A 72,089-nucleotide genomic window follows, 5' to 3' on the forward strand; every position below is an offset into this window, starting at 1 on the left:
GGGGGGGGGGGGGGGGGGGGTACAGGGATTTGGTTCTGATGCAAACACAATGATATACAAATAAGGACAAACGTGGACAAACAGATACAGAGGGGTAATGAGCGCCCCTCTGGTCCTAAGAGCTTACACTCGAGAGGGAATGAGGGACGGCGTTGAAACTAGAAGGTGAAGTGGCTGCTCGATGTGGGGTGGAGTGTACATCAGGGTGGAGTATGGTCGAGCCACATAGCAGGTCCCATTAAGGTTTGGGGGTGTGGATGTTAGGGGGTGTTACATAGCGCAGGGATTGGTGCAGCCGCACAGCTGGCCCCATTAAGGTTTTGGGGTGTGGATGTTAGGGGGTGTTACATAGCGCAGGGATTGGTGCAGCCGCACAGCTGGCCCCATTAAGGTTTTGGGGTGTGGATGTTAGGGGGTGTTACATAGCGCAGGGATTGGTGCAGCCGCACAGCTGGTCCCATTAAGGTTTTGGGGTGTGGATGTAAGGGGGTGTTACATAGCGCAGGGATTGGTGCAGCCCCACAGCTGGTCCCATTAAGGTTTGGGGGTGCGGATGTTAGGGGGTGTTACATAGCGTGGGTATTGGTCCAGCCGCACAGCTGGTCCCATTAAGGTTTGGGGTGTGAATGTTAGGGGGTGTTACATAACGTGGGGACTGGTCCAGCCGCACAGCTGGTCCAATTAAGGTTTGGGGTGTGAATGTTAGGGGGTGTTACATAACGTGGGGACTGGTCCAGCCGCACAGCTGGTCCCATTAAGGTTTGATGGTATGGATGTTAGGGGGGGGTTACATAGCGTGGGCATTGGTCCAGCCGCACAGCTGGTCCCATAAAGGTTTTGGGGTGTGGATGTTAGGGGGTGTTACATAGCGCAGGGATTGGTGCAGCCGCACAGCTGGTCCCATTAAGGTTTTGGGGTGTGGATGTTAGGGGGTGTTACATAGCGCAGGGATTGGTGCAGCCGCACAGCTGGTCCCATTAAGGTTTTGGGGTGTGGATGTAAGGGGGTGTTACATAGCACAGGGATTGGTGCAGCCCCACAGCTGGTCCCATTAAGGTTTGGGGGTGCGGATGTTAGGGGGTGTTACATAGCGTGGGGATTGGTCCAGCCGCACAGCTGGTCCCATTAAGGTTTAGGGGTGATGATGTTAGGGGGTGTTACATAGCGTGGGGATTGGTCCAGCCACACAGCTGGTCCCATTAAGGTTTGGGGGTGTGGATGTTAGGGGGTGTTACATAGCGTGGGGATTGGTCCAGCCGCACAGCTGGTCCCATTAAGGATTGGGGGTGTGGATGTTAGGGGGTGTTACATAGCGTGGGGATTGGTCCAGCCGCAGAGCTGGTCCCATTATGGTTTGGGGGTGTGGATGTTAGGGGGTGTTACATAGCGTGGGGACCGGTGCAGCCGCACAGCTGGTCCCATTAAGGTTTGGGGGTGAGGATGTTAGGGGGTGTTACATAGCGTGGGGACTGGTGCAGCTGCACAGCTTGTCCCATTAAGGTTTGGGGGGTGAGGATGTTAGGGGGTGTTACATTGCGTGGGGACTGGTGCAGCCGCACAGCTGATCCCATTAAGGTTTGGGGGTGAGGATGTTAGGGGATGTTACATAGCGTGGGGACCGGTCCAGCTGCATAACTGGTGCCATTAAAGTTTTGGGATATGGATGTTAGGGGGTGTTACATAGCGTGGGGACTGGTGCAGCCGCACAGCTGATCCCATTAAGGTTTGGGGGTGAGGATGTTAGGGGGTGTTACATAGCGTGGGGACCGGTCCAGCTGCATAACTGGTGCCATTAAAGTTTTGGGATATGGATGTTAGGGGATGTTACATAGCGTGGGGATTGGTCCAGCTGCATAACTGGTGCCATTAAAGTTTTGGGATATGGATGTTAGGGGATGTTACATAGCGTGGGGATTGGTCCAGCCGCACAGCTGGTCCCATTAAGGTTTAGGGGTGATGATGTTAGGGGGTATTACATAGCGTGGGGATTGGTGCAGCCGCACAGCTGGTCCCATTAAGGTTTAGGGGTGATGATGTTAGGGGGTGTTACATAGCGTGGGGATTGGTCCAGCCACTCAGCTGGTCCCATTAAGGTTTGGGGGTGTGAATGTTAGGGGGTGTTACATAGCGTGGGGATTGGTCCAGCTGCATAACTGGTGCCATTAAAGTTTTGGGATATGGATGTTAGGGGGTGTTACATAGCGTGGGGACTGGTGCAGCCACACAGCTGGTCCCATTAAGGTTTGGGGGTGAGGATGTTAGGGGGTGTTACATAGCGTGGGGACTGGTGCAGCCGCACAGCTGATCCCATTAAGCTTTGGGGGTGAGGATGTTAGGGGATGTTACATAGCGTGGGGACTGGTCCAGCCGCAGAGCTGGTCCCATTAAGGTTTGGGGGTGAGGATGTTAGGGGGTGTTATATAGCGTGGGGACTGGTGCAGCCGCACAGCTGATCCCATTAAGGTTTGGGGGTGAGGATGTTAGGGGATGTTACATTGCGTGGGGACTGGTCCAGCCGCACAGCTGGTCCCAGTGGGGTTTAGGGGTGTGGATGTTAGGGGGTGTTACATAGCGTGGGGATTGGTCCAGCTGCATAACTGGTGCCATTAAAGTTTTGGGATATGGATATTAGGGGGGTTAACATGGAGTTTGGCCCAGCCACACAGCTGATCCCGTTAAGGGGGTGTGAATGTTAGGGGGTGTTACATAGCATGGATTATGGTCCAGCCGCACTCCTGGGCCAATTAAGGTTAAGACGCGACGATGTATCTGGTGATAGAAACTGAGAGATATGGTTAGCACCTAACACAGCTAACTACATGGGAGGGGAGGGTGGGAATCAACAATGAGTACAGATGACAACAGGTGGGGACACCGGGTAGTTAAACCTCTCACCCACACCCCAATTCACTCCCCCCTCCCACTGGGGTTCTGGCTGCCCCCTACCCCTGCTGCTTGGACATACCCCTACATGGGGCGGGGGGGGAACAGGAAACCACCCCATGACACAATCCGTGACCCACATATCAGCCCATATGGGGTCGACGTTCCCATCCTGGGGCTAGCACACACACCTCCTGTAAGCTCAGAACCCCAAACCCACCACCCCATACAGTATATATCTGTGTCAACAGGAGTGCCACAGAGATGATGAGCTCATGTATATAGAGAGACAGATAAGTCGGTAACTATATCATGTGTCATGTTGGATGGAGCCACTGAGGCCTCTTTGTCTTTTGTTAAATGGCATGAGGTCACAATCTCCGTAGCACAGATATATATGGTGTGGTGGGTTTGGGTTCTGAGTTTGCCGGGACTGTGTGTGTGTGTTTGTTGATTTCTAATGGTAACCAATTGTTTGGTTTTAAGATCACTCATCCCACTTTTAAATGGCAGATCTTCTCTTTACTGTTTCCCTCGCTCCTTTGTGAACGTCTCTGTTCTCTCCAACTTCCCCACTCCCCACTGCACCATTATTTATACTCCTCTCTCCCAAGTCTATTAAGACAGTTCTCCCTCCATCAGAGAGGTTAGGAGACGCTCTTTGCAGGTAGTCTTAGGACTTTGCAGAAGAGTTAAGACCTTTGCATGGTTTGCTGGCTTAAAATGCTTTGGCCAAAAGAGTTGAACTAAATTGGGCTTAGAGTTTACTTATAGGGGGGGTGCCATGTCAAAAATGGATTGGAAGCAACAGGTGACATTGTGTGCTCATTTGCATGCCATTACCCAGAATCCCTGGCTGCAGTGGAAGCACTACATTCTAGGAGATAGTGGGGAAGGGCAGGGTTGCAGACCTGTCGGAGACATGAGAAAATGCTGGCTTTTTATGTACTGTACAGTGTACGGTGGAGGGTTTTTGTCACACACACGCACACGCACACGCACACACACACACAAACACACACACACACACCATGATTTTCATGGGACTTCATAATTACACATCACAGGTTTTTTTCCCCCTGCACGCCATGGCCAGTCCTTAAAATGGGTCGTTAGCTCCAGTTGAGGAGAAGAGAGGGAAATAACGCCATGTTAGTAAAATCATACCTAGCCGCAGTGTTACACCACCCAGCGTTTCCGCGAGATAATGTGATAGCGCGGGCCTGAGACTCGTCCTATTTCTCCCTCACTTTCTCTCGTTCTCTGTCCCTTAGTTAGTACAGGCATACCCCGGTTTAAGGACACTCACTTTAAGTACACTCGCGAGTAAGTACATATCGCCCAATAGTCAAACGCCAGCTCGCGCATGCGCCTGTCAGCACGTCCTGAACAGCAAAGTTGAACTCCCTACCTGCACCGAAGCTGTGCGCAAGCGGGGAGGCTATAGGGCCTGTTACAAATGCGTTATTTACATCAGTTATGCACGTATATGACGATTGCAGTACAGTACATGCATCGATAAGTGGAAAAAAGGTAGTGTTTCACTTTAAGTACATTTTCACTTTACATACATGCTCCGGTCCCATTGCGTACGTTAATGCGGGGTATGCCTGTATGCAGCGAAACCGTCTTGCCCTGTGCTGGGGAACATTGTGGTCCCATGCATGTAAATGAAGCCAAACACTTCGCCAGCGCTGGGGAACAGCTGCTCAGCTTATCCAATGAGAGCCTCTCTCTATTCTGCTGGTTTCCTCCGTGTGTCCTCTCTGTGTCGTCTGTGTGCTCTCAGTGTCCTTTCTCTATCCTCTCTGTTTCCTCTCTCTATCATCTCTGTATCCTCTCTGTGTCGTCTGTGTGCTCTCTGTTTCCTCTCTCTAGCCTCTCTGTGTTCTCTCTGTATCGCCTCTGTGTCCTCTCTGTGTCCTCTCTGTGTCCTCTCAGTGTCCTTTCTCTATCCTCTCTGTGTCGTCTGTGTGCTCTCGGTTTCCTCTCTCTAGCCTCTCTGTGTTCTCTCTGTATCCTCTCTGTGTCCTCTCTGTGTCCTCTCTGTGTCCTCTCAGTGTCCTTTCTCTATCCTCTCTGTGTCGTCTGTGTGCTCTCTGTTTCCTCTCTCTATCATCTCTGTGTTCTCTCTTTATCGTCTCTGTGTCCTCTCTGTGTCCTCTCTGTGTCCCCTCTGTGTCCTCTCTCTATCATCTCTGTGTCGTCTCTGTGTCCTCTCTGTCTCGTCTCTGTGCCCTCTCTCTATCCTCTCTGTCCTCTCAGTGTCCTCTCTCTATCCTCTCTGTGTTCTCTCTGTGTTGTCTCTGTGTCCTCTCTGTCCTCTCAGTGTCCTCTCTGTCCTCTCAGTGTCCTCTCTCTATCCTCTCTGTGTCGTCTCTGTGTCCTCTCTCTATCTTCTCTGTGTCCTCTCGGTGTCCTCTCTCTATCCTCTCTGTGTCGTCTCTGTGTCCTCTCTCTATCCTCTCGGTGTCCTTTCTCTATCCTCTCTCTATCCTATCTGTGTCGTCTCGGTGTCCTCTCTCTATCCTCTCTGAGTTCTCTCTGTGTCGTCTCTGTGTCCTCTCGGTGTCCTCTCTCTATCCTCTCTGTGTTCTCTCTGTCTCCTCTCTGTGTCCTCTCTCTATCCTCTCTGTGTCCTCTTGGTGTCCTCTCTCTATCCTCTCTGTTTCCTCTCTGTGTCCTCTCTGTGTCCTCTCGGTGTCCTCTTGCGCTCCCGGTTCAGCCTAAATCAGACTAGTACTCGTCACGCTAAAGCAGAATGGTTTATTCTAGATCGTAAGCCCCTCAGGGCTGCGTCCTCCTTCCTACTGTCTGATTACCTCAATATACATCTTTCATCATACAATGTTATTGTTAAACAAGGACACCCCAAGGCACATCCAACATGACAACTTATTTGATACATTTCCACAGCATGTGTTTTGGCCAATAGATGGAACTGAACGACCCGCACTTATGAGAAGAAAAACCCTTTCGAAAATTCATCCAATTATTTGTCCCGTCGGACATGCGTTGGGTCGTCTTTGTCTACTGGTGTATATTTCAGGTCACTTTCCCAGTTCCATTCCAGTTGGCACAATGAAATATATAATCCTGGGGGGACTGAGTTTTGAGCGCGCTAAGATTGTCTATGTCTAATCATACAATATGATTGTCCTCTCTCCCACATTGTACTGTCCTGCGGAATATGTTGGTGCCATCCAATAAAAGAGAACAGTATTAATAATAATAATTCTGCTTCACTTCCAGGACCAATGAAACGCATTATTGTGCATAGACGCTGGTGCCGAGAATATGGAACATGTCCCTTGGAACGACGACACTGTTGGCCACCCTTCCTTGGGCGCCATTCATGTCATCACCAAATGCAGATAGATACAGATAGAGATCACATAACAGTTGATTAAAACCTACTTCACTCAACACCCAGTTAATTACTTTCTCGGAGGTGAGGATGAAACTGTTCTGTACGCATAATTTAATACATTAGGACACATTGTTGTCACCGGCAGAGCTTCTCTTGTTGTGAATGGGAGAAGATGTTCTCACGCTCTCCTAGAGGCGTCAAACATGTAAATGGAAGACACTGCAGGTACTCAGTGGTCTGTGCAGCCTCACTCCTTGAGAATGGAGTCTCACTCACTTGAGTGACTAAAAACCAGTGTCGCTTATCGCAGGGAGTTTCACTCAAAGGAGGACCCTCAGACTCGCTCTCACTCATGAGGTGAAACGCAGAATCTGAGGACGGTCTTATGTTTTCATTGTCCATACCAACATCGGTGGCTTCATAAGCTGGAAAGAAGTTTAGCTTCTTGGAGTCAGATTAGTTATGCAGCTGAAATGTTAATTACTCGGCTTAAAACTCCACCTTTCCACTTGTTTATAGGATCCGATTTCAGTCGTAATAATTAGCAGTTTATCACGTCTGTTCATCTCACCTCTCACTCTCTGCAATCCCCGGCCCAGGAGACTCTCTTCCAGCACGAGGGCTGGACCAATCCCCACGCATGTAACAACCCCTAACATCCTCACCCCCAAACGTTAATGGGACCAGCTGTTCTGCTGGACCAGTCCCCACGCTATGTAACACCCCCTAATATCCCCACTCTCAAACCTTAATGGGATCAGCTGAGCAGCTGGACCAATCCCCACACTATGTAACACCCCCCAACAGCAACACCCCCAAACCTTAATGGGACCAGTGTGCGGCTGTACCAATCCCCACGCTATGTAACACCCCCTAACATCCGCACCCCCAAACCTTAATGGGACCGGCTGTGTGGCTGAACCAATCCCCACGCTATGTAACACCCCCTAACATCCGCACCCCCAAACCTTAATGGGATCAGCTGTGCGGCTGCACCAATCCCCATGCTATGTAACACTCCCTAACATCCACACCCCCAAACCTTAATGGGACCAGCTGTGTGGCTGGACCAGTCCCCACGCTATGTAACATCCCCTAATATCCCCACTCTCAAACCTTAATGGGATCAGCTGTGCAGCTGGACCAATCCCCACGCTATGTAACACCCCCTAACATCCACACCCCCAAACCTTAATGGGACCAGCTGTGCGGCAACACCAATCCCCACGCTATGTAACAACCCCCCACATCCTCACCCCCAAACCTTAATGGGACCAGCTGTGCGGCTGCACCAATCCCCACGCTATGTAACAACCCCTAACATCCTCACCCCCAAATCTTAATGGGACCGGCTGTGTGGCTGAACCAATCCCCACGCTATGTAACACCCCCTAACATCCTCACCCCCAAATCTTAATGGGACCAGCTGTGTGGCTGAACCAATCCCCACGCTATGTAACACTCCCTAACATCCTCACCCCCAAATCTTAATGGGACCGGCTGTGTGGCTGAACCAATCCCCACGCTATGTAACACCCCCTAACTCCCATACCCCCAAACTTTACTGGGACCAGCTGTGCTGTTGGACCAGTCCCCACACTATGTAACACCCCCTAACATTCACACCCCCAAAACCTTAATGGGACCAGCTGTGCGGCTGGACCAATCCCCACGCTATGTAACACCCCCTAACATCCTCACCCCCAAACCTTAATGGGACCAGCTGTGCGGCTGCACCAATCCCCACGCTATGTAACACCCCCTAACATCCACACCCCCAAACCTTAATGGGACCAGCTCTGCGGCTGGACCAATCCCCATGCTATGTAACACCCCCTAACATCCTCACCCCAAAACCTTAATGGGACCAGCTGTGCGGCTGGACCAATCCCCACGCTATGTAACACCCCCTAACATCCGCACCCCAAAACCTTAATGGGACCAGCTGTGCGGCTGCACCAATCCCCACGCTATGTAACACCCCCTAACATCCTCACCCCAAAACCTTAATGGGACCAGCTGTGCGGCTGGACCAATCCCCACACTATGTAACACCCCCTAACATCCGCACCCCCAAACCTTAATGGGACCAGCTGTGCGGCTGGACCGATCCCCACGCTATGTAACACCCCCAAACCTTAATGGGACCAGCTGTGCGGCTGGACCAATCCCCACACTATGTAACACCCCCTAACTCCCATACCCCCTAACCTTAATGGGACCAGCTGTGCCGCTGGACCAATCCCCACGCTATGTAACACCCCCTAACATCCCCACCCCAAACCGTAATGGGACCAGCTGTGCGGCTGGACCAATCCCCATGCTATGTAACACCCCCTAACATCCTCACCCCAAACCGTAATGGGACCAGCTGAGTGGCTGGACCAATCCCCACGCTATGTAACACCCCCTAACATCCTCACCCCAAACCGTAATGGGACCAGCTGTGCGGCTGGACCAATCCCCACGCTATGTAACACCCCCTAACATCCTCACCCCAAACCGTAACGGGACCAGCTGTGCGGCTGCACCAATCCCCACGCTATGTAACACCCCCTAACATCCACACCCCCAAACCTTAATGGGACCAGCTGTGCGGCTGCACCAATCCCCACGCTATGTAACACCCCCTAACATCCACACCCCAAAACCTTAATGGGACCAGCTGTGCGGCTGGACCAATCCCCACACTATGTAACACCCCCTAACATCCTCACCCCAAACCTTAATGGGACCAGCTGTGCGGCAGCACCAGTCCCCACGCTATGTAACACCCCCTAACATCCACACCCCCAAACCGTAATGGGACCAGCTGTGCGGCTGGACCAAACTCCACGCTGAGACATGCTCCGTCCCTCCAGTTCACCTCCTTGTGTCACCATTGCCCCTCATTCACCCTGGATTGTAGGATCTCACAGGCCAGGCCATTCTTACCTCTTTGTGCAGGTTTCACCTTTTTTTCCATGTAACTCTGTTTATGTAATAATCTAACCTCTGTACCTCCCCTCCCCCCCCCCCCCCCCCCCCCACCCCATTTAGCGTTTTGGCAGTTTTGATATCTTGCCCTCTACTGATACACCCCCGAGGCAGTGAAGGAGTTAACTCAACGCATTGGTTTCAGAACAGGTGAGTCTTCATTCGGAAAACTGGGCGTGGGGCCCCTTTGTGACCGGCACAGACATTTCTGGCGTGCTTTGCAGTAGAAGTGTCAGTCCGTCAGACTGTCTCCGAGGATTCACCTGCGCTGTGTTCCTCGCCGCTGCATGCGGCTTAGTCTCCCTAGCTCGGGCTGTGCACACCTAGCATTTTACAGGCATACCCCGCATTAACGTACGCAATGGGACCGGAGCATGTATGTAAAGGGAAAATGTACTTAAAGTGAAGCACGACCTTTTCCCCACTTATTGATGCATGTACTGTACTGCAATCGTTATACACGTGCATAACTGATGTAAATAACACATGTGTAACAGGCTCTATAGTCTCCCCGCTTGCGCACAGCTTCGGTACAGGTAGGGAGCCGGTATTGCTGTTCAGGACGTGATGACAGGCGCATGCGTGAGCTGCCGTTTGCCTATTGAGCGAAATGTACTTACTCGCGAGTGTACTTCAAGTGAGTGTCCTTAAAGCGGGGTATGCCTGTATAGGTCTGTTCAGTGCCTAATTACGACATGTTTCCCTGCCTTCCTTTATAAAGAATAATTATTGGTAAGGGGAGGAAGAGGCGTATCAAGTTGGGGAGTGTGGGGGGGGGGGGGGGCGGGGTGAGATTTAGGGCTCCGTTATATATATTTATTAAGATCGGGGTAGGCTGACTATGCTGATTTGTAGACGTCGGACTTCCTCTGCCTCCGTGCTCTTCAACAGAACCGGTGCTGATGGGTCAGTGATGGTACCGTGATGGTACCAGTCTCTTCTCTCTCATCTTTTTTTCCCCCCTCCCTGTGAACCCAAGCCACTTCAGTGGCTGCGTGCCTCCCCGTGAGACTGTCCTCCCGAAGTGTAACAAGTCCGTGTTACATTGTCCCCCAAAATCTTCAGCCGGTAGGCCTAGGTCTTCAGGGTCTTTGATGCCGTCCTCCGTCAGGATTCGGAACGTCCATCTCTTCGGCCAAAAGGCCAGCAAAAAAGCCCACAGTGCGCTACCCACAGATGGTAGTCTACTAGGAACCCCCCTCTGAATATCTCATGCCCGGGGTCATGGAGCCAAGAAATCTTGGTCTCATACCACCTCTCGACTGGGCCAGAGGACCAAATGTGTGCCACTGTCCATCCTACTCCTGCCACAGGTAGGATAGACACTACTCTTGATCTTAGTCAAAAGGCCGAGCTGTTTCGACCTATAGGGTCTCATCAGTGTGAGGCCGGTCTCTTCCCCCTCATATACTGCTCTTCCTCAGCCAGTTACACCTGTACAGAACTGATACAAGGTGCCATATGTATCCCGGCCCTGCTCTTTACACACACACAACACGTTAGGGTGAGTAAAAAACAAAAGTGACTAAAACCCTCTTCCGTACATATAAAGACCACTCGTCTTTCATGTGTTTCAGCAACCCTCCCTCTCCCCCGTTATCTCTCGGGTCACCCTGTGAGCGCTCATTTGCATGTCATTACCCAGAATCCCCGGCGGCGGTAGCGGAAGCACTGTATGCTAAGACGTAATGAGGGGAAGGCAGTGAGACAGGCAGATGGTTATTTGCTGTACACAAACACTGACCAATGCCAGACTTTTACATTGATAAACAGACAGCAGCTGACACAGCAGAACCAAATCTCTTCCAAATAAAACCCTGTCATAGCTTCTAACTAAGGCTGGGGCCATAGAGGGGTGAGGCGTTCCGAACCGCGCTGACGCTGAGGCTTGTCTGCTGAAATCTGCGCGATTCCATGGACTTGCAGGCGAGCCAGCGGGCGCGAAGGGAGCCGAGGGGGAGGTGGTTGGAGGCGGGGCAGTGACGTCGCTGGGCCAATCGCCCGCGACGCACTGACGTCAACGTCACGGCATTGACGTCACAGCGCTGTGACGGTGACGCTGCTTCAGGCTGATTGGATGTTTTCAGCCGACAGCGCGCTGAAAAACAGCTTGGCTGTCGGCTGAAAATTCCAAAGCCTCAGCACGCCTGCGGACGCTCGCGTGAGCCTCCTCTAAAGACATCCTCATTGAGGATGCAGGGGCTCAGCGCGGAGCGTCCGCACGGCTCAGCACGGCCTGTCCTTCTATGGACTCGGCCTAAGTCACATTTAGGTACAGCACCACGAGCAGGCACGGGACATTCCATACCCGCCCCCCCCCCCCACAGAACAGGCTAGCTTTTCACCTACACAGCAAGGGCAGCACACGCCTCCTCCACACATACTCCAAACACGACGACACACCTTCCATGTTTGCACAGAACAGGTGCAGTGTAGGCAGCAGCAATGCCGGCCCCCACCCGCCCCCGATTCTTCCCCCTCTCCCCGGCGCACACATTTAAATTTTGTTCCCACTTTAATATGTGCATCAATACAAGCCACCCAATGATCAGTAATTAGCTAAGTTGCCGATCGATCCGTTCTCCTGTGATCGATCGGCGAAGATTCGGCTCGGGGGGTTCACTAAATGGCCGTCAGTGCAGCAGAAGAGGACCAAAGATGCAAAATTCTGTGGGGAAGCTCATGTGAACAGGCAGTCACTACATACAATTGGTGCACTGCTAGAGAGAGGGCAGGGCCCAAAAAGGGGTGTGCCAGAGCCTGTTTCAGAAGAGGATGTGACTTTATAAATGGTTGTTATAGAAACAAAAAATGCTTGTTACATTATAATACATTAGAAATGTCATTCAGAGTTGTTTAAAAAAAAAAAAATGCTTGTGAAGGGATATTCCCCCGGGGCTCCAGTAGTGGTATAATGTGCAAAAAAAAGTGCAAAGTGGCATAAAAGACACACCTGATGGTGTGATAAAAAATAAACACTTAATTGTGATAAGTAATAAGATATAAGTGCAAAAAAAGTGCAAACAATACTTTTATAACCGATGGACTGCTGCTCGACCCCCTATTGAACCTTGGCGTTGCGGGAGCGCGGATAATCGGTGAGTGCATGAAAAAAAACGAAAAAAACCCACAAAAAGTGCAATTCTGTATAAAAATGAAGCTAAAGGTGAATCTCCAAAAAGCCCCCCCACTCGTGATACTTAGCATTGCTTTAGACCCCCGCTGGGGGCATCCCAGGTGGCTGGATCTGATTTCCAATGATTTTTTTTTGGGCATCATGACACACAGACAAGGGCGCATCTCCTACGGATATAAACGCGTAACCGCTTAACATGCCAAGAGCTTCACCTTAACAACGAGAGGGACGTCTTTGGCCACCGAGGCCTAGATCCACAAAAGGGTGCTAAGCTTTAGCCCGCGTCAGCTCCCATTCCTGTGAGTGGGACTAAAGACTCAGCACCCTTTTGTGGATCTGCGCCCAAGTTTTTTTTTTTTTACCATAGAAGCATACCACCACTTTCTCCCCTACCCCCATCTTCCGATCGGCGGAGAAACCTCCGACCCTGTTTGACCCTCGGTTTTCTTTCATACGTCTATCGCTTCCCCTTTCCGTACTAGCCCCTCCACCACCTCGGCTAATCCAAGATCAAACCTCGCCTTGATAACCAAAGTTACGTAGATGACGTCCCACCCATTCTACTCGTGTCCACAAGGCCCATACAGGGTTTTTTTTAATGGAAATCGGCGCAAAGAATGTCCGAATATTTTTCGCGGTCGGGGCTGCCCCGTGGCTCTGGGGGGGGGGCACGTGTTAAACAACAATTGGGTAAAATAGGAATAATACTTTTTAAGGTTTAGCGATTCAGCTTCTCCAGGTATTTCTGTATGTTTGGTTTGACAGTTTATATTTCTCCACCTGGAGATGCCTAAAGATAAGACAGCGTGAGTGAGAGGTCGGATTACTCCCGGTCTTAACAATGAATTAGCGTGTAAATTCTGTGGGTGCTGCCGGAAAACAATTAGCAGACCACAAACTCACACCTACGGATGGATACACATTTACGGAAACCGAAAATGTTCGAGATCAGCAACGGTGACTCATGATGATAACATCCCAGTGACAATTCACGAGCTGATAGTGTAAGTGTTCATGTGATTGTACAATGTACGTAAAAAGACGTATATGTAAATAATAATAATAAAAAAACTCCCACATTTGTGAACCTTTCTGGGTGAGTAAGAAGTTGGCTCGTGTTCATTTATTTCATTGTTTTGCTTGTAGGCTCATCAAGTTGCGATTTTCCTAAAGGTGCTAGTTCTTCGAGCGTGCGCCACTCTTTAGCTAAACTCTGTTCTGCGCCTTAGCAGCAAGCACCCGCTTTCTCCCCTCCAAAGATATCCACCATAGTTACATAGTTAAATAGTAGATGAGGTTGAAAAAAGACGTACGTCCATCAGGTTCAACCTATGCTAAATGTAGACAACAGAGACTTTATCCTATATCTATACTTACTTATTGATCCAGAGGAAGGCAAACAAAAAACCCCCAGAGTCATATCATCCAATGATATCTCATAAGGGGAAAAATAAATTCCTTCCTGACTCCAAGAATTGGCAATCGGATTAATCCCTGGATCAACATGCTGATAAAGAAGTCAGCAGTATACAATGCTATGCTACAGGTATCCTCCAAATTAAATAAAGGTGTTTATTAAAGTGGGCATTGGCTTTAACCAATTATGCCCTGATCCAAAACGCTTGGTTAAGTCACTTGACATGTTATTTATTTATAAACTGTGTTACCAGGAAGTAATGCACTGAGAGTTACCTCTCGTTTCCAGGTATGTCCTGGGCACAGAGTTATAACAATACACGGTCACATTAAATGAACACGAGGTTACACAGGCAATTCACAGACATTTCTGGGACAGATAGAGTTGGAAAATTGGGTTCAGGGGATAAAACTACTGGTGAGTTTCAGCGTGTGTGTTCCAGGACCCCCTGATGAAGTGACCACAGGTGGGACGACAGCAGTAAGTGTGCCTATGTCTAGTGGCACTGCCACACTCCTTGTACACTGACTTATTGAGTTTCAGCTTTAACATCACCAAACATAAGCAAACGGCAGCAAAGGACAGACACCGAGCTGCCCTTCGGCTGTATGTACCAAAGGCTGTCCGCCTTTGGGGCATTGTGTTAACCAAACAATGTCACGCTATAGTTAGAACAATTCCGTAGCTTGAAGTCATGTTTTGTATATATATATATATATATATATATATATATATATATATATAAATATATATATATCTTTATTTATATAACGTCATCCTTGTATACAGCGCTTCACCTCAGTAATACACGGGGCATAATAACATACAGATGCAGCGGCCGTTATTCGGACACTACACGCGTTGTATGCCTCGGAATACCCACGTCATGGCGCGGGATTTCTTCCAGCCTTCCCGCCTTAAGACGCGAGTACAGAAAATGGCATTTTAGCGTTCTGGTTTTTAAACACCTGAAATCGACACAGTAGCACAGCGCTGTACACATTGCCATTCATTCATTTCATTGCATTTAATTGCGCACAATCCATGAAATTCAAACAAAGCAACCGCGATAAACACGTGTGCCCGGGGCGATTGGCCGGGTGGAGTACTGCAGCGCGCACGAAAACGGCGCCGTGATTTGTGCGAATAACGGCCGCTGCATCTGTAACGCATAATGGGGATAAGCGCTTCGGTCATAAAAGTGGCAACAGGAAACGGAGGCCCTGCCTCACCGAGGCCCTGAACTGCAAACACCCAGCACCGAGGGGGTTAATAACAAACCCCATTTAATTCGCCCCATTTCTCTGCGTCCGCTGTCACTTCCCCCCCCCCCCCCCACGGATACACGCAGCCCCTCACTTATTTATCACGAGCTAGGTGCCACGTTCCACGGCATTCCGAGTGTGCCTACGCACAAGCCTGAGATCACACGCCTCGTGCCTAACAGGGAGGTGATACTGGCAGGTATTCCCGTGGCCCCGGCATTCAGTGACTGCGGCGCGGGGTACGTGTGAATTCCGTCTCCCTGCCGGGCGCTGGCGGGACACACAGACGTGCAGTAGCTACGCTGCCTGCTTCGTTACGCAACGTGTGACTCACGCTTCTATACATACCTCCTCGCTCGCTGCGAATACATCACTCGTCCCCGTGGCCCCAAAAAAAAACGTGGGAGGGAGTTCTCTGTTTAACCTCTTCACTGCCACGGAGATTGTACCGTGTTGTCTGCCTTTATTTATACAGCGCTGAAAGTGTACTCAGCGCTTCACAAAGCAATGCAGCACGGGGAATTATAATAATACATTAAGCGCAGCAAAGTCAGACAGTAGGAAAGGAAAATCCCTGCCCCGCAGAGCTTACACTCTGCGAAGCATCGGTGTGTGGGACCTGTATTTCTGGAGGTATAACGGCGGGACGGTGTAAACTCTCAGTGGCCAACTCCAGTCTTCAAGGGGCCACCAACGGATCAGGTGTTTGGGGATATCACTGCTTCAGCACAGACGGCTCAACCAGTGGCTCAATCAGCCCTTGCTTCAGCACAGATGGCTCGATCAGTCCCTGATTCAGCACATATGGCTCGATTAGTCCCTGCGTCAGCACAGGTGGCTCGATTAGTCCCTGCTTCAGCACAGGTGGCTCAATCAGTGGCTCAGTCTATGACTGAGCCACTGACTGAGCCACCTGTGCTGAAGCAGGGATATCCTGAAACCTGACCTGTTGGTGGCCCTTGAGGACTGGAGTTGGCCACCCCCTGGTCTAAACCCTTTCAAGGCCCTAGCAACATTTGCAGTCTGTTGGACGCCAAATGCCATATTAACTAAATGGTGCTATGCCATAAGACCCCTTCCAGCAGCAGGAGTATCCCTTCCGGCTCATGGAAGTGCCTTGTGGCTCTGTAAGGTGTCTTGTGGCATAGCACCGTTTAGCACACATGGGTCATATCTCTCACAGCAATACTAACAGACGGATACAGATGTAGCCAGACGTACTGTCCTCGGCCCCCCGAGAACGAGCGGGCAAAAGTCTGCGGCGCCCGGGGTGGTGCCTTCCGCGATGGAGCTGCGGGGGGTGGTCCGTGCTTCGGGCGCCACGACCGCCAGTTGACCGTGCGTGGCAACGTCACAACGTCTTTCTACATTGGCACATCGCATGGGCTACAAGAGGCTGGTGTACAGAGCCCGCCTCCTCTAGAACTCGAATGGGGAGGCAGGTGGCCGGGACACGGAGACTCTTTACCTCTAAGGTTGCAATATGAGGGCACGGGAGAGGGGCGACACTGGGCCAGCGTAACTAGAGAGGCTGGCGTTTAACTCGCTGAACAGTCGTGAAAGGGTTAAAGCCGCACAACGCTGCTTTATTACACACACACAAAAAAATAAATAAACAACCTGGGAGGTCCCTCGGACATCTCCTCTGGGGTCATGAAACGCCTGAGTACTCCCTCACTCTGGCACCGGGGCTGAGCACATGCCCCTCGGTTACCACATGGCGGTGGGGTCAGTGCCGGGGGCGGCCAATAGAAAAGCTGCTAGGTCCTCAGGCAATGACGTGGCGGCTTTCTATTGGACGACCCCGCGGTTTTAGTACAGCCATCAAATTTGTAGATTTTTTGGGAGGGGGTGCAGAACATGCGGGGGAGGGGGGTGAGGGGTGGTGCGAGGTCCCTGGATGAGTTCCAGGGTGCAGGTAAGATATATATATTTGGAGCTGGATATCGTCTTGCTAAGCAAGTCTTACACCCGACGTTAAAGCATAAAAAGTGGTTTGTTTGCAGGCTGCAAACGCACAACGTTTCGGGGTATGTCCTGAGGAAGGGAGATTGCCCCCCCCGAAACGTTGTGCATTTGCAACCTTCAAATAAACCAGTTCATCGTGCTGTAATGTCTGGTGTAAGACTTTCTTAGAACCGTGCGGCAAAAAGATATCCAGCTCCAGGTGTAACAAGGTGGCAGAAGTGGGATTCCGCCCACTCTTCAACTGCCTGCACCTTACAAAGAAAAAAGGCCACCCGTACAATTATCTAAAAGGAGTTAGGGTAAGATCTACAACCTTTATCCTGACTGCAAGATATACATTTATGAGTAAGCACGGCTTCAAATTGAGCCTGTCGCCTGCAACGTGTGGGGGACGAGGGTGTTTCTGCTCCGAGGAATGCAGCACTTCTGTGAGACGGTAAGATCACCAATGACAGCAGAATTGGGTGTTGCAGGCATTATCGATATAGAAATTCCAGGCACTGGTTTCGGGGAGAGATGAGGGAGCACCCTGAGGCTTGGGCGAAGGCGAGGGATCAGAAACGGGTGGCAGAAGCAACAGAGGAATGAAAGGAACCTGCCCCAAGTGTATTTGTGTCGTGCCAGGTTTCTTCCTGTGCCGTGTGTGAACCAACAGCCTCATCGCCAGCATTAACTCAACAGAAACCTACCCAGCCAACGCACTCCAGGTCAACTGCGTGATCAAGATCCAGTCCTAGTTTTGCACCCACCCCCCACCTTCTGACCTGACGAAAGTCTGGCATGGATATTTGTCACGCTGTTGACCTGGACTAAGTTGAAAGGGTTTGACTACCTGGCTGAAAGGGTTAGCAAAACTCCCAATCCTGGCTTTCCCAAAGCAAAAGAAATTGCGCTGCAGCCGTGGTCCTCCTACTTACAAATACGCACGCGCATGGTTCACTCTCCCTGGAGACCTCCTTCTCCCTACTATGGAATATAAAAAGGCCAGCCCTCCCTACAGAAAATCGATGCACTGGTTACCAAATCCCGCGGCATTGTCGGTGCACACACCGTGTAGAAATGTGACTCCCTAAATTTTGGGTGGGGGGGGGGGGGGACACATTGCAGGTAGTGTTGTGCGAATCATTCAGGATTGTATCGCCTGTGTATAGGGGACGGGTCGGTCCCCATGTAGCAGGTAGAGGAACGAACACGGATCGGTGCCGCGCTGTAATCTGATTTAGAGTCACTCGCGGTTGCTATATAACCATTCTAACTATTTGCACCCCGGGAGAAGATGAATGGATATATAGGGTACAGGCAGCGCCCCGATAATAAATCCATCGATGCAATGGAGTAATGGTGGGGCAGCGGGAACAAGCGAGGGACCCTGCTTACAAGGGCGGTCCTAACCGAGGGTCTTAAGGGAACTACCACAGACCCCCTTGGCCTGTGGGAACAAGCCAGAAGAAGGGGCTCACTCCCCAAAACGTTACCCCCCTTGATTTCCATTGTGTTATTTTTTTTTGCTTTTTCCTCCCCTCCCCCTTTTTTCCCTTCCCATAAAATGTTTCCACACCCCCTTTTCTCCCTTCCCCCCTTTCCCCACCCCATCCCCCTTTGTTCCCTCCCCCTTTTTTCCTCCCCTCCTTTTTTCCTCCCATCCCCCTTTGTTCTCTCCCCACTTTTTCCTCCCCTCCCCCTTTTTCCTCCCCTCCCCCTTTTTCCTCCCCACACCCCCCTCCCCCACCATCCTTTTTCCTCCCCTCCCTTTTTCCCTTCCCCCCTCTCCTCCTTTTTTTGTTTATCTGTTCTTTTGTGCAGAACCCGCCTTGTACACACTGTGCTCTGCGTTGGACAGATTTATGTTCATACTGCATGTATTGTCTTTACATACTATGCTCAGTTTTATCTCTCTCTCTGTGTTTTCGCTTTTATATATATATATATATATATATATATATATATATATACTGTGCCTCCACTGTTCATTCACGAATGTCTTTTGTTATGATTTTGTTATTAAGTAAAGAATTTTTGATATCCAATTGACACTTTTACTCATCATTTACCTTTGAGTGCTGGCAACTGCATCGCTTTTTGGTGTGGTACACAATGAACGTTCCCCGTCTCTCGCGGGCTGCTGAATTCATGCTTAGCAGCTACATGTGTTTATCTGTTTGGCTTCATACATTCTATAACCCTATAGCTTGAAGCACTGGCACCCAGCTTGTATCACCAAATGAAATTAAAGGTGGTAAAAATTCCCCTCCCAAGCTTTTGTTGACTGTGTTAAATGTTTAAAATATATATATATATTTTCAAATGCATATAGTTGTCTAAAAATGTTTGCAAAGGTGTCTTGGCTATTAAACCAGTTACACCATGGGAACTTGCTTGCATTCTAAGTTGTGATCAGGCTGGCAGCTCCACTTCCGTTTCCGACCTCCACGACCTGGTATGGTCACGTGGTGGCCTCCTGGAGCGGTCATATGATGATGATGGTCCAGTGGCACTGTAAAGGTTGGCCACGTCACTGACATTAGTTAGTCCGAGGATGGACTGTTGTATGGTCTGAGCATGGACCTACTCTTTAAGAGATGCACCTTGTCGCTGCAGAAGCACGAAGGTATCCGGCGTCATGGTCCTCCCTGGTAGGATGTGGTGAGGTACGTTGCGATGTTCTGCTCCCTCGTGGCCACCGAATCCTAGAAACGGTGTCATGTTCCGAGTTATCACTGGATGTAGTTGTGTTACAACTAGGAACTAGGAGGCTGGCTACGGTCTGGAGCAGGCTTCATTGTATCATCTGGTTGGATCGTCTCGTTAATTATCTTGTACCAACATTCCAACCGGAACCTTGGGAGATAATGACATCGGGTTACGTTGGGTTGTCTAGGAAAACAGTGTCACGTCCCCGGCACATCTGCAAAACGTTAGCAGGCCGGCACCTTGGACAGGTCCTCTGACCACAAAGGGCAGCCACTTCTATCCCTACATGATGAACTACGTCTTGTCCAGTGGTTCCCACCTTGCGTGCCACCGATGGAACCCGCCACGCCACAAGGCGGGCCACGCCACAAGGACACTACAGCTACCGTCCCTGTGATAATGCTGTCATTTCACATAAAAGGAGACAGAAATAATGACAAATAATTTGACACAAAACGTAGGCGCCATTGGGAAATACTCTACTGGTTGTTAGGTTGTGCAGAACACAAGAAGGATCAGGTGCTCTAGTGTGTGGGTTAAACCCCCCCTGCTGGAGATACATGGGCATTACATGAATGCAGCACAGTCCCTCGTTGCTGGGAATCATATGGCTCTGGGTACGTGGAGGACCATTACTTTTTGACCCTCAAACCAGTAATTTTTTTATTTTTTTGAATGACAGAACCTCGGATCCACTTCATCAAAGCATCGTGGCAGCAAAACAGGTGCAAACAATGGCAGATATGTATCGTAGGAAAAACCCTGTTGCTTCAGCGCAGGGTGGCTCAATCCATCCCTGCTTCAGCGCAGGTGGCCCAATCCATCCCAGCTTCAGCACAGGTGGCTCAATCCATCCCTGCTTCAGCACAGGTGGCTCAATCAATCCCAGCTTCAGCACAAGTGGAAGACTGAGCCTCTGATCGAGCCACCTGTGCAGAAGCTGATATATTCTTAAAACCTGACTTATTTGGGGGGCGTGGGGGTCTTGAGGTCTGGCATTGGGAACCCCCCTGGGATAAACGTTTGGGAGCTCCTTGACGTGCGCTGAACCTCACGAGAGTCGGCAGTTAAGGGGTGCATGTAACATGCTGGGTCCGCCATGCTAGAAATGCTGGGTTTTTTGGGGGGGGGGGGGGGAAGACCGTGTTCACAATGGGGAACGCCAGTAGAGTGTCACCCCCCACCCCCCGATGACGTGGCTGAGATCCGGGAGAACCAGTGACATTCAGGTGGCGCCTCTCACAGAGTTCAAAACAAACGCACACACACACACACACACACACACACACACACACACACACACACACACACACACACACACACACACACACACACACACACACACACACACACACACACACACACACACACACATTGTGCTTTGTTTTTTTTTTATTCTGCACTTTGCTTCTTCCCATAGGGATGCATCTCTATCTGATACTCCAGCACACCCAACCCCTGGCTGAATGGCGGCCCCTCCTCGCGTCGCACGAACGGTTCCCTCCAGGGCGAGGGTTTGCTATGAAGTCATGTTTTCTCTTTCAGCAAACTCCCCGGCGCCAAAAGCCTGCCGAGCTGGATATGCCGGCTCAGCGCTCATCCCTCCCCCGATCTGGAACAATAACAAATGCTTTGCCCCAGCCGGCTTACGGTGAGCTGCGGGGGAGACCGTGCCCGGCAGAGGGGATCTCCGGGAACTTACCGAGCTCACGCGGGTGTTACAGGCACGTACGGGCGCGCTTTGGTAAAGCGCCGAAGTTATTATGGCATTGTTTGCGTTTGTTTGTTTTTATGCTCGAGGCTTTGGCAGATAGTGGATCGCTAAGTCAGGAGGTTTTATACTTTCTCACACCCGGCACCAGTAATAAAAGGGGAAAATGGCAGAGAAGCAGAATATTTCCTTATACGCGGATCAATTATCTCCTCCTCTTACTCATTAACCGCTCCCTATAACTCCTCCTATTGCCCCATATAACCGCTCCCTATAACTCCTCCTATTGCCCCATATAACCGCTCCCTATAACTCCTCCTTTTGCCACATATACCCCCTCCCTATAACTCCTCCTATTACCCCATATAACCCCTCCCTATAACTCCTCCTATTACCCCATATAACCCCCTCCCTATAACTCCCCCAATATCACCTTATATACCCCCTCCCATATAACTCTCCCTATTACCCCATATAACTGCTCCCTATAACTCCTCCTATTACCCCATATAACCGTTCCCTATAACTCCTCCTATTACCCCATATACCCTCTCCCTATAACTCCTCCTATTACTCCATATAACCCCTCCCTACAACTCCTCCTATTACCCCATATACCCCCTCCCTATAACTCCTCCTATTACCCCATATAACCCCTCCCTATAACTCCTCCTATTACCCCATATACCCCCTCCCTATAACTCCTCCATTACCCCATATAACATCTCCCTATAACTCCTCCTTTTACCCCATATAACATCTCCCTATAACTCCTCCTATTACCCCATATACCCCCTCCCTATAACTCCTCCTTTTACCCCATATAACATCTCCCTATAACTCCTCCTATTACCCCATATAACATCTCCTTATAACTCCTCCCTTTACCCCATATAACATCTCCCTTTAACTCCTCCTATTACCCCATATACCCCCTCCCTATAACTCCTCCTATTACCCCATATAACTCCTCCTATTACCCCATATAACCCCTCCCTATAACTCCTCCTATTACCCCATATACCCCCTCCCTATAACTCCTCCTATTACCCCATATACCCCTCCCTATAACTCCTCCTATTACCCCATATAACATCTCCCTATAACTCCTCCTATTACCCCATATACCCCCTCCCTATAACTCCTCCTATTACCCCATATAACATCTCCCTATAACTCCTCCTATTACCCCATATACCCCCTCCCTATAACTCCTCCTATTACCCCATATACCCCCTCCCTATAACTCCTCCTATTACCCCATATACCCCCTCCCTATAACTCCTCCTATTACCCCATATACCCCCACCCTATAACTCCTCCTATTACCCCATATAACCCCTCCCTAAAACTCCTCCTATTACCACATAGAGCCCCTCCCTATAACTCCTCCTATTACTCCATATAACCCCTCCCTACAACTCCTCCTATTACCCCATATACCCCCTCCCTATAACTCCTCCTATTACCCCATATAACCCCTCCCTATAACTCCTCCTATTACCCCATATACCCCCTCCCTGTAACTCCTCCTATTACCCCATATACCCCCTCCCTATAACTCCTCCTATTACCCCATATACCCCCTCCCTATAACTCCTATAATCCCAATTGAGGGGCAGTGGCAAGGTGAGCGGATGACAAACCGACCAATGAGAACAGCGCTTACCTGCCCATGTCCTCAGCGCCAGGTTTGCTATCTCCCTGTCCGGGGCAGACAAGGTCCCACTGTATCGGACCAACGCCTCCCAGATTGGGGGTCTGCCCGGCCCCATTCTCCTTTGTCCTCAACCCCCTCGTGGAACCAGCAGAACCTGGATCCCTGGGTCTGCAGGCCCGGGGAAGTGTATCACCAGCCTAACACTCCCAGGGAACAAAGTAATACATTTCTATCACACCACTAGCAGTAAACATATAGTACATGCATTACCATTTAACATATAGGACTTTGGGCCATAACTCCTCCTATTACTCCATATAACTCCTCCTACTGCTCCATATAACTCCTCCTACTGCTCCATATAACTCCTCCTACTGCTCCATATAACTCCTCCTATTGCTCCATATAACTCCTCCTATTGCTCCATATAACTCATCCTATTACTCCATATAACTCCTCTCCATATAACTCCTCTCCATATAACTCCTCCTACTGCTCCATATAACTCCTCCTATTGCTCCATATAACTCCTCCTATTGCTCCATATAACTCCTCCTATTGCTCCATATAACTCCTCCTATTGCTCCATATAACTCCTCCTACTGCTCCATATAACTCCTCTTATTGCTCCATATAACTCCTACTGCTCCATATAACTCCTCTTTATAACCCATCCTATAACCCCTCTCTATAATGCCTCCAATTACTCCATATAACCCCTCTCTATAATGCCTCCAATTACTCCATATAATCCCTCTCTATAACCCCTATTGCACCATATAACTGCTCCCTATAACTCCTCCTATTACCCCATATACCCCCTCCCTGTAACTCCTCCTATTACCCCATATACCCCCTCCCTATAACTCCTCCTATTACCCCATATACCCCCTCCCTGTAACTCCTCCTATTACCCCATATACCCCCTCCCTATAATTCCTCCTATTACCCCATATACCCCCTCCCTATAACTCCTATAATCCCAATTGAGGGGCAGTGGCAAGGTGAGCGGATGACAAACCGACCAATGAGAACAGCGCTTAGCTGCCCATGTCCTCAGCGCCGGGTTTGCTATCTCCCTGTCCGGGGCAGACAAGGTTCCACTTCATCGGACCAACGCCTCCCAGATTGGGCGTCCGCCCGGTCCCACTCTCCTTTGTCCTCAACCCCCTCGTGGAACCAACAGAACCTGGATCCCTGGGTCTGCAGGCCCGGGGAAGTGTATCACCAGCCTAACACTCCCAGGGAACAAAGAAATAGATTTCTATTACACCACTAGCAGTAAACATATAATACATGCATTACCATTTAACATATAGGACTTTGGGCCATAACTCCTCCTATTGCTCCATATAACTCCTCCTACTGCTCCATATAACTCCTCCTACTGCTCCATATAACTCCTCCTACTGCTCCATATAACTCCTCCTATTGCTCCATATAACTCCTCCTATTGCTCCATATAACTCCTCCTATTACTCCATATAACTCCTCTCCATATAACTCCTCCTACTGCTCCATATAACTCCTCCTATTGCTCCATATAACTCCTCCTATTGCTCCATATAACTCCTCCTATTGCTCCATATAACTCCTCCTACTGCTCCATATAACTCCTCTTATTGCTCCATATAACTCCTACTGCTCCATATAACTCCTCTTTATAACCCATCCTATAACCCCTCCAATTACTCCATATAATCCCTCTCTATAACCCCTATTGCACCATATAACTGCTCCCTATAACTCCTCCTATTATCCCATATAACTGCTCCCTATAACTCCTCCTATTACCCCATATACCCCCTCCCTATAACTCCTATTACCCCATATACCCCCACCCAATAACTCCTATTACCCATATACCCCCTCCCTATAACTCCTCCTATTACCCCATATATACCCCCTCCCTATAACTCCTCCTCTTACCCCATATAACCTCTCCCTGTAACTCCTCCTATTACCCCATATAACTCCTCCCATTGTCCCATAGAACACCTCCCTACCCCTCCCCCTATCGCTCCATATAACCACTTAAAATAATGATCCATTCACAGCCCTTCAATCGCACAAAACACGAAATACACAAAATAGGTAGACGCCTAATTAACTTAATACAGCACCAGGCCCTATGAGCCATAGATACAGCTAACTGCTGGTCCCATGGAGCAGACACTTGGACCCGCCTATATGTCGGTGGGATGAACTAAACATGAGGTTACATTGACAGGCACAGTGTCCGAGCACCAGAGTGTCCCCTTCTAACATTCCTTTCTTGTTTTACGCACTCTGATTCCGGGAGGGTCCTGCAAAGTTGTGTGGAACTCGCCCGAAATATTGAAGGCCCTAGCGCTTAACCCCTCCAAAAACATTTATCCAAACGGCATTAAACGAACGTCCGTACTGTATCACAACACCAGGTTGGTCAAGTCTTGACCACAGGACAGTTCCAAAGTGCGGGGACATAAGTTCCAGGCGAGGAGAATACAACACAACATGGACAAACAAAGTCTTGACCAAAGGACAGGTCCAAAGTGCGGGGACATAAGTTCTAGGCGAGGAGAATCCAACACAACATGGACAAACAAAGTCTTGACCAAAGGACAGGTCCAAAGTGCGGGGACATAAGTTCCAGGCGAGGAGAATCCAACACAACATGGACAAACAAAGTTTTGAAAATGCAGGGTCTCCTCCAGGACAGAGGTACAACCCTGGTGAGAGGTCCACCTTGGACCGGGAACGTTGTTCCTCCTCTGTTCTTGGCTGTCACCCGTGTCAGATTTCCCACTAGGCCCGTTAGGCCGGGGCCTAAGGCGGCAAAATTTTGGGGGTGGCCAAAATTTCCACCCCCCATATTATTTTCCCGCGCTGTTGGGCCTCTCGGACCTAATGGGAAGGCGTTTGCCTGTGTGACCGCCGCCTCCTTTCTGCACCCCACCGTGACGGCACACAACGTCTCGTTGCCATGGTCACGGGACATCACGGCGTCACGTTGGTGATGTTGCGGCGTCATTTGATGCCGGGATACCAAAGGAGCAGGAGGGCGGACACAGGGAAATTTGGAAATCCGACACTGGCTGTCCTAATAAGTGAAGACTCGAGTTATGAACTTGTGAGTGGAGCTCCACCTTGTACCTCTGTCCCAGAGGAGACCGGCACTTTGAAGAATTTGTTTGACCAAATGACAACCACCGTCCCCTGTATTAAATATCCCCCCCTCCCCCCAACATATGAAAACACGGAAGCAAATTACCGAGGAGGCCGAAAGGTTGGATAGGTGATAAGCATAACGAGGGAAATGTATCAACGGAAAGAAAAGTGCAAATAAAGGTTTGTCTTCACGGATCGCTCCACTTTCAGGTGTTCTGAAGAGTTTCCCACAGCCGGAGAAGTTCACGACTGGTCAGCTTTTTTTTTTTGTCCGGACGCATGTTGAAGATAAACAAGAGATGCAGAATGAGAGAACTCTCATTGTAATCTGTGCATCATGTAACTCGGGTGGCCCACTCGTTCCTCAAGGGCCACCAACAGGTCGGGTTTCGAGAATATCCCTGCTTCAGCGCAGGTGGCTCAGTCAAAGGACTGAGCCACTGATTAAGCCACCTGTGCTGAAGCAAGGACTGGTTGAGCAACCTGAGCTGAAGCAAGGGCTGATTGAGCCACCTGTGCTGAAGCAGGGACTGATTGAGCCACCTGTGCTCCAATACTGGGGATGCCAACTCCCGTCCTCAAGAGCCCCCAACAGTGAGGTTTTAAGGATATCCCTGCTTCAGCACAGATGGCTCAATCAGCAGCTCAGTCCTTGACAGCACCACCCGTGCTGAAGCAGGGATATCCCTGACCTGTTGGTAGCCCTTTGAGGACCGGAATTGGCCCACGCCTGGTGTAACGCCTCCCAGGAACGCTCACAAGCGGACAAGACATGGCTCCAAAAACTCGAGGGGCAACGACCTCGAAACACTGACGTGGGAGCCACTCAACCGGAAAACGATTGCCGCCACGTCCGTAGCGTGCCACGAGACATTCACCCCAAAGATTGGTCGCACTTACAGGTCCATTACACACTCGGCAAACTTAGAGGAGTCACCGAGGTCTTTGTAGAGCGTGAGTGGATAATTTCCCGGGACTTCCTGCTCTGGCGTTCTCATCGCAGCCAAGTTAATGGTTATAGACATGACACAGGGAATAAAGCCGGATTACTAAATGACGACAATTACTGAATGAATAATAGCCTCTTTTATTTTCAGTGGTGACCCAATGTCAACACAACATAACTCCATGAATAAAAAGTTACTTTGTTACAGGTATCGTCCCTGTGATAAGTAGTTGTCCGTTTGACCCCTTCCTATGGGTTGGTGGCCTACGGTGCTGACCCATAACACAACCTCTCCCCCCCCCCTGCCACTGGCACGCTAAGAATGCTTGACACTTCCAAGAAGTGTTTGTAGCATGTCCAAAGTAAAGCAGTGATCAGTCATTAAAGGGACTCACCGAAGCCTTAAGGCAAAGTGAGCAAAATAAATAGTGTGGCAGGGAGAGAAAAAAAAAGATTAGACTGAGCCCAAGGTGACTGAAATGTGAGCTGGCCAAGATGGGTCATTAACTGAGCCAATGACAATCACTTGAAGTTAAGTAATGTTCCTTGTGTAGTGTTACTTGAGCTCCATAGCTACAGTAGCAGGAGTGCAATGCTAACGTCTCCTGGATTGTCTCCTGCTTGTTCTCCCAGGATGTCCTACAGCAAGGGTGGTGGTCAGGCGAATGGTCAGCATGGCAAGGCGCAGGGGACTCACGTCTTCCATTACCCGAAGAGCAACCCAAGTTATGACAAAAGGAATTCCAATGAGAACCAAGGCGGTCCCAACCAGAAGACCATCATGATGAATTTAAATGGCCGCCTAGCTGCCTACCTCGAAAGGGTGCGCATGTTGGGGCAAGCCAACGGAGAGTTGGAGCTGAAGATCAACGAGGTGTATGAGAAAAGGGCTAAAGTGAGGCAGGACACCAGCGGATACGAAAAAACCGTCGCGGAGCTGGAGTCTCAGGTGAGAACAAGTCATCTACCTCTTTCAGTGGTGGGGTCTCGCAGCCTTTTGCTTGGCAGGCATTTCCAGCAGCAAATGAATAATACAACTCCACACCCCCCCATAAATTATATAGGGCATGGTGGGGGGAGAATGCATTATTGATCTGAGAATAGGCTATTTATTTTTTGATACAGAGCTGACGCGCGAAACGCGTAGGTGAGTTATTCACGAGCTAATAAATGAGTGTTTTTTATTGGAGTTCACCGCCTCCGTTTCTCCTTTTTGGCTGCTGGTTTTGATCAAGTCAGGATTTCCAACCTGACATTTATCGGGTCCGATGTCTACAACGTCGGTAATGCGAGCCGTGATGTCAATAGCGTTGTGAATGACCGAGATGTTGCATGGCCGGTAACGTGAAGAGCAAACAGTTGTGTGTGCTGAGCACGCGCGTTGTAAGCGAAACGTCTTTGTGTTTTGTCACTGAAATTGGATTTGTGATGGGGAGGGTTTTTTCATTCATTGGAAGAGATTTGAGAGAATCGTTCTCTTTTATTTGTTTTTTTGTGTGTTGGAAAATTTCCAAACCATCGCTTGGAATACATGCCAAAATTGACTGATGATAAGTCAAGTAAGATACATATATATTTTTGGATAGTTAAGTATCTAAATGCCGTTACTCTCAAAAAGTCTTTAATTGAAGGTAAATCGTAAAAATCAAAACACAATTTCAGTGACAAAACCCAAAGAAGTTTGACTTAGAACGAGAGTGCTCGGCGCACACACCCTCCTTTTATTTTTTGGTACATTTCTAAAATGTTTGATATTTGCACTTTTTTATTTAAACTCACCGGGAATTCCTCTAATAACAGTGGTGTGTGTGTGGTGTGGCCGCTTCGGCGCATGTGCGTTACCCCCGCGGCCCCATCTGCGCATGCGCGTCCCTCAGCAACTCATGACGTCACTTCCGTTACCCGTTTTCGTTACCGGCCAAGAGATTTTTTTCCCACCCAAAATCACTGCAAGTGTCACCAAAGAAGTTTCACGTCAAAAGTGGTTGTAACCGGCACTTGCCCGACTTTCCGAGTTTTTAGGATTCTCAAACTGCGCCGTGCTATTGCCTGCGGCGTCCTCACCTCTTAGGTTCAATATCAACATACTGATAACAACATAAGTTCGTGGCGGCCGGCGCAAAGTCGAGGAGACTTTTCCTGCACGTACAGAGAAATCGCCAAGCTTTCGACTACCATTGATGCAGTTGGATATCGTGTTGCGGAAGCAGAAACCTTTCTGGGTGTCCTGTCCCTTTGTCAGCTCAAAGAAGGGGCAAGACACCCCTAAACATTGCTGCATCTCTGACGCGGTGACAATTCCTCTGCAGTCTCCTCAACTGATTATTAATGCAGCCTTTCCTCTTGGCTCACCTGTTTTAAAATATATATATATAGAGGTGGGACATTGGGGGTCCCCGGATCTGAACCGCGGTCATTTTAGCTCCAGGGGGCCCACAGGTTCCCGAGATATTTACCGGACACGGTGCTGCCGGTTACTTCCAGGTATTTGCAGATCCCCATGTTACGTGGGCCAATAGGAAGCCGTGACAGATGATATTATAGCTTCCTGTTGGGCCCACGTAACATGGGAGAATTTACTGAAGGCACCATCCCGGGGAACCAGGGTGTCACCAGAGCTAAGATTGACGCGGTTCAGCCCCACGGACCCCTGCTTCCCATTTACAACTGCCGGGTTGTCGACTGCTTGCCTGGAGAATTCTGCACTTAAACCCATCCCCTGTGCGAGATTCCAGCAGCCAGAATAATGGCCCATCTGATTAACACAGCGGGGTGGTCCCTGCATTTGAATGGGACTCAAGCTGTGTGAATCCTACCGGGCTGCGAGTCCCATTCAAACGAAGTGACCCCCCGCTGTGTTAATCTGGTGGACCATTACAGCCTGCTGTGGACCGTCTCAAGAGCTACTGCGAGATTGTCACATATTTTCCTTGGCAAGCAGTCTACAACTGGCAGTTGCATCTGTATGTTAACAAAAAGGGAGGCCAAACAAAAACGGGGAGGTGGAATTGCTCCTCTGAGCTGGTGTGCCGGTCGCCAGAAACGCTCTCTGTCGTGTTGAGGCTTTTACATTACAATTGGGGGGCAATCAATGTTTGGCCGGACATTTTTAAACCCCTCTATGAATGTCCACGGTGGAACTTCTGATGCGGCCGAGCCCCTATGGACTTTAAACCTTTCCGAGTCCCATCGACTTTCGCAAGATAAAGAACACGGGAGGAGCCACAGAGAGCGATGACATACGTTGCTCTGCTGGCTGCGTCCGTTCGCAGTTTGCGGAGTGTTAATAGGAGGAGCTAGGAAGAAGGCACAGCGCCCATTTTGTAGCCGAATGAAACGCAGCGTCGGAGTATCTTCATTATGCCCGCCTTTTATTTGCACTGACGGGTCTGTTTTCCTAACTGAGCGATTGGCGAATGGCTGACGGCGGCACCTTTGACTTGAACATCGATGTCCCACTATAACCCCCCCGTTCTGTTGGGCGGGGGCAGAGGTACCAGTTGGTGTGTAGAATGTGTTGCAGAGATCGGACCGTCTGTGAACCCTTGTCATGCTTGTTCATCTCCTTTTAGGTTGGAGTAAGGCTACGGCCCCCGGAGCGGCTGTCGGCGCGCGCGCGCCCGTTTCAGCCGCGACCTCTGGTCGGCGGTTGCGCTTCCAGTGAAAGAGCAGGAGGTCCGGCGGGTGGGCACGGTGGGGGGCGCGGCCACGAAATCACGTGGCTGGTTGGCTGAACCGCCGCCGCGACCTGGACAGCGCTCGGCAAGCCGTGCCAAAAACGTGTCTTTTGCCAAAGGCGGTGGCGCATCGCGCCTTGTGGGTACACGCACGCCGACAGGGGCCTGCCCCGGTAGAGGACTGCACCTTGTGTGTGGTTAGCACAGAGTTGTATTGTATATATAAGAAGTCGTGTGGTTGGGGGGGTGTGTTCAATCTCTCCGACCAGGACCAAACGAAAATATAATACAATCCGCCGAGCAACTTTGAAGGCTGCGGCCTGGGTAATTATCACCTTATCTTGCACTGTTGTTCGGAGGAATAACTGCTTGGATGGGAAGGCTGCCCAGTTCTTCCTTGTTGTTCGATTTCACATCTCATTGCTCCGTTTATATTCTCACACTCACAATGACATCAGTCACGTCGGGGATTAGAGGCCCCCAACCAAGGGCAAAAAGACACTGGAGGGTGTTAAGGTCCCTTAACGACACGGACAATGAATGCATTTTAGTGCGATGCAAAGCAGGACAAGTTTAAGGTCGGTTATTAACATCATTTCAATACAATGCAAATTAGGCGGCTCAGAGAGGGGACAAAAGACTATTATTTCAGTAACGTAGAGTATTACTGCACATAGGAGCTAAAACACAAACACACACACATCAAATGGAAATATCACTGTGTACTCATTTGCATGTCTTAGACAGGTCTGCAGCCCCGCCTTTCACCCTTATCCCCAGCACACAGTGCTTCCACTGCAGCAAGGGATTCTGGGTAATGACATGCAGCCCCGCCTTTCACCATTATCCCCAGCACACAGTGCTTCCACTGCAGCAAGGGATTCTGGGTAATGACATGCAGCCCCGCCTTTCACCATTATCCCCCAGCACACAGTGCTCCCACTGCAGCAAGGGATTCTGGGTAATGACATGCAGCCCTGCCTTTCACCATTATCCCCCAGCACACAGTGCTTCCACTGCAGCAAGGGATTCTGGGTAATGACATGCAGCCCTGCCTTTCACCATTATCCCCAGCATACAGTGCTTCCACTGCAGCAAGGGATTCTGGGTAATGACATGCAGCCCTGCCTTTCACCATTATCCCCCAGCACGCTTCCACTGCAGCAAGGGATTCTGGGTAATGATATGCAGCCCTGCCTTTCACCATTATCACCCAGCACACAGTGCTTCCTCTGCAGCAAGGGATTCTGGGTAATAACATGCAGCCCTGCCTTTCACCCTTATCCCCAGCACACAGTGCTTCCACTGCAGCAAGGGATTCTGGATAATGACATGCAGCCCTGCCTTTCACCATTATCCCCAGCACACAGTGCTTCCACTGCAGCAAGGGATTCTGGGTAATGACATGCAGCCCTGCCTTTCACCATTATCCCCAGCACACAGTGCTTCCACTGCAGCAAGGGATTCTGGGTAATGACATGCAGCCCTGCCTTTCACCATTATCCCCCAGCACACAGTGCTTCCACTGCAGCAAGGGATTCTGGGTAATGATATGCAGCCCTGCCTTTCACCATTATCCCCCAGCACACAGTGCTTCCACTGCAGCAAGGGATTCTGGGTAATGACATGCAGCCCTGCCTTTCACCCTTATCCCCAGCACAGAGTGCTTCCACTGCAGCAAGGGATTCTGGGTAATGACATGCAGCCCTGCCTTTCACCCTTATCCCCAGCATAGAGTGCTTCCACTGCAGCAAGGGATTCTGGGTAATGACATGCAGCCCTGCCTTTCACCATTATCACCCAGCACACAGTGCTTCCACTGCAGCAAGGGATTCTGGGTAATGACATGCAGCCCTGCCTTTCACCCTTATCCCCAGCACACAGTGCTTCCACTGCAGCAAGGGATTCTGGGTAATGACATGCAGCCCCGCCTTTCACCATTATCCCCAGCACACAGTGCTTCCACTGCAGCAAGGGATTCTGGGTAATGACATGCAGCCCCGCCTTTCACCATTATCCCCAGCACACAGTGCTTCCACTGCAGCAAGGGATTCTGGGTAATGACATGCAGCCCCGCCTTTCACCATTATCCCCCAGCACACAGTGCTTCCACTGCAGCAAGGGATTCTGGGTAATGACATGCAGCCCTGCCTTTCACCATTATCCCCAGCATACAGTGCTTCCACTGCAGCAAGGGATTCTGGGTAATGACATGCAGCCCTGCCTTTCACCATTATCCCCCAGCACGCTTCCACTGCAGCAAGGGATTCTGGGTAATGACATGCAGCCCTGCCTTTCACCATTATCACCCAGCACACAGTGCTTCCACTGCAGCAAGGGATTCTGGGTAATAACATGCAGCCCTGCCTTTCACCCTTATCCCCAGCACACAGTGCTTCCACTGCAGCAAGGGATTCTGGATAATGACATGCAGCCCTGCCTTTCACCATTATCCCCAGCACACAGTGCTTCCACTGCAGCAAGGGATTCTGGGTAATGACATGCAGCCCTGCCTTTCACCATTATCCCCAGCACACAGTGCTTCCACTGCAGCAAGGGATTCTGGGTAATGACATGCAGCCCTGCCTTTCACCATTATCCCCCAGCACACAGTGCTTCCACTGCAGCAAGGGATTCTGGGTAATGATATGCAGCCCTGCCTTTCACCATTATCCCCCAGCACACAGTGCTTCCACTGCAGCAAGGGATTCTGGGTAATGACATGCAGCCCTGCCTTTCACCCTTATCCCCAGCACAGAGTGCTTCCACTGCAGCAAGGGATTCTGGGTAATGACATGCAGCCCTGCCTTTCACCCTTATCCCCAGCATAGAGTGCTTCCACTGCAGCAAGGGATTCTGGGTAATGACATGCAGCCCTGCCTTTCACCATTATCACCCAGCACACAGTGCTTCCACTGCAGCAAGGGATTCTGGGTAATGACATGCAGCCCTGCCTTTCACCCTTATCCCCAGCACACAGTGCTTCCACTGCAGCAAGGGATTCTGGGTAATGACATGCAGCCCCGCCTTTCACCATTATCCCCAGCACACAGTGCTTCCACTGCAGCAAGGGATTCTGGGTAATGACATGCAGCCCCGCCTTTCACCATTATCCCCAGCACACAGTGCTTCCACTGCAGCAAGGGATTCTGGGTAATGACATGCAGCCCTGCCTTTCACCATTATCCCCCAGCACGCTTCCACTGCAGCAAGGGATTCTGGGTAATGACATGCAGCCCTGCCTTTCACCATTATCCCCAGCACACAGTGCTTCCACTGCAGCAAGGGATTCTGGGTAATGATATGCAGCCCTGCCTTTCACCATTATCACCCAGCACACAGTGCTTCCACTGCAGCAAGGGATTCTGGGTAATAACATGCAGCCCTGCCTTTCACCCTTATCCCCAGCACACAGTGCTTCCACTGCAGCAAGGGATTCTGGATAATGACATGCAGCCCTGCCTTTCACCATTATCCCCCAGCACACAGTGCTTCCACTGCAGCAAGGGATTCTGGGTAATGACATGCAGCCCTGCCTTTCACCATTATCCCCAGCACACAGTGCTTCCACTGCAGCAAGGGATTCTGGGTAATGACATGCAGCCCTGCCTTTCACCATTATCCCCCAGCACACAGTGCTTCCACTGCAGCAAGGGATTCTGGGTAATGATATGCAGCCCTGCCTTTCACCATTATCCCCCAGCACACAGTGCTTCCACTGCAGCAAGGGATTCTGGGTAATGACATGCAGCCCTGCCTTTCACCCTTATCCCCAGCATACAGTGCTTCCACTGCAGCAAGGGATTCTGGGTAATGACATGCAGCCCTGCCTTTCACCCTTATCCCCAGCATACAGTGCTTCCACTGCAGCAAGGGATTCTGGGTAATGACATTCAGCCCTGCCTTTCACCATTATCCCCCAGCACACAGTGCTTCCACTGCAGCAAGGGATTCTGGGTAATGACATGCAGCCCTGCCTTTCACCCTTATCCCCAGCACACAGTGCTTCCACTGCAGCAAGGGATTCTGGGAAATGACATGCAGCCCTGCCTTTCACCATTATCCCCCAGCACACAGTGCTTCCACTGCAGCAAGGGATTCTGGGTAATGACATGCAGCCCTGCCTTTCACCATTATCCCCAGCACACAGTGCTTCCACTGCAGCAAGGGATTCTGGTTAATGACATGCAGCCCTGCCTTTCACCCTTATCCCCAGCACAGAGTGCTTCCACTGCAGCAAGGGATTCTGGGTAATGACATGCAGCCCTGCCTTTCACCATTATCACCCAGCACACAGTGCTTCCACTGCAGCAAGGGATTCTGGGAAATGACATGCAACCCTGCCTTTCACCATTATCCCCCCAGCATACAGTGCTCCCACTGCAGCAAGGGATTCTGGGAAATGACATGCAGCCCTGCCTTTCACCAGTCTCAGAGTTCCCTGATTATTTAGGGTGACCTGCGGGGTGCACAGAGACCCCCGTGTGAGATATTAATACTTACACACATCTCTGTCAGCCATAAACACCCCACCTGCTCTTCAGCAGAGGGCGAGGTGCAGACTGACATTGAGGTGAATTATACCTTCAGGCTGATTGGGGGGTTGGTAGGGGCTCTGTCCCGAAGGGGGGTTGGCGGCTTGAATCATGTAGGGATAGGGGAGAGAGGAGAAGAGATATAGGGAGAGAGGGGAGAGAGGGGGAGAGAGAGCGATGGAGAGAGGAGAGAGAGAAGAGATATAGGGATAGAGGGGAGAGAGATAGATATAGAGAGAGAGAGGGAGAGGGGGGAGAGAGAGAGAGAGTGCCAGAGAGAGAGAGAGAGATAGGGATAGAGGAGAGAGGGGAGAGAGAGAGAGAGGAGAAGAGATATAGGGCGATAGGGAGAGAGAAATGGAGAGGGGAGAGAGAGAGAGAGGGGGGGGGGAGAGAGAGAGAGCCAGAGAGAGAGAGAAGAGAGAGAGGAGAGAGAGGGAGGAGAGAGAAAGGAGAGAGAGAGGGGGAGATAGAGATAGAGTAGAGAGAGAGAAGAGATAGAGAGAGGGGGAGAGAGAGAGGGAGAGTTAGAGAAAGAGGAGAGAAATGAGAGAGAGGAGAGAGAGAATCAGCCCCCCCCCCCAATAAAAAACTGTTTGTGTTGTTAAAATAAATTCTCTCTCTTTCCCCTTTCCGAAGATAAAAAGAGCACAAATGACACACTTTGAGCTGTGGCTGAGCATGGAGCACACGAAACGCGTCGCAGACGGCTTCAAAGCAAAGTAAGTTCGGGGGGTTTCCTGCCTGCGCTCTGTCGAAGGGGCACCTCTCGGAAACCCTACGCAGACCGAGGGTTTGCCCGCCCCGCTCACCCATCCGGGGAGCAGCCCCTCGGCACAAAGCCTCCACCTGTGTGAGATTTCAAAGAGACCATGTGTTTTTGGGGGGTTGTGTACCAGGGCAGACACAATGCAGGACGGGCAGCAGAGACGGCAGAGGCATGAACGCGTTCCGCCGGCATCTTAAACTGCTTCCATATTCTTACACGGGCGAGAAACTCCCCATGTCCTGTGGTAGACAAATGGCTTAGGTCAGGGGGTGTGCCAACTCCCGCCCTCAAGGGCCACCGACAGGTCGGATGTTAAGGATTTCCCTGCTTCAGCACAGGTGGCTCAATCAGTGGCTCAGTCGAAGAATGAGCCACTGATTGAGCCAACTGTGCTGAAGCAAGGACGGATTGAGCCACCTGTGCTGAAGCAGGGACTGATTGAGCCACCTGTGCTGAAGCAGGGGTATCCTTAACACCTGACCTGTCGGTGTCCCTTGAGGACTGAAGTTGGCCCACACTTGGCTTAGTTCATGAAGCCTGCGAGTCAAGATCATGGGGGGTGAGGGGGGGGTGGCAAACATGCAACCCCTCCTTCTCTGCTTGGGGAGAGGGGGCGCTACGCCTGGATCGGGCTTCCCCCCCCCCCCCGGAAGCCGGTAAATAAGAGAAAAAAAGACCATCGCCTTCTGACGCGACCTGTCACAGGGTCCGAGGTTAGCCGGGGGGGGGGGGGAGAAACGTAGCTTAATATAGCATCTGGTTACTACACAGGCAACATTGTGGGGAGAAGCTATTCCAAGGTATTCACTGCCCAAATCATTAAGCAGTTACAGCAGGGGCCCCCCTGAAAAAATGTTGAACGGGCGCCCTACGCAAACACCCCAAAATAAATGTAGCTTTCACCGGGGTGCTCGTGTCAGCGGTTTGACGACCAACCCGACTCACCTTGCTCTCAGCCCCCCTCTGATCCCCCTGCCCCCCCTCTCATCCTCACACTAACTCCCCTGACTGTCCTCCTCTCTCCCCCCCCCCATGTCTCACTCCCTTTTTTACTCTTCCTCCCTCTCCCCCACCTCTCTCTGCCCTCTCATTCACTCTCCCCCCTCGTCTCTCCCTGACACAATCTCGCTCCTCACTCAATTCCCTACCAGACACACTCTCAATCTCCCCCCCCCCTCACACACTCAAATTCCCTCCACAAATACACACTCACTCCCCCCCCCCCGTCTCCCAACACCCACTCAATTCCCCCCACACACACACACTCAATTCCCCCAAGGGCTCCCCTCCACACACACTCAACCCACCCACCCCAACACACACACTCAATCACAGCACACACCCACAAACAAAATTACAACACACAAACACTCAATCTCAACACACACTCATTCATATCACACACACAAAGCACACACACTCAATCATAACACAATTCAACAACAACACACACAGTCACACACTTTCAGCTGGGGGGTAGTACTAGGCATACACACACTTAATTCCTACACACACACACACATACACACACACACTCAATTCCAATGATTCATTTTCGTTGTTGCTCAATACCTCTGTAACGTTGTAACTCACGTTATTTGTAACTCATTTCACGATACCACTTATCGTCTGTTTGTCTCGTTTCCCCCGGCGGTTACCGGAAGGTTCCGCACTCTGTCGTTTGTTGCCGTCCCATTCTTAAAAGTGACATTTTATTTACATAGTGGATCACTAATCCAATAATGGGAGAAAGGCACAATGATGTAAGGGTGCGCCCAAAGAATGGTCTTCTCTCTCTGGGAGGGGTCTGAGTCCTCTTGTCCCGTGTCACTGTGTGATGTCACAGTGTGATGATGTCACCGTGTGGAGAGGTCACTGTAAGTGCTTGTGCAGCCAGATTCCTCCCTCTCCCGCCTGCCCTTATCTTTATTGGCTCTCTGATAAGAACAGGGTCGGACAAGGGTACAGAACAAAAAATGGGTTGATAAACTCTTTCCCATGCGGGAGCCCCAAAGCTGCGGCCCCCGCTGCCTGCGCTGCACGTGCGCCCGCGAGGCTGGCGGCGCGTGCAGCCGAGTTCCCCGGTCTGCAGTGAGCTGCAGGGGGAAAGACAGGAGGGGTGGGGGGGGGGGGGGGGGCGCGGCATGTGACTTCACCCGGCAGGTTCGCCCTCATTGTCTGAACTGCCGGGGGGGGAGGGGGAGGTGGCCAAGCGCTCCGTCGCCACTCCTGCGCCACTGGGTGTTGTTTCCTGGTAGACTATGTATCTGGTGACATCATAATGCACATAGCCTGGTGGCAGATAGGGAGAGTAACGTTGCTGTACAGTTTATACAGAAAGCAGATGAAAAAAAGAGAGGAAGTCAGCTGGCACGTGACATCATAATGCACATAGCCTGGTGGCAGATAAGGAGAGTCAGATAGCTATAAAGGCTACCCCTGCCCTTCACCCCCCCCTACCCCTGCCCTTCACCCCCTCTACCCCTGCCCTTCACCCCCCCTACCCCTGCCCTTCACCCCCCCACGCCTGCCCTTCTCCCCTCCCCTAACCCTGCCCCTCACCTACCCCTGCCCCTGCTACCCCTGCCCTTCACCCCCCCACCCCTGCCCTTCACCCCCTCTACCCCTGCCCTTCACCCCCCCTACCCCTGCCCTTCACCCCCCCTACCCCTGCTCTTCACCCCCCTACGCCTGCCCTTCACCCCCCTGCCCTTCACCCCCCCTACCCCTGCCATTCACCCCCCACCCCCTACCCTTGCCCTTCACCCCCACCCCTGCCCTTCACCCCCGCCCCCTACCCCTGCCCTTCACCCCCCACCACCTACCCCTGCCCTTCACCCCCCGACCGCTACACCTGCCCTTCACCCCCCACCCCCGCCCTTCACCCCCCACCCCCTACCCCTGCCCTTCACCCCCTGCCCTTTGCCCCCCACCCCCCACCCTTCGCCCCCCCACCCCATGCCCCCTGCCCTTCACCCCCCACCCCCTGCCCTTCGCCCCCCACCCCCTGCCCTTTGCCCCCCACCCCCTGCCCTTTGCCCCCCACCCCCTGCCCTTTGCCCCCTACCCCTGCCCTTCGCCCCCTACCCCCTTCCCGCCCTTCGCCCCCCACCCCCTCCCACCCTTCGCCCCCCTCCCCACCCTTCGCCCCCCACCCTCTACCCCTGCCCTTCACCCCCACCCCCTACCCTTCACCCCCCACCCCTGCCCTTCACCCCCACCCCCTACCCCTGCCCTTCACCCCCACCCCTGCCCTTCACCCCCTACCCCTGCCCTTCACCCCCCCTACCCTTGCCCTTCACCCCCCCACCCCCTACCCCTGCCCTTCACCACCTACCCCTTCCCTTCACCCCCTACTCCTGCCCTTCACCTCCTACCCCTGCCATTCACTCCCCACCCCCTGCCCCCCACCCCCTGCCTTTTGCCCACCCCCCCTGCCCTTCACCCCCCACCCCCTACCCCTGCCCTTCACCACCTACCCCTTCCCTTCACCCCCCACCCCCTGCCCTTCACCCCCCACCCCCTACCCCTGCCCTTCACCACCTACCCCTTCCCTTCACCCCCCACACCTGCCCTTCACCCCCCACCCCTGCCCTTCACCCCCCCTCCCCGCCCTTCATCCCCAACCCTCTACCCCTGCCCTTCACCCCCCACCCCTGCCCTTCACCCCCCCTACCCTTGCCCTTCACCCCCCCTACCCCTGCCCTTCACCCCCCACCCCTGCCCTTCACCCGCCACCCCCCTACCCCTGCCCTTCACCCCCCACCCTTCGCCCCCCACCCCCCTCCCCACCCTTCGCCCCCACCCTCTACCCCTGCCCTTCACCCCCCACCCCCTACCCCTGCCCTTCACCCCCACCCCCTACCCTTCACCCCCACCCCTTACCCTTCACCCCCCACCCCCTACCCCTGCCCTTCATCCCCCACCCCTGCCCTTCACCCCCCGCCCCCTACCCCTGCCCTTCACCCCCGCCCCCTACCCCTGCCCTTCACCCCCCGCCCCCTACACCTGCCCTTCACCCCCCACCCCCTACCCCTGCCCTTCACCCCCCACCCCCTACCCCTGTCCTTCACCCCCCACCCCCGCCCTTCACCCCCCACCCCCGCCCTTCACCCCCCACCCCCGCCCTTCACCCCCTTCCCTTTGCCCCCCACCCCCTCCCCACCCTTTGCCCCCCACCCCCTCCCCACCCTTTGCCCCCCACCCCCTCCCCGCCCTTCGCCCCCCACCCCCCACCTTCACCCCCCACCCCTGCCCTTCACCCCCCCTACCCCTGCCCTTCACCCCCCCCTACCCTGCCTTTCACCCCCCACCCTTCACCCCCCACCCCCTGCCCTTCGCCCCCCATCCCCTCCCCACCCTTCGCCCCCCACCCTCTACCCCTGCCCTTCACCCCCCACCCCTGCCCTTCCCCCCCCCCTACCCCTACCCCATACCCCTGCCCTTCACCCCCCACCCCCTACCCCTGCCCTTCACCCCCACCCCCTGCCCTTCACCCCCCACCCCTGCCCTCCACCACCCACCCCCGCCCTTCACCCCCCATCCCTGCCCTTCACCCCCCACCCCCGCCCTTCACCCCCCACCCCCTACTCCAGCCCTTCACCCCCTACCCCTGCCCTTCACCCCCTGCCCTTCGCCCCCCACCCCCTGCCCTTTGCCCCCCACCCCCGTCCTTCACCCACCACCCCCTGCCCTTCGCCCACCACCCCCTGCCCTTCGCCCCCCACCCCCTACCCGCCCTTCTCCCCCCACCCCCTCCCCGCCCTTCACCCCCGCCCCCTCCCCGCCCTTCACGCACCCCCCCCTTCCCACCCCGCCCTTCACGCACCCCGCCCCTGCAATCCCGGGCAACGCCGGGTATATCAGATAGTATAATATATAACCCTGTTCCCTTCATGTAACTATGTATTTGTCATCGTAACTCTGTGCCCAGGACATACGTGATAACGAGAGGTAACGCTCAGTGTATTACTTCCTGGTAACACATTTTTATAAATAAAATAAATTATATACTGCATATCCTAAAGTGTCAGGGAACAGGTTTAAGCATTGGGGTCAAAAATGGGACAGGGCCATTCACTCGGAGAGGTCCCGAACGTCCCGCCCTCCGCGCAAGTCCTTGAACACGACGGTTTCCGTCCCAAACTCTCCAGGTACGAGGCGGAACGCGCGCATTACGACGAAGTCGCGGCCGACGTGAAGGGTCTGCAGCGTGTCAGCAGCGACCTCAGGCTGGAGAAGTCCAACCTGGAGATGGAGCTGCAGACGAGGACGGAGGAACTAGCCTGCCTCAAGAGAGACCAACAGGAGGTAACCACTCCACAGCAAGACGTTTCGTTCGATATACAGCGCCATTTAAAGGGCCAATCCCTCGTAGGACCTAAGTGAACTAATTCCATTGACGTGTTTACGGGATACATCTAGGTGACCGATACCTCAGTTACCCACATCTGACCCCTATAAGTATTTTTGATGTATTATTTAAAGGGAGACTTGGGAGGGGGTGGATTTCTTCGGTCTCCTCCCTTTTTGTGTGATGTCATTGTGATGTCACTGTGTGATGTCACTGTGTGATCAGCAAACGCTTGTACAGCCCAAGTCTCCCCCATCCCCACCTCCCCTTATCTTTATTGGTTCTCTGATAAGGACAGGGTAAGGTAGGGGTAAAGAAAACAACTGACTGGCCAACAACCCCGCAATTCAGAACCCCCCCAAGACAAGTAATCAAGCCAGGGCTGTTAGCATTGTAAGATTTCTTTGGGGTAGTCAGTTATACTATGACGTTATTGTTTTCTACCCGACTATGTGATATTGCCCCATTACAGATCCACACAATCGAATCTCTTTAGAAGATCTTGAGGCATCTTGGGCGCTTGTGGTGCTACAGGTCTAAGGCTAAGCGTGTGTGCATCATTTCAATTTGCATTCTCACCTTTACTAGTATGTCCTGAACACAACAGGGAGAGACATTCTAACATTTTGGGGGTATAAACTAGGTGCTACTTTAATTCCTCTACTCATGCTCGATGGAGCCACTTCCAAGACAATCCCTATGGATGACCCATAACCAACGTGGTGTAATAGGTACAGCTGGTCATACAAGAGCCAAAGACATGTAGTGTGCCATCTAAATAGGTACAGTTGCAGGGTATGGGGAGACCCTTCATGTATTGAAGAGGTTTACACGGTCCAAATCATGGCTAACAGTAGAGATGCCCCTTGCACTCCCCCATGAAATTACCCATCTCTCTTGCTTTAATTATAGACCATTATTTGTTTCCTTTTTGGTTTTCGTAGGACACACGTAAGCTTCGGACCCAAGCCAGGTGCCAGGTGAATGTGGAAGTGGACAGTCGGAAGGCCACGGACCTTACCGAAACCATGGCGGAGATGAGAGAGCAGTACGACTCCATAGCAGACCGCCATCAGAAGGACATCAAATCACAGCTGGATTGGCAGGTACTAATTCAAAGACGTTTTGGGAGGAAGACATACTTACTCAATAAAAGGGCCACCGATGCATGGGGAAGTCCAGCTTTATGTTCTATTAAATGAGTTATTCATTTGTAACCAACCAATATAAACAATGACTGTGGTGCTGTCCAACCCTTTCGTTGCGCCCCAAGTATGGCTGCCCTTAAGAAAAGGGCTGTGCCTTTGTCCTGACAAAATACGGTACAGTACCATATCAATGTTTGATTCTTCAAGGACACCGGGACGAACAGTTGACATATATTTTCTTCCAGTCGGAGGGACTCCCTCACCAGAACAGAACGGAAGAAGAAGCTCTCCACATCCAGAAGAACGAACTGGCGGTGCTGAGGCGCACCTTCAGGAGCCTGGAGATCGAGGCAGAAGTTCAGCACAAGATGGTATGTTGAGGTCTAGCGCTCTACGCAGAATACACTATCTGAACCTATCGCCCTCTTCCTCCTCCGCCTATTTTAAACATTTGCATGTGATATATGCACCGGCTTTTATAAACGGGTCACATCCATTTATTTTGTGTAGTGTGTGCATGTGAAGGTTCTGACCCGTACCTGGATGGAAAGAGATATCACTATGACACAATCCAATCCACGTTATCTGACTTGGCAAGGAATTGTCCTACATCTTAAAGGCCCTCTCTCCCAGTCCTTCTAGAAAAAACACTGCCCTATCTCCACTTTCTCCGACATTCTCCTCACCAAGTCAAGGACTCTCCTAACTAATACAGCTTCCTATCGAAGGTGGGAATAATTGATCCCAAATCTCACCAGTACTGTTATAATCGATTGAGAATCACATCACTCAGGGTTCTTAAGGGTCAGCAGGTGTCCATCCCCTTGTGCTATCTTCTCAGAAATCTTCTAAGGAAGTCACACTGTGTGAAACGGAGTCAGCCTACACCAACCAGCTGCAGAGCATCCAGGAAGCCGTGTCCAGGCGTGAAGAAGAGCTCGCAAAGATCAAGGCCGAGGCCCGGCAGTTGACATCTGACGACCGGATACTGCATTACCTTAAGGACCTGCTGGAGATGGAAATCGGAACGTACAGCTTGCTGATGGATGAGGAGGACGACAGGTAGGACTATGGATCAGCCCTGTCATAATACGGGAAGAAGTCATCCTTGGAAGGCTCAACAGAGTACTTCTTCAGCTCCCGGCCACCCTCATATCTACTGCTTCTTTTTCGCAGAATTAAAGATGTGTTTTTTCCGACAACTGACGCAAATCCGCCGGCTTCCAAATCCAAACACAGTAAGTCGTTATAATTTTTAATTAGAAACATTAAAAAGCCTAGCACACGTAACTGCTCATATAGCACAGTTCCTCCCAGAGAACAGAAGATGAGCCAGGGTTACTGTTCCAAAAAAACGTTACGGTCATATCTTCACCACAAATACAACCCTTCAGGTTATCCTTAAATCCGAACTATAGCACCATGGAGAACCTCATTTGTGGGCTCGTGAAAGTTTACCGTTTCTCCTCCCCCCACCGGCTTCTAACGACTTACGCTAGGACAATATGCTTTAGACACACCATCTAACTATCCAAATCACCCTACTATTACATCACTGAGATTTCCAGTGTACCTGTGCTTGATTTCAGAGTCTAAGTCCATCACTACAAAATCCCAAAAAGGTGCTCAAGATCGGAAGGATGGAACGGGACCTCAGGCCGATCATTGGGATGGTCATGAATAAGGATGAAGACGTCCAGTAAAATATACTCTATGTTGTGACACAGGAATTTTATTTATTGATTTGTTCGATTTTTTTTTTGACATCATGCTGCCGTTTACATAGGTTCTCAGTTTGACTTATCACTGAGAGACAAACTCATACCGTTCCACGACCTCCTTTGCAGATTATATCTGTGAATGCCCGAAAGGTCATTACACCCGGTCCATATTCCCCTCTTTGTAGTTTGCCAGCTGTCCACTTTCTTATAGACGCTTTGCCGGCAGCAAATAAACACAGGGTAAACAGAAATAAGAAAGATATATATATATATATATTCTTGTATAGCGCAGAGAGTTTTGCACGCACAAGATCCTCTCCTGTTGAGTGTTGGGGTTGTAACTACTGATTATAGGAAATTAATTACTGTTATTTTCACCAAGCTTCAACCACAAAGTCACACACTCTCCCTCTTTATGGCATTACCAGCTGGCGTTACACGGGAATTGTTAGAAACCCCCCCAAAATACTGAGATTTGTAAATGGCGAATTTATTTATTGTTTTGTTTCTTAATGAAAACCAAGGTATTTATTTTTGTTGTTAAGGGCTGTTTGGTAAAGCTACATTTTTTGATTCTTAATGAAAACACATGTACCTATTTTTATTGTACGGCTGTTTGGTAAACGATGTTTTTCGTTTTTTTTTTCCATCAGGCGCAAAAATATACGCATTTTTTTTGCCAGTTCCCACTCATAAAAGTTGACCAAAGTAAAAAAAAAAAACATGGATTTTGTCAATTCAGTCCCGTTACTTCCAATCCTGCCGAATTTGGTTAAAATCAGCGCAGGTTTGAAAGGTTCAGTCCGCCATCTTGGTTCAAAATGGCGTCCAACTGTATCCTAACCATTGACAAAGCACTTTCTCCTTGATCTCAGGAAATATCATGCAAAATGTGGTTATGACATCGTTAGAGGTGTCCAAGAATGCAGAGCGAACAGGCAGACATCTTTCCGAAATGTATAGTAGATGTTTCCAACAACATTTTGAAAGAAACAAACATGGTGTCTGGCGTGTGACATTTTCTTCATTCCCCTATGCAAATCATACCACGTGGTTACTAAGCAAAGCCATTAACTGTAAGCGGGACCACCGACAGACTCAATCAGTCCCTGCTTCAGCACAGGTACCTCAATTAGTCCCTGCTGCAGCATAGGTGACGCAATAGGCCCCTGCTTAGGCACTAGTGGCTCAATCAGTCCCTGCTTCAGCACAGGTGTCTCAATCAGTCCTTGCTGCAGCATCGGTGACTCAATGGGCCCCTGCTTCAGCAAAAGTGGCTCAATCAGTCCCTGCTTCAGCACGGGGGGGCTCAGTCAGCCCTTGCTTCAGCACAGGTGGCCAAATCAGAGGCTCAATCTCTGTATCTGCTTGTGCATGCGTGTCCGTGTACGTAACTGTTTATGTCGCTCTGTTCCCCCCCCCCCCCTTGTACCGCACTACGGAACATGCTGGCGCTATGCAAATAAACGAGGATAATAATAGTCGTGTTATCTGGTTGTGTGCGGCGTACGGGGGGAGCGGAGTACCACGAGCGACTCGGGACGGAAGGAGACGTTGTGCCTCGGGGTGGGTACGGCTTAGGCCTGAAAAGAGAGCCCACCCCAGGCGTGAGAGAGTATGGAAAGGGAGGAGTGGGAGAGTGGAGGGGGGAGGCTCATTTAAAGAGAATAGACTGTGGGGTCGCCCTCACAATACTAGGCCTCCAGCCTTATAATTATCCTCCTTGTAGCAAAGGATAGCTGTTCCATTAGTGCACGAATCCCAGAATCCTCTGCTCCCGTTCTGATTGTGTTTACCGTGTGTTAACCCGGGGGTGTGCAAATTCTGGCACTGTGCCCCCCCCTGCCTGCTCTCCCCCCAGTGCTCAAGCCCCCCCCTTACCTGCGTGCCGGTGTCAAAGGACGTCACGTGACGCCATGTTGCCATGGCGATGGGCCTCAAATGACGCAGCGGGGTCGTGTGACGTCAAGTCACGTGACATCACACGTCGCCATAGCGATTGTTGCACTAGGTGCAGGAGACCTCGGGAGGGCGACAGGGGGCGTGGCCCGTGACGTCACGCAAGCGGTTCGCCCTCATTGGCTGAACCGCTCGCGTGACGCTGACGTCACGCTTCCGTCGCTGGCCAAAGTCAAAATTCTTTGACTGCAGCGATATTGCAGCACAGTCCATAGACGATGTAATGGCCCATCTGATGAACTAGTCCATAGACGATGTAATGGCCCATCGGATTATCACAGCGGGGGTCCCTGCGTTTGAATGGGACTCACAGCCCCGGTGGGATTCACAAAGCGTGAGTCCCATTCAAACGCAGGGACCCCCACTGTGTTTATCCGATGGGCCATTATAGCGTCTATGGACTAGTTCATCCGATGGGCCATTACATCGTCTATGGACCGTGCTGAGGATTTTCCCCGACACGTTCATGGAACTCCTCAGAATCTGGGCCAAAAAACGACGGTTTCATCTGTATGCGGAGTGAACGGACATAAATACCACCGACGCGTTTCGTGGCTGAGCGCGCTTGATCAAAGAGCACAATAGGGTCCGCTGGTTGGGGGTTACTTGACGACCATGTCCAGGAGGTTGGGGTCATTTATGATGAATAAAAAGGCTGTGGTCATTTGTACCCAACAAAAGGGTGTCTTGTTTTTATTTGGGTGGGTAATTGAACAGGGTGGGTAAGAGTGGTGCAGACAGGGGGGGCAAATAAGCATGGAAGGGGCTATAATCCAGGGTTACAAGGGTCACGAGAGAGCACAACCGCAACACACCGCTGTCCCAAAGAACATGCCTTTGGTGGCACCTGTATTTACTTACCTCTTTTCTCTACTTACCTGTGTACCCCACGTCACCTTTTTCGGCGGGTTGAAGCGTCGGATGTAAAAGGTGTAATGTCACAGAGTCGGCCAGTTCAACTTTTTGGGGGGGGCACTGAATGGAGAAGTGTTTATCAATCCCCCTTATCTCATACTGTCCCTTATCAGGGAGCTAATACAGTCCCCCAAAGGAGCCAGATCAGAAAACATAGGAGAAGGGCCACAAGCTTGTTACGTCATTAAAAAAAACCTAAATACTGGAACATTGTTATTTCAACATTTGGCGAGCATTTATAACCTCTGTACCCTATATATTTACGTTACCTTAAATCCGCAGACCAAACAATATCCTACATGGGATGCATCAGCTTAAATGGGATCCATGTGAATGGATACTACAGGAAAAAGGTGACACGTTGTGTGCTCATTTGCATGTCATTTCCCAGAATCCCTTGCTGCAGTGGGATCACTGTATGTTGGGTGATAATGGTGAAAGGCAGCGCTGCATGTCACTTCCCAGAATCCCTTGCTGCACTGGGAGCACTGCATGCTAGGTGATTACGGTGAAAGGCAGGGCTGCATGTCATTTCCCAGAATCCCTTGCTGCAGTGGGAGCACTGCATGCTGGGGGATAACGGTGAAAGGCAGGGCTGCATGCCATTTCCCAGAATCCTTTGCTGCAGTGGAAGCACAGCATGCTGGGGGATAACGGTGAATATATATATACAATTAAAGCCTCCCTGCTTGTATACTCTTTTTAATTTATATTTATCAAGTGCCCGCCACTCATGAATCCGATACATTAATATTGTATATGTCAGACCTCCTGTGTCATGGGCAGGCATGTACAGTATTCTATACAGTATTCTATACAGCATTCTATACAGCACTGCGACTTTGCCATTGGCTGTTGGGCGCCACGTGTGTGTTTCTTGGAGTGAATGGCTATAGGGGTTTTATTTTTTCGCTTTTTTATTTTTGCCCATATAATTGTGTCAGCATCTTTAATTGCAGTATGTTAAAAAACCAAAAATCCTGTCTCTCCGGGCACGGATTGTGAAAGCCTGTCATTACCCAGAATCCTCGGCTGCAGCGGAAGCACGGTATGCGAAGGGATAGTGGGGAAGGGCCGGCGGGCAGCCCTGTCTGTGAACGTGCTCACAAGTTATATTTGTAATTGCTGCACGGTGGAGGGGCTGTTGTCAATTTTTTTTTTACCCACCCTAACTTATATAATGTGGGGTGGAAACCTATCCCAGCGTCACACTGCTAAGCCAGTACGACCAGCTTCATAGCTGTCTGTGAGTAGGTGTTGCTGGCTCTGCACTTCTGTAACCCGCTTTACAGGTGTGTGTGTGTGTGTCTGTGTGTGTGTGACATTAGGTAAAGGAGCCCCTGCCCCGAAGAGCTTACACTCTAAGTGGTAAGTGGGGAGAAGTTACAGAGGCCGTAGGAGGGGGTTCGGGTAAGTGCGCCTGCAGGGGGCCGCGGTCAGTGCATGAGAGGGGTACAGGTAGGCTGGCATCTTTAGGGCGCTGCTCCCGGGGAGCCCATGCCAGCCGCTCTAAAACGGAGACTCGGGAAGCTACGGAAATGCAGCGCAGACAGTCCCTGCCCTGTCACCTTAAATATAACGTGTTAGTGCTCCCCCGCTGGCAATAAAGTGTGCTGCAAACTGAGCCTCATACTCAGGGACTGATTGAGCCACCTGTGCTGAAACGGGGACTGATTGAGCCACATATGCTGAAGCAGGGACTGATTGCGCCACCTGAGCTGATGCAGGGACTGATTGAGCCACCTGTGCTGAAGCAGGGACTGATTGAGCCACATATGCTGAAGCATTGACTGATTGAGCCATATGTGCTGAAGCAGGGAATGATTGAGGCATCTGTGCTGAAGCAGGGACTGATTGAGCCACCTGTGCTGAAGCAGTGACTGATTGAGCCACCTGTGCTGAAGCAGGGACTGATTGAGCCGCCTGTGCTGAAGCAGGGACTGATTGAGCCACCTCTGCTAAAGCAGGGACTGATTGAGCCATCTGTGCTGAAGCAGGGACTGATTGAGGCATCTGTGCTGAAGCAGGGACTGATTGAGCCACCTGTGCTGAAGCAGTGACTGAGCCACCTGTGCTGAAGCAGGGACTGATTGAGCCGCCTGTGCTGAAGCAGGGACTGATTGAGCCACCTGTGCTAAAGCAGGGACTGATTGAGCCACCTGTGCTGAAGCAGGGACTGATTGAGCCACCTGTGCTGAAGCAGGGACAATGTGAGCCACCTGTGCTTAAGCAGGGACTGATTGAGCCACCTATGCTGAAGCAGGGACTGATAGCGTCACCTGTGCTGAAGCAGGAACTGATTGGGCCAACTGTGCTGAAGCAGGGATGGATTGAGCCACCTGTGCTAAAGCAGGGACTGATTGAGCCACCTGTGCTGAAGCAGGGACTGATTGAGCCACCTGTGCTGAAGCAGGGACAATGTGAGCCGCCTGTGCTGAAGCAGGGACTGATTGAGCCACCTATGCTGAAGCAGGGACTGATAGCGTCACCTGTGCTGAAGCAGGAACTGATTGGGCCAACTGTGCTGAAGCAGGGATGGATTGAGCCACCTTTGCTGAAACAGGGACTGATTGAGCCACCTGTGCTGAAGCAGGGCCTGATTGAGCTACCTGTGCTGAAGCAGGGCCTGATTGAGCCACTTGTGCTGACGCAGGGACTGATTGAGTCACATGCTGAAGCTGGGACTGATTGAACCCCTTGGCGCCTACCCAATAGTAACCGCGATTCCATTCATTTCATTGTATCATCATCTCCAACTGGTCTCTGCCGCGGCAAACCCTTGGTGTTTGGCGCCATCTTGTGGACTAGGCGAGTAAGTCCCACTCAGAGAGAGAGGAGAGGCTGGTGTGGCATGGATCACGCCTTAGCTCCCCTTCTCATGCCTTACAATATATATGTGACATCCTTACAAGGGTCGCTGTGGACACCCTCGCCTTGCGCCGGTTTGCTGCTGGGATAATGTAACATGGGAAATCGTCGGAGCCACGGAGAGGAACGAGGGGAAGGGCGGTCACCGGGAAGTCACCGGACGCACCGTATGAAACACCTCTGCTGGGGCGCGGGTTCCTTGAAACCACCGCCATTTTCGGTGAAGACGCGCTTCCTCACGTTTTCCCGTCGGTCGGACACCCTCCAGCTTCAGAGAATGATCTTGTTCTCGCTCTTCTCTCTCTCTGAAATATGCTTCCCTCCTGCACGGTGTTGAAACCGTTTTTGGCAGTGTTTCCCCTCTCCCTTCTCCCCTCTAAGCTGCACATATTAACCCTTTATATATGTGACAGTGTCTCTCATATCCCCCTCTCCCTTCTCTCCTCTAAGCTGCGCATATTAACCCTTTATATATGTGAGTTTCTCTCATATCCCCCTCTCCCTTCTCCCCTCTAAGCTGCGCATATTAACCCTTTATATATGTGACAGTGTCTCTCATATCCCCCTCTCCCTTCTCCCCTCTAAGCTGCACATATTAACCCTTTATATATGTGACAGTGTCTCTCATATCCCCCTCTCCCTTCTCCCCTCTAAGCTGCACATATTAACCCTTTATATATGTGACAGTGTCTCTCATATCCCCCTCTCCCTTCTCTCCTCTAAGCTGCACATATTAACCCTTTATATATGTGACAGTGTCTCTCATATCCCCCTCTCACCTCTAAGCTGCACATATTAACCCTTTATATATGTGACAGTGTCTCCCATATCCCCCTCTCCCTTCTCCCCTCTAAGCTGCACATATTAACCCTTTATATATGTGACAGTGTCTCTCATATCCCCCTCTCACCTCTAAGCTGCACATATTAACCCTTTATATATGTGACAGTGTCTCTCATATCCCCCTCTCCCTTCTCCCCTCTAAGCTGCACATATTAACCCTTTATATATGTGACAGTGTCTCTCATATCCCCCTCTCCCTTCTCTCCTCTAAGCTGCACATATTAACCCTTTATATGTGTGACAGTGTCTCCCATATCCCCCTCTCCCTTCTCTCTCTAAGCTGCACATATTAACCCTTTATATATGTGTGTCTCTCATATCCCTCTCTCCCTTCTCTCCTCTAAGCTGCACATATTAACCCTTTATATGTGTGACAGTTTCTCTCATATCCCTGTCTCCCTTCTCCCCTCTAAGCTGCGCATATTAACCCTTTATATATGTGACAGTGTCTCTCATATCCCCCTCTCCCTTCTCCCCTCTAAGCTGCACATATTAACCCTTTATATATGTGACAGTGTCTCTCATATCCCCCTCTCCCCTCTAAGCTGCACATATTAACCCTTTATATATGTGACAGTGTCTCCCATATCCCTCTCTCCCTTTGCCCCTCTAAGCTGCACATATTAACCCTTTATATATGTGACAGTGTCTCTCATATGCCCCTCTCCCTTCTCTCCTCTAAGATGCACATATTAACCCTTTATATAAGTGACAGTGTCTCTCATATCCCTCTCCCTTCTCCCCTCTAAACTGCACATATTAACCCTTTATATATGTGGCAGTGTCTCTCATATCCCCCTCTCCCTTCTCTCTCTAAGCTGCACATATTAACCCTTTATATATGTGACAGTGTCACTCATATCCCCCTCTCCCTTCTCTCCTCTAAGCTGCACATATTAACCCTTTATATATGTGACAGTGTCTCTCATATCCCCCTCTCCCTTCTCCCCTCTAAGCTGCACATATTAACCCTTTATATATGTGACAGTTTCTCTCATATCCCCCTCTCCCTTCTCTCCTCTAAGCTGCACATATTAACCCTTTATATATGTGACGGTGTCATATCCCCCTCTCCCTTCTCTCCGCTAAGCTGCACATATTAACCCTTTATATATGTGACAGTATCTCTCATATCCCCCTCTCCCTTCTCTCCTCTAAGCTGCACATATTAACCCTTTATATATGTGACCGTTTCTCTCATATCCCCCTCTCCCTTCTCCCCTCTAAGCTGCACATATTAACCCTTTATATATGTCACAGTGTCTCTCATATCCCCCTCTCCCTTCTCCCCTCTAAGCTGCACATATTAACCCTTTATATATGTGACCGTTTCTCTCATATCCCCCTCTCCCTTCTCTCCGCTAAGCTGCACATATTAACCCTTTATATATGTGACAGTGTCTCTCATATCCCCCTCTCCCTTCTCCCCTCTAAGCTGCACATATTAACCCTTTATATATGTGACAGTGTCTCTCATATCCCCCTCTCCCTTCTCCCCTCTAAGCTGCACATATTAACCCTTTATATATGTGACAGTGTCTCTCATATCCCCCTCTCCCTTCTCCCCTCTAAGCTGCACATATTAACCCTTTATATATGTGACAGTTTCTCTCATATCCCCCTCTCCCTTCTCTCCTCTAAGCTGCACATATTAACCCTTTATATATGTGACAGTGTCTCTCATATCCCCCTCTCACCTCTAAGCTGCACATATTAACCCTTTATATATGTGACAGTGTCTCCCATATCCCCCTCTCCCTTCTCCCCTCTAAGCTGCACATATTAACCCTTTATATATGTGACAGTGTCTCTCATATCCCCCTCTCACCTCTAAGCTGCACATATTAACCCTTTATATATGTGACAGTGTCTCTCATATCCCCCTCTCCCTTCTCCCCTCTAAGCTGCACATATTAACCCTTTATATATGTGACAGTGTCTCTCATATCCCCCTCTCCCTTCTCTCCTCTAAGCTGCACATATTAACCCTTTATATGTGTGACAGTGTCTCCCATATCCCCCTCTCCCTTCTCTCTCTAAGCTGCACATATTAACCCTTTATATATGTGTGTCTCTCATATCCCTCTCTCCCTTCTCTCCTCTAAGCTGCACATATTAACCCTTTATATGTGTGACAGTTTCTCTCATATCCCTGTCTCCCTTCTCCCCTCTAAGCTGCGCATATTAACCCTTTATATATGTGACAGTGTCTCTCATATCCCCCTCTCCCTTCTCCCCTCTAAGCTGCACATATTAACCCTTTATATATGTGACAGTGTCTCTCATATCCCCCTCTCCCCTCTAAGCTGCACATATTAACCCTTTATATATGTGACAGTGTCTCCCATATCCCTCTCTCCCTTTGCCCCTCTAAGCTGCACATATTAACCCTTTATATATGTGACAGTGTCTCTCATATGCCCCTCTCCCTTCTCTCCTCTAAGATGCACATATTAACCCTTTATATAAGTGACAGTGTCTCTCATATCCCTCTCCCTTCTCCCCTCTAAACTGCACATATTAACCCTTTATATATGTGGCAGTGTCTCTCATATCCCCCTCTCCCTTCTCTCTCTAAGCTGCACATATTAACCCTTTATATATGTGACAGTGTCACTCATATCCCCCTCTCCCTTCTCTCCTCTAAGCTGCACATATTAACCCTTTATATATGTGACAGTGTCTCTCATATCCCCCTCTCCCTTCTCCCCTCTAAGCTGCACATATTAACCCTTTATATATGTGACAGTTTCTCTCATATCCCCCTCTCCCTTCTCTCCTCTAAGCTGCACATATTAACCCTTTATATATGTGACGGTGTCATATCCCCCTCTCCCTTCTCTCCGCTAAGCTGCACATATTAACCCTTTATATATGTGACAGTATCTCTCATATCCCCCTCTCCCTTCTCTCCTCTAAGCTGCACATATTAACCCTTTATATATGTGACCGTTTCTCTCATATCCCCCTCTCCCTTCTCCCCTCTAAGCTGCACATATTAACCCTTTATATATGTCACAGTGTCTCTCATATCCCCCTCTCCCTTCTCCCCTCTAAGCTGCACATATTAACCCTTTATATATGTGACCGTTTCTCTCATATCCCCCTCTCCCTTCTCTCCGCTAAGCTGCACATATTAACCCTTTATATATGTGACAGTGTCTCTCATATCCCCCTCTCCCTTCTCCCCTCTAAGCTGCACATATTAACCCTTTATATATGTGACAGTGTCTCTCATATCCCCCTCTCCCTTCTCCCCTCTAAGCTGCACATATTAACCCTTTATATATGTGACAGTGTCTCTCATATCCCCCTCTCCCTTCTCCCCTCTAAGCTGCACATATTAACCCTTTATATATGTGACAGTTTCTCTCATATCCCCCTCTCCCTTCTCTCCTCTAAGCTGCACATATTAACCCTTTATATATGTGACAGTGTCTCTCATATCCCCCTCTCCCTTCTCCCCTCTAAGCTGCACATATTAACCCTTTATATATGTGACAGTGTCTCTCATATCCCCCTCTCCCTTCTCCCCTCTAAGCTGCACATATTAACCCTTTATATATGTGACAGTGTCTCCCATATCCCCCTCTCCCTTCTCCCCTCTAAGCTGCACATATTAACCCTTTATATATGTCACAGTGTCTCTCATATCCCCCTCTCCCTTCTCCCCTCTAAGCTGCACATATTAACCCTTTATATATGTGACAGTTTCTCTCATATCCCCCTCTCCCTTCTCTCCGCTAAGCTGCACATATTAACCCTTTATATATGTGACAGTGTCTCTCATATCCCCCTCTCCCTTCTCTCCGCTAAGCTGCACATATTAACCCTTTATATATGTGACAGTGTCTCTCATATCACCCTCTCCCTTCTCCCCTCTAAGCTGCACATATTAACCCTTTATATGTGACAGTGTCTCTCATATCCCCCTCTCCCTTCTCCCCTCTAAGCTGCACATATTAACCCTTTATATATGTGACAGCTTCTCTCATATCCCCCAATTTGAACTTGTTACTAAATACATATCAGGGTTCCATGTCAACATGGATTGGAAGCAAAAGGTGACAGTGCCTGCTCTCATTTGCATGCCATTTCCCAGAATCCCTTGCTGCAGCGGAAGCACTGCATGCTAGGAGGTAATGGGGAAGGGCAGGGTTGCAGACCTTTCTGAGGCGTGTGAAAGTGCTCGCAACGCTGGGGGGGGATTGAGGGGGGGTGCGGGGGGGGTGTTATTTACTATTTAAAATACATACTTGGTCATAGCTATTCGCCGACCTGAACCAGTCAGCAACGCTGCACTTCCATTCAAACCAGACACTGACATTATGCGGTGGACGAAACATAATATTATTTGGGATCCTTCACCTCGTTCCCGTCCGCTTACCCACAGTTCTACATACGCCTACTGCCGGCGTATCGGACAAAGAGATTCTCACAGCGTAGGCGGCGAGCTGCGGACCAAGCGATATCCCACGTGTGTGGTTTTTTTGTCTGTTAATAAATCAGTTCTGTACTATGAGAAAATACTTGTAGCATTTAAAAAAAATAAATTAAAAAAACAACAACTCTGAATGACATTTTTTTTTTCAACTTAAGTTTTATTTGATATAGTTACATATAGTTACATATAGTTACATAGTTACATAGTTACATAATAGATGAGGTTGAAAAAAGACGTACGTCCATCAAGTTCAACCTATGCTAAATTTAGACGACAGAGACTTTATCCTATATCTATACTTACTTATTGATCCAGAGGAAGGCAAACAAAAAACCCCAGAGTCATATCATCCAATGATATCTCATAAGGGGGAAAATAAATTCCTTCCTGACTCCAAGAATTGGCAATCGGATGAATCCCTGGATCAACATCCTTCCCATATATACTTATTTGGTATATCCCTGTATACCTTTCCCATCTAAAAAGATGTCCAACCTTTTTTTGAACAAATCTATTGTATCCGCCATCACAGTCTCCATGGGGAATGAATTCCACACTGTAACTGCCCTTACTGTAAACGTTCATAAATGACATACAGAGCATACAAACGTAGCACAGGTACAGCTTGCAGGCGCTGAAACGCCGTGGTATGAAAGTACGTCTAATGACAGACAAACCGGGTAAACAGACAGACATACAGCCCCCTGGGAAAAGAAGGGGGAGAGGGGGGGGGGGGGTACTGTGTTGGGGGGGGTGGTGTTCTCCTGCCGTGGCTCCGCTTTCGTGTGTGCGTCGGCTGGCTCTCCTGCGTCTGAGGAAACAGGGCGCACTCCTCGCCCCGACTCTGTCCACAACTCTAGACTCTACCTGTCGCTGTCTGCTAGTTTGTTTCTGGAGGGTCCCTGCAGCCCAAGTCCCCCCTTGTGGCCGTCTTTCGAGGGAGAACGCACTTACCTCAATCAATGCCAAATCGTGGCCCTTTCCACCCCCCCGGTATGTCTGTCTGGGCCAGCCACGGCGTCCAGACTTTTAGATAATTTGGACCAGTGTCGTTGACCAGACTCGTCAACTTTTTCATCTGGCATACCGACCAAATCCGATTCCAGCAATGAAAGGGATCTCGTTTTGTTTCCGGCGTGCTGCGATCTCTCCCCTCGGACCGCCATCCGCCATCGCAAAATGCGCCACTAACTTGTTCTCGCCTCGGGAGAGTCCTTTATTGGGTCTGTTCAAAAGGAACAGCCATGGTTCCATCGGGATGGGTTTGCCAAAGGATCTTTAATCGATTCCCAGACCGGGACGATCCTGGGGCAAGACCGCAGCATGTGTAACAGGTCTGCCCGTTGCCCACACGGCCTCGGGCACAGCGGGGAGTAACTGGGCAGAAATGTAGCTGATTTTGTGGGGGTGTGGTACCATCGCATCATAACCTTATATGCGTTCTCCGTCAAGGTCGTGCACATGGAGCTTTTAGTTGTTGCCTCCACAATCTTTGTCCACTCCCCTACTTCTAGTGTCCCCCCCTCTGAATGACATTTTTAATGTATTATAATGTAACAAGCATTTTTTGTGTCTATATAGCAACCATTTACAAAGTCACATCCCCTTCCTCTTCTGAAACAGGCTCTGGCACGCCCCTTTCTGAGCCCCGCCCTCTTTCAAGCAGTGCACCAATTGTATCTAGCGAATGCCTGGTCACATGATCTTCCCCACAGAACTTTGCATCTTTGGTCCTCTTCTGCTGCACTGACAGCCATTTAGTGAACCCCCGGTCACAGGAGAACGGATCGATCGGCAACTTAGCTAATTACTGATCATTGTGTGGGCTGCAATGATGCGCATATTAAAGGGGGGGGTGGAATAATTAAAAAAAAACCCGGCTTCTTGGACACCTGCTTTAAACAAATTGGGATTGCTGCAGTTTTTCACCTCGCCACTAGAGGCCGCCATAGCCCTTGTTAGATATTATTTACAGTTTTTATATGGGGAAGAAGACACCACACAGCGCAGAAACCGTATAAAGGGTCGGACCCTGCTTCAGCTCAGGTATCTCAAGCAGTCCCTGCTTCAGTATAGGTGACCCGATAGGCCCCTGCTTCAGCACAGGTGGCTCAATCCGTCCCAGCTTCAGCACAGGTAGCTCAATCAGTCCCTGCTTCAGCATAGGTGACTCAATCGGCCCCTGCTTCAGCACAGGTATCTCAAGCAGTCTCTGCTTCAGCATAGATGACTCAATAGGCCCCTGCTTCAGCACAAGTGGCTCAATCCGTCCCAGCTTCAGCACAGGTAGCTCAATCAGTCCCTGCTTAAGCATAGGTGACTCAATCTGCCCCTGCTTCAGCACAGGTATCTCAATCAGTTCCTGCTTCAGCATAGGTGACTCAATCGGCCCCTGCTTCAGCTCAGTTATCTCAAGCAGTCCCTGCTTCAGCATAGATGACCCGATAGGCCCCTACTTCAGCTCAGGTATCTCAAGCAGTCCCTGCTTCAGCATAGGTGACCCGATAGGACCCTACTTCAGCACAAGTGGCTCAATCCGTCCCAGCTTCAGCACAGGTAGCTCAATCAGTCCCTGCTTCATCAAAGGTGACTCAATCTGCCCCTGCTTCAGCACAGGTATCTCAATCAGTTCCTGCTTCAGCATAGGTGACTCAACAGGCCCCTGCTTCAGCACAAGTGGCTCGATCCGTCCCAGCTTCATCACAGGTAGCTCAATCAGTCCCTGCTTCAGCACAGGTGACTCAACCGGCCCCTGCTTCAGCACAGGTGGCTCAATCAGAGGTTTCAGTCGTATATTTAACCAAGAACGAGTCAGCCGCCATTGGAGCTCCTTAAATAGTCACTGTCGCACTGTTCGCCCTCAGTACTCCCACCCAGGACAGAGAAACCGCCCGCGGGGGGGCGTAAGGGAGCCTTGTCGTTTCTTAGCGGGGTAACACAGCTACCCCACACGTGTTTCGGGGAACATGGTAACGTGCCAAACGCCTTTTGCCTTTTTTTTTTCGGGGACCTCAACCCTACAACCAATTTCTTTTTTTTTTTTGTCCATTGTTGACATTGTTGGCGAACATTAAAGATGGCCGCCCACAGCACCGCATGTTCCTCCGAGATGCTCCTTCCCGAATACCGCATTATACGGGCCGCGTTCGTTCCTCAACTCGCGCCTCGGGCGTGTGGAGACCCCCCCGCACACGGGGGGGGGGGAGGGGGGTGAGAGGGGAGAGGGTGGATTCCACGCTCTCTTATCTCCTCACTCATGGCCCAGAGATGTTCCAGAGATAAGATTCCGCCTTATCTTATCGCCCCCGCCATATCTCGCTCTGCGTCACTCTGCTCGGAACAGCCAAGGGTTGACATGCAATCAGCTCGGGCAGATAAGGAGAGCGGAGCCCGGTGGTGAGAGGGTTAAGGGTGTGCCTGCGTGTGTAACAGGTGTCAGCGTAAGTGTTATCCGGGCATATATCGCATTTCTCCGCGCTTCGAGGGGCGCGTCACGCGAGACTCGCTTTATTTTCCTGCCGACCCCCTTTTTTTTTTTGTTAACACGGCGCTCCGTCGCCTGCTGCCTGAAATACTTCCCGGCTGGCATCCCCCGTCGGGGGAAACAAAATGGAGGTGGAGATGTCTGGCGTCGCGGCAGTCGATAGGAAGCCGTAACGCCGCCCATCGCGGCTTCCTGTTGGCTCACGTGACGCCGGGAATTTAAACCACCAGGGGGTACCCGGCAGCACCGGTAAGTATGTCAGGAAGCAGGGGGTCCCCGAAACAGCCATTGGCGCGGATCACTTCTTTCTCTCTCTCTCTCTCTCTCTCTCTCTCTCTCTCTCTCTCTCTCTCTCTCTCTCTCTCTCTCTCTCTCTCTCTCTCCCTCTCTCCCTCTCCCTCTCTTTTTCCCTCTCTCTCCCTCCCTCTCCCCCTCTCTCTCCCCCTCTCCCCCTCTCTCTCCCCCTCTCTCTCTCTCTCTCCCCCCTCTCTCTCCCTCTCTTTTTCCCTCTCCCTCCCTCTCCCCCTCTCTCCCCCTCTTCCTCCCTCTCCCCCTCTCTCCCACCGGCCTCCACTGTCAGACACCCCCTAACACGCCCATCCCCCCCAAACCTCGATGGGATCAGCTGTTCGGCTCGACCATACTCCAACCTGATGTATACTCCGTCCCACAACGAGCAGCCACTTTACCTTTTATTTCAACATGGGTTCCCTTATTCCCTCTAGAGAGGGAACCCTCCCTCTGTACCCCAACTGTACCGCGCTACCTGTACCCCACCTGTACCACGATACTGACTCTGCTGGCACTTTATAAATAAACAATAATAATAATGTCAAAATGTAAACCCGTGGACTGCCTCAGCACAGCGGACATTAAGGAAGCCTCTGGGCAAAACATGGCTGCCCGAACAGGCAGTTCATTAAATTTGATGAGTGTGTAGGCCGCCTCTTTGGGGTCTACCAGTTCTGTAAGGGGTTAATTGCCTTCGGGGGTTAAACTGTGTGGGCCCACTCCCCCTTCCCACCATGTGATCTATGATGTCAGGGTAAATATAGCCGCCCTTTATGTTGTAGAAGCAGGTTCTTCAGAGTTCTGATTGGGGGGGCCTCACTGTGAGTCCTGTAAATAGGTTTGAGTGTATTAAGAAGTGTCTTGTCACCGTTTGCTATTTTCCGTTAGGAAACAAGCGCCAGTAGTAAGGGATCGTCGTCGTCCTCGCTATTGATAAGGCGGTAGCGTGCGCTTGGTAAGGAGTTCCCGGCATAGTAACGCAGGAGCATGTTTGGGCCGGCCCAACCGTCCCTGATGGACTAGGCACGGTGGAAGGGTGCCGTACAGAATAGCAGGGTGCTAATCCGGGAGCCCAAAGTCTACGCCTGAGGCGTCCCATGCGACAAGTGGTGGGGCGTTCCTAACTCTACGCAAGAGACTGCCAATGTGTCCTTTATGATGGGCCCTCAAGCTAAGCACCTCCCCCAGCGTAAGCGTTTCTGGCGCCCATCCTGGTTCCATCTGCTTATTCCCGCCCAGCACCCTGCAAAGGCCCGAGAGACTGAGCACGGCCAGTGGGTATAGGACGTCTGGCGTGACCGCCCGTAGAGCCGGGTAAGGAGGCTTACGCTGGTAATATGATCTTTGCGTGTAGTAAAGTGCACATGTTAGCATGCCGCCTTCGGATCGCGCCCTTGTTTGGAAGTTCCTCTATCTCACTCCGAGATAACAAACACTTTTATGTGGGGAATGCTGGGAGGAATGCAGAGCCATTCTGCTGTATGCATTCCAACTGCAGCCAAGGGTGCAGAACTCGTCTTAGAGAGTTAACCCCCTCCCAAGCCTCGCTTAAATACTGTGTGAGAACAGTGACCTCACACAGTGACCTCACACAGTGACCTCACACAGTGACCACTCACAGCGACCTCACACATTTACCACACACAGTGACCTCACACAGTGACCTCACACAGTGACCTCACACAGTGACCTCTCACAGTGACCACACACAGTGACCCCACACAGTTACCTCACACAGTGACCTCACACAGTGACCTCTCAAAGTGACCCAACACAGTGACCTCACACAGTGACCTCACACAGTGACCTCACACAGTGACCCCACACAGTGACCTCACACAGTGACCTCTCACAGTGACCTCACACAGTGACCTCTCACAGTGACCCCAAACAGTGACCCCACACAGTGACCCCACACAGTGACTTCACACAGTGACCTCACAGTGACCTCACAGTGACCTCACACAGTGACCTCTCACAGTGACCACACACAGTGACCCCACACAGTTACCTCACACAGTGACCTCACACAGTGACCTCTCACAGTGACCTCACACAGTGACCTCACACAGTGACGCCACACAGTGACCCCACACAGTGACGCCACACAGTGACCCCACACAGTGACCCCACACAGTGACCCCACACAGTGACCTCACACAGTGACCTCTCACAGTGACCCCACACAGTGACCTCACACAGTGACCTCTCACAGTGACCGCACACAGTGACCTCACACAGTGACCCCACACAGTGACCCCACACAGTGACCTCTCACAGTGACCCCACACAGTGACCCCACACAGTGACCTCTCACAGCGACCTCACACAGTGACCTCACACAGTGACCCCACACAGTGACCTCTCAAAGTGACCCCACACAGTGACCTCACACAGTGACCTCTCACAGTGACCCCACACAGTGACCTCACACATTGAGCAGCCAGAGAGAATTAACCCCCTCCCAAGTCTCGCGTAAATACCTATAGGTGTCAGATTGGGGTCCATTTTTTTCATTACCCAGAGGAGACCCCTTAAACATGTGACGGGAATGAGTTCACTTTGACCCCGGCGGGATTCGCTCCTCCAGTAACCGGTTATTCTGCGACCGGTGCAACGCGGGCAAAGAGTTTATCGGCAAATCATTACCCACAGGGCTATTGTGCAGGAGTAAGGCCGACCTCCAGCTGGGACCTTGCCACCGCTCGCAGAAGGCCGAGGAAGCATGAGCTGGGCAGCTATGTTATGGTGAAGAGGTCACATGCGGTCAAACTCATCATGGCCAGTGGCAGATGCACACGAACACGGGTACATAAACCCTAACAGACACACGTCCATACTACAGGTAGCATCACAAACAGCAGTACATGGCAAATGTCCTTCCAGCACACAACTAGTGTGCCTTAAGCGAACCAGCCACCCCTTCCGACGACGCGGCGGGCGCCAGGCAGGTGCCGTCGAAGTGACGGGAGGCAAAGACGCGCCAGGCTGTCTAACTTCCGGTGCAGGACGCCAGCCAGCGCCCGGAGGAACAGACCGAGCGGACTCCCTCGGAGCGCCGGTGAAACTTGTATAACGCCGAGGGTTCCCGTGCCCGCTCTCTGCCACGCCCGTCGCTGCTTTCCCACATGTGAGTGAGCGATATTGTTTTAATATTGGTGCTAACACAGTACAGCTCAACCCCCTTATAACGCTGCGCTTGGGGATCCAAAGAATCACGTCGCGTTATAAGCGGATCGCGTTAGAAATAATGTGCCATTGTATGCATTGTACAATAAAGTATTTAAGACGCCAATAACCGTGTGATAAAGTATTCATACGTACGATAAATTGGGAGCCACGCTTGCACCGCGTTATAAGCGGATCCGCGTTGTAGCGGATCGCGCTATAATGGGGGTTGAGCTGTACTAATTTAGACGGTTTTTTTCCCTCTTTTTTATTAGTGTTAGAAAACAACGTACCGTCGCTGACGGCCAACCGGGTGCGCGCGAGGCCAAGGAAATTTCCGAAAAAAAACAACAACGGAGGAGAAGGATTTTTTTAACAGAACTCCCAGCCTCCGCCTAATTACTACATCCTATTTCTGCCTGTCGTGTCCGTCTGCCTTCGCGAGGCTAAATGACTCAGGACTCCGAACCCCCCCCCCCCCCCGGCGCACGTGGACGGATTTCGTGACTGACAGGAGTAATGTAACCGTGCGTGCCGGGGATAATTGAAATACTACGACGACGTGAAAGTCTTTAGCCTCCTTCTGCTGGCGGGTGGGCGAGAGAGAGAGGACTCTGGACTTCTCCTTCCGGATGGCGCACGCAGTAGATTCCGAATACATTCTGCTTGAGCGGCTCTGTTGACAATAATGACCCGGACGTGGCTGAAGGGGAATTATTTCAGACATGTTTTCACCCCCAATGTGTGCGTACCTGCCAACTAACTCCAGGTCCCGCAGGGCCATCTTGATCCAGTCTTAGTTCTGTATTCCTGTCTGATACCAATTTTGGGGTATTAGAGTAGCGTGACACTTGTTTTTGAATCGCTTTGAAGTAGGGGGTCCCCGGAGTTGATTTCGGCTCCGGGGGGACCCCCCCCCCCGCTTTCTGAGATACAGACCTCGGATGGAGGTGCCGGGAGCAGCCCAGGCGATGCCGTTTGGCTTTCAATGGCCCACGTTCTGCCGGCCAATAGGAAGCCGTGACATCATCCCTGGCGGTTTCCTGTTGGCCCGCGTGGTCGAGAGACCTTTTAGACAACGAAGGAGATACCGGCTTCCTGTTGGCCCACGTGTTGCAAGGACGTTTTTACGCCGCCATTTTGATAACCCCCACGCCCCGCAGCCGGAGGTGCTTCCGGCCACCCGCGTCGTGGGTCGGTATCTCAGGTAGCAAGGGATCCCCGGAGCTGAGATTAACGCGGTCCAGCCCCGGAGACATCCGGCTTCCACCCTATTACAATAAAGAAAGAGACCGGCCCCCCTGGCGTGCGCCTTTAATCCCGCGCATGCGTGGCCCAGAGCCACCGAGCTTCGTTACGTGATGTTAACCCTTAGCGTGTATCTAAAAGGGGCAACGATCAGTCGTGGCTCCTCCCGTACACAACGCTGCGTTGACTGCACGGCCCGTTAGCGCCAATGAGACGCACGCAGGCGTGCAAGCGAGGCGTTCCCATATCACGGCGGCGCGCGCGCTAACGGAGAGGGAGAGAGACCGTCGACTTTCTATACCTGCCATTTCCTCATTTGCATGCCATTACCCAGAATCCCTAGTGGCAGTGGAAGCACGGGGGGGGGGGGGGAGGGGGCTCAACTACAGACCTCAAGACCCCACAACAGGTCACGTTTTCAGGATATCCCTGCTTCAGCGCAGTCTTCGACTGAGCCACTGATTGAGTGACCTGTGCTGAAGCAAGGACTGATTGAGCCACCTGTGCTGAAGCAGGGATATCCTTAAAACCTGACCTTGTTGGGGGGGGGGGAAACCTCGAGGACCGAAGTTGAAAACCTCTGTGCGAATAGATAATGGGGAAAGGCGCGGGAGGGGGAGGAGGGGGGGGGGTTGCAGGCCTGTCTGAGATGCGGCATTTTTATTTCCTATACCTCACAAGTTACTCGTGGAGAGAGGGCTGCAAGCACACGTGAGACATATGGGAAGTATGCCTATTCAAATGAGGTTATAATGTAATTATTATAGGACTCAAGTGGCGTCCCCTGGATTCTGAGTTTCCCACAGGCGCTAGACGTGGTGGCCCCTTGTGCCACTAAAATCAGCCCCGAAGCTGCTCAGGGCAACCTTTCAAATGGTTCTCTTTGTCTTGGATTCATATATTAAATACCTATTGCCGCAGACGGCATTTTTTAAAATTTTCTTTAGAGGCTCTTCAAGCACAGGGACACGTCACGGGCTAACAAAGGCCCCCGGGAACAAAGGGAAGCTCTCAAGAAATCAAACAGGGCTTTGTGATTCCCTAATCTCCTCCCCAGGGCATCCCTCTCTCTCTCTCTCTAACCCATTCCCTTCGGGAGGACAGGGATACAGCTGCCGCTGACCCAAAAACAACACCTGGTAAATAGGGTAACCGACCCGTACTTTGACTTCCTTGAACAAACGTAACTGTGCTGGAAGCAAAGATCGGACCGCTTTGGTTTCTTTGGAAATTAATTACGACCTTTATTTTTTTTATTTTTTTTTTATTCCGGAAGCCTTTAATGGGGTTAAATTCGAAGCAGCTCTGGGTGTTATCGTTAAATCTCCATTGAAGTCAGTTGCTTCCGGCAATGTATAAATTACTCGCTTAAATGTTTGCCAATCGAGTCTCTCTTTGTAACTCACCGGTCCTCCACAAAGAGGCCGTGACAGTAAGGAGGAGCGGAGGGACAGAGAAGAGGCGTTTCCCTGCGCAAACTCTTGTTGGACAAAGTGACATCACACCCCAGGGGAGCAGTCAGTGGAAATAAACCCCCTCCCAAGTCTCTGCTCACCGTGTTTATAAGCTGACGTAAAAATATATATACAGTATATTTATTTATTTTTAAACTCTGTTCCTGTCGGTGTCAGCTGTTCGTAACAAGAAGAAGAAATCAATAATCCAGATATAGCCCCCTGAAACATGTCATTGACGCGCAAAACATGTTATCTTTAACTGTTCATGCAACGTCTTCACATATAACGTCCACGAGAGGTAACTCTCAATGGTAACACATTTTATAAATAAATACATTGTATTTGGCTGAGCTGCCCAGCCAATAATTAGAATGCTATCTTTCACTCTGCAGTTGTGTCTGGCGCGTTGATCCCTCGAGCGTTTCGCCCCGGCCTCCCGTGACAGGCCCATACCTCGGTTTATCTAAGTCTGTCTTACAATAGAGATGCAGGATTCCCCCAGGGTGGGGGTTAGGAAACACAGGACTGGAATGACATAACCGCCTTCCACCTCTTGCTCCAAGACTGTCCCGTGTCCCCCCCTCCCGGAGAAACCTTCACCCGCCATCAAACACGGCATGTTGAAAGCGTTTCAGGTTACACTGTGAGTGTCTCCGTGTTGTAACGCTAGCAGCTCTGGGGCCGACATCGTTGGGTACCATTAAGAGCTTAGCAGTGACGGTGGGGGGTTTAGGCAGAGTTCTTCTCCCCCAGGTTATCTGTAGTCTTAAAAACCATTATGTTCTCATTCTCAGGTTTCTGAGGTTACCATTACAACCTTCGGAGTGAAGCTGGCTGTGTGGCCGCCAGGCACGTAATATTTTAACTGTTTGTGTCCCCCGAACCAAGTATCAGATTTAAAGTGCGCGTGGAACCCAGGAATGGGCAACAAGAGATCTTTTAACGTTCATTGAAATACAATATTCAATAGTGATCAGCGTAGGATGCTGCTTTTAATATCTCTTGGTGGACATGCGAGTGTGGGATGTGTTTGTAGCCATTTTGGTTGCCAGAAAGGCCCGCAGTCCACCGAGAATGGGTCAACGTTCCAACCTGACCGTGTGTGGGACCTGCATGACGGAACGTTCCAACCTGACTGTGTGTGGGACCTGCATGACGGAACATTCCAACCTGACTGTGTGTGGGACCTGCATGACGGAACATTCCAACCTGACTGTGTGTGGGACCTGCATGACGGAACATTCCAACCTGACTGTGTGTGGGACCTGCATGACGGAACATTCCAACCTGACTGTGTGTGGGACCTGCATGACGGAACGTTCCAACCTGACTGTGTGTGGGACCTGCATGACGGAACGTTCCAACCTGACTGTGTGTGGGACCTGCATGACGGAACATTCCAACCTGACTGTGTGTGGGACCTGCATGACTGCTCTTGGTCACGGATTCAGTTACAAACGCCCGGGCACGAAGGGTGGCCAACGGCCCTGGCACGTTTTCAGGAGAGAGAAAGCATAGAGGGAAGACACAACCCCCCCACGACGGAAGGGTACGTCTATCGTTATATCGAGCTAGTCTGCCGCCGTAAGTGTGGGCAGATACACCTCTTCAAGTCTTTCCGGGTTCCCGCCCCACTAGGGGAAAAACAACGGCTGGGACGCACCGAATGAGAAATGAATGTTGAGTAAACTCTGACATGGTGAAGAAGTGGGTCATTAGCGTTTAGCTTACGTTACGTTACACCGGGAGCTTACACTTCGGTAATTGTGCCGGGAACCGAATAGCTCACTATCCATCAAGGAAATTGGTGTCAAGAGAGTCACGTTTGATCTCTGTGTTCCTCAAGGGTAAATATATCAGTTGACTCCATTTTCACCCCGTGTGCGTCAGCAGTTGAGGAGTGTTGGCAGAAGGAGTCAGAGGAGAAGACACATGCAAGAGATATTATAATGACACAGTGTGTATGTGTTGGGTTAGCCACATCGGCTCAAGTGTTGGCTTGGAAACCAGTCTTGAGTCTTGACTGGGACATACACACATAAGTAGTCCTGGTGTGTCCAGAGTTATACCCCTCTCCAAAGAAACATATTCATGAACAAGGAGGGCGACCTGAACGGGATTGAGGAGGCGTAAGGTTGTCATTGTTTGCAAACTCATAAACACAGGTTCGTATATAATAAGTAGTTTATTTCATAGTAAAGCACAGAGTATACCCACAAAAGTCAAATGTTTGGAAGTGATTACATCTCCTTTCTATCTTTATTACGTACAACCTTGAAAATTGAGCTCTGGCCTTCCCTGGTCCCCTCCCAGAGAGGTTAGCATCCCCTCCCCGGCCTTCCCCGGTCCCCTCCCAGAGAGGTTAGCATCCCCCCCCCCCCCCCGGCCTTCCCTGGTCCCCTCCCAGAGAGGTTAGCATCCCCCCCCCTGGCCTTCCCTGGTCCCGTCCCAGAGAGGTTAGCATCCCCCCCTGGCCTTCCCTGGTCCCCTCCCAGAGAGGTTAGCATCACACCCTGGCCTTCCCTGGTCCCCTCCCAGAGAGGTTAGCGTCCCACCCTGGCCTTCCCCGGTCCCCTCCCAGAGAGGTTAGCGTCCCACCCTGGCCTTCCCCGGCCCCCTCCCAGAGAGGTTAGCGTCCCACCCTGGCCTTCCCTGGCCCCCTCCCAGAGAGATTAGCGTCACACCCTGGCCTTCCACGGCCCCCTCCCAGAGAGGTTAGCATCCCCCCTGGCCTTCCCCGGCCCCCTCCCAGAGAGGTTAGCATCCCCGCCTGGCCTTCCCCGGCCCCCTCCCAGAGAGGTTAGCATCCCCGCCTGGCCTTCCCCGGCCCCCTCCCAGAGAGGTTAGCGTCACACCCCGGCCTTCCCTGGTCCCCCCCCAGAGAGGTTAGCAATCCCACCCTGGCCTTCCCTAGCCCCCTCCCAGAGAGGTTAGCATCCCCCCTGGCCTTCCCCGGCCCCCTCCCAGAGACGTTACTGTCCCACCCCGGCCTTCCCCGGTCCCCTCCCAGAGAGACTAGCGTCCCACTCTGGCCTTCCCCGGCCCCCTCCCAGAGATGTTACCGTCCCGCCCCGGCCTTCCCCGGCCCCCTCCCAGAGAGGTTACCGTCCCACCCTGGCCTTCCCTAGCCCCCTCCCAGAGAGGTTAGTGTCACACCCCGGCCTTCCCTAGCCCCCTCCCAGAGACGTTACCGTCCCACCCCTTGTACTTTCACTGCTCAGCCCCGGGGATGGTGAAGTTCAGAGACAGGCAGCGGGGGGGGGGTTTCCATTTCACAGATAACTCTCCCCGAATTCCTTGTGGGTGATTTATAGGTGCGGGACCTTTGCCCGTGTCCCACCCCCCAAAGGGGTGCGCGTCTCACACAATAGGACACTCATTCTTGAATGGGGAAGTTGTTAAAAAAAAAACGCCATAAAGGTTAATCATTTTTGTATTGTCAAGGATACATAATTATGGAACCTAGAGATTTTATTTCCTACACATCGGCTCATCCACATACAGGCAAACAGCACAATGAAATCCCTTCTGGGAGTGCTTCTCCCATTATTACCCCATAACAGGTTATGGTAATAATGCCGAGAGGCAGACAATACTCGGCGTAGCTTTATCATGAGTATGGCTGCTGGGAATGGAGGTGTGCTGTAGAAGCCCCCTCCCCCCCATGCTATATCCATCGAGAGGCGACATCGCCAACTGGGGGAAACCGATCGTCTGCAACAGAGGTTAATAGGAGTGTCTGCGGGATGGTGCCCCGATCGGCACTATTCCAGCTGAATGAATAATCTCTTAAGGGTGCCGCTTTGATATTGGGTTCCATTGTGTACATGGACGAGGATAGGAGTAAGGAGCGGAGTTGTAGCTAGGGGTAGTAGGAGTGATTATTACAACGGGATGTAGCGTATCAAAGTTGGCATGTATAGCTATCACCAGTGGTTGACAAATCACCCAAAAGTCTACTCGCCAAACCAAAAAATCTACTCGCCACCTAGTCCCGCTCCCAATCCCGCCCTGCTTGGTGTCGGCCATGAGGAGGTCGCCACAGGGTCAAATCCTGTTGCCACGGGCCTGTATTTTAATGGATTTGTCGAACACTGGCTATGACTATGTCTAACCTTTTATCTGCATACTTAAAAAGGTCGGAGGGCCGGTCACCACGTTCTTTAATGGGTTTGACCCGGGGGTCTCCGGAGATGCGTTGATTCCAGTTCCGTTGACCCCCTACTTCCCGAGAGACTTACCAGGGAAGGGGGTGCTGGCAGCAGCCCAGACGGGGGCTAGTTGGGGCTATGCAAATGGCGGCTTTAAATGTCCCACTGGCCAATGGGAAGCAGTGACATCATCCCGTGCGACTTCCACGAGCTCAGGACACTATATACTGCCTGGGATCAGGCACACAGTTTGGGGGATTATTAAGCGTGTGTTCCCCCCACGCGCTCAGGACACTATATACTGCCTGGGATCGGTCACACAGTTTGAGGGATTATTAAGCGTGTGTCCCCCCCACGCGCTCAGGACACTATATACTGCCTGGGATCGGTCACACAGATTGGGGGATTATTAAGCGTGTGTTCCCCCCACATGCTCAGGACACTATATACTGCCTGGGATCAGTCACACAGTTTGGGGGATTATTAAGCGTGTGTTCCCCCAACGTGCTCAGGATACTATATACTGCCTGGGATCAGGCACACAGTTTGGGGGATTATTAAGCGTGTGTTCCCCCCACGCGCTCAGGACACTATATACTGCCTGGGATAGGTCACACAGTTTGGGGGATTATTAAGCGTGTGTTCCCCCCACGCACTCAGGACACTATATACTGCCTGGGATCGGGCACACAGTTTGGGGGATTATTAAGCGTGTGTTCCCCCCACGCGCTCAGGACACTATATACTGCCTGGGATCGGGCACACAGTTTGGGGGATTATTAAGCGTGTGTTCCCCCCACGTGCTCAGGACACTATATACTGCCTGGGATCAGTCACACAGTTTGGGGGATTATTAAGCGTGTGTTCCCCCCACGCGCTCAGGTCACTATTTACTGCCTGGGATCAGTCACACAGTTTGGGGGATTATTAAGCGTGTGTCCCCCCACGCGCTCAGGACACTATATACTGCCTGGGATAAGTCACACAGTTTGGGGGAATATTAAGTGTGTGTCCCCCCCACGCGCTCAGGACACTATATACTGCCTGGGATCGGGCACACATAGTCTGAGGCGTCGGCAATGAGATTTATTCATTAGGGGCTCAAATATTGTGTAGCAGGGGGAGCACAGTGTTAGAAAGGCTGGGGTATTGGACTATGTTACGTTTACAACACAGGACAATGTAGTCCCGGATACTCTGACGCCCGCACTGGTTACCCCCAGGGTTCTCAATGAATAATACATGAGTATATATTGCGGTTCTCTCCGGCGCTGAGCGGATTGTGAAACACTCACACGCCTGCCGTATGTTCTCTCCCATTGTCGCTTAACTCCGTGTTTACCAACTCTTGGACACAATCGTTTTTGTCGTGGGGGGGCGGCCATACCCCTCCCACAATCACTCCAAACACCCCGCCAGCTCCACTCCTCGCACCCCCGCCCACCCCCTCCATGTCCCCCCTGCGGTGAAATATACCGGCTGGATAGTCCCGGGTAGGCGACCGCGAATAATTGGTCCGAGACCGTCCCGAGGTACCCCTGTTATCGGAGACATCTGCCACTCTCCTGCGGGCTTCACACAGATACCACGCATTACTGCAGGGGGGGGAGGGTGGGGGGGGGGGCTCCAGTCCTCAAGCCCCGCCATCAGGTCAGGTTTTCAGAATATCCCTGCTTCAGCTCCATCTGTCCCTGCTTCATCAACCCCTGCTTCAGCACAGGCGGCTCAATTAGTCCCTGCTTCAGCACAGGTGGCTCAGCCAGTCTCTGCTTCACCGATCCCTGTTCAGCACAGGTGGCTCAATCAGAGGCTCAGCCTTTGACAGCACACACCTGTGATCTTGGTCACGTCTACGTCCCAGGTTGTAGACATCTGTAGACATCTGCTTGGAGCTCGTTTAGTCACTGCTTTCAAAAGAATATGACCAATTTATCTTCACTGCCAACACTTCCCCGCTGGAGGGGCTCCCCAAACCCCTCTGGCTGTCAAGGAGATGAGGCTCCAGTAAAAAAGACAAACCGTCCAAGCAATGGGTGTTATAACTCATGCAGTTTGTGGCAGCCGGAAGCTCGTAGATCCAGGAATGTATGTCCCAACCTTTGGCCCGTTCCAGTGGTCAGGGTGCCACGATGACAATGTCCACTGCTAATGACCTGGCAACTGATCTCAACGGAGCCCAGAGCGGCCAAACCCCCCGGTCGTACAGAGCGTCAACAGGCTTGTCTCGGGCACGAGAGGTTAAGCCACGGAACTGAAGCCACGAAATATCCGGATACAGATCAGTTTTTACATATTAAAAAAAGTGAGCGGAACAAAGAGGCAGCATCAAGGTGGGACCTTACCTGTCCCACGCCTGGCGTTTACTGTAACCGACGTGTCCGAGAATTCCAAGCAGCGCCACGTCTCCAGTGCAAGAAGGAACGCGACCCCGTTCCCCCCCTCCAGCCACCGGGTCTCAGGGCTGCATTCCTGGCACAGCTGACGGATGGGCAGTTTTTTTCCCGTTGGCTGTTGATGGGACCGTCCCGTTTGCTTGATGTGGGGGGTTGAAAAGCATATAACAATCTATTGTCTCGTGTGAAGCTATTTGGGCCACATGGCAATGGACCAGCTGTTGCTCCTAAGTTATTTATTTATAAAAATGTTTTACTGATCAGTAATACCTTATCCGTGTGCGATATATATATATACACACACACAGTATATCACACACAGTATATATTCTTGTAGGAGGAGATCCCAAGAGACAGTATGGAGGAAAATCATGTCCCCTTTGGAGAACCCTAGAAAACCCTATAAAAAGGATGAGTAGCGCAGTAGAAAACCCCCATAAAAAGGATGAGTAGTGCAGAGTGGTACTTTAACCGCTTGGGTGCTCCATGACG

General features: G+C 51.1%; 1 protein-coding gene across 2 annotated transcripts; it reads left to right on the forward strand.

The window, feature by feature from the left end:
* The first annotated feature begins 27,664 nt into the window (after positions 1–27,664).
* On the forward strand, positions 27,665–44,962 carry LOC142473104 (keratin, type I cytoskeletal 19-like). 2 transcript variants are annotated; one of them, XM_075580262.1, is made up of 8 exons: positions 27,665–28,122; positions 36,025–36,107; positions 41,308–41,464; positions 42,452–42,613; positions 42,901–43,026; positions 43,497–43,717; positions 43,832–43,893; positions 44,245–44,962. In XM_075580262.1, the coding sequence occupies exons 1-8, from the start codon at positions 27,766–27,768 to the stop codon at positions 44,337–44,339; spliced, it is 1,263 nt and encodes a 420-aa protein (XP_075436377.1). In that variant the 5' UTR covers positions 27,665–27,765; the 3' UTR covers positions 44,340–44,962. The 2 variants fall into 2 exon arrangements, with proteins under 2 accessions (XP_075436377.1, XP_075436376.1); XM_075580261.1 differs by having other exon boundaries at positions 27,666–28,122; positions 44,224–44,962.
* Positions 44,963–72,089: the final 27,127 nt, after the last annotated feature.

Source organism: Ascaphus truei, chromosome 23 (assembly GCF_040206685.1).
Source record: "Ascaphus truei isolate aAscTru1 chromosome 23, aAscTru1.hap1, whole genome shotgun sequence".
In the NCBI taxonomy this organism is placed as follows: Eukaryota; Metazoa; Chordata; class Amphibia; order Anura; family Ascaphidae; genus Ascaphus; species Ascaphus truei.

Bases quoted from the DNA above. Each gene is read 5' to 3' on its own strand.
- LOC142473104 (XM_075580261.1), top strand. From the start codon at position 27,766: ATGCTAACGTCTCCTGGATTGTCTCCTGCTTGTTCTCCCAGGATGTCC. The intron at 43,027-43,496 runs GTATGTTGAGGT...CTATCTTCTCAG, and splicing joins CAGAAGTTCAGCACAAGATG to AAATCTTCTAAGGAAGTCAC. The intron at 43,718-43,831 runs GTAGGACTATGG...TCTTTTTCGCAG, and splicing joins ATGGATGAGGAGGACGACAG to AATTAAAGATGTGTTTTTTC.